The sequence below is a fragment of the Bacillus rossius genome (genome assembly GCF_032445375.1).
Source record: "Bacillus rossius redtenbacheri isolate Brsri chromosome 9 unlocalized genomic scaffold, Brsri_v3 Brsri_v3_scf9_1, whole genome shotgun sequence".
NCBI lineage: Eukaryota > Metazoa > Arthropoda > Insecta > Phasmatodea > Bacillidae > Bacillus > Bacillus rossius.
Window position 1 is genome coordinate 14,141,810 of NW_026962012.1, and position 72,089 is coordinate 14,213,898.

General features: G+C 37.8%; 1 protein-coding gene across 1 annotated transcript; it reads right to left on the bottom strand.

Annotated features, from left to right (window-relative positions):
- Positions 1-6,135: 6,135 nt before the first annotated feature.
- LOC134542719 (neuropeptide SIFamide receptor-like) lies at positions 6,136-22,570 on the bottom strand. Its single transcript, XM_063387192.1, has 4 exons — positions 22,549-22,570; positions 19,114-19,415; positions 16,407-16,604; positions 6,136-7,242 (listed from the first exon to the last, which is right to left on the bottom strand). The coding sequence occupies exons 1-4, from the start codon at positions 22,568-22,570 to the stop codon at positions 6,964-6,966; spliced, it is 801 nt and encodes a 266-aa protein (XP_063243262.1). The 3' UTR covers positions 6,136-6,963.
- Positions 22,571-72,089: the final 49,519 nt, after the last annotated feature.

The window sequence follows — 72,089 nt, forward strand, 5'->3', positions numbered from 1 at the left end:
GTAAGTATTTGTTTCAACCATTTAAACATATTGTGGGGTTATTGGAAAAATTGGGTCGGTTCTGTCTATAGAAACCGGTGGTTTGTAACGGCCAAAACGAAGAGAACGGCTCTTGAACCAGAAGATATCAGAATATGCAGAGCAAAATCGGTATATTTCGTTCAGGAATATTTTTTTTGGGAATTACAATTATGTCTCAATTTTTGTAGCAAAATATTTGTATCTGTTTCTGTAGGTAACAAACTTTTCCCAGTAACCCCACGAATGCACAAGGAAAACAGAGTTCCTACAGTAAAACGTTGAGTAGTTAACATTTTTTTTGTTGTAATTATTTACAGTACATGTAAACATGAATTACACAAACGCACTTTTTTATATAACAAATGTTATATTAGAGCTTACAAAGTGATCACTCTCTAACCGCACCAAACAGTGTTCACAAAAAGGGAGAAAGTTTCGGAAAGAGAAAATATATTTCTGAATGAAAAAGGCTGAAATAGTTGTTAGAGTTACTATTTGTTATCAAAGTACCTAAGTCGTAGCTAAATACGAAGCGAGGTTCTTTCATAGAATCTCTTTTTGTTTTTCTTGTTGATAATTTTCTTAAAGCTTCACCTTACCAGTCAGCATTTAAATTGTCAACGTTGACAATTTTTTTTAAATATTACATAAATTAAGAAATATAACTATTGATTTTAATATATTTTAATTTGTAGTCTATATGAATGTTAATTTTATCAATTAATGTGTCTCGATAAGAAATATTATCCTTAGATATCTAAAAACTTTATAAGTAAATTAAAAAAACTTTAAATGATATTCTCAGCCCTGTACTATTTAATATAACCAAACCAAACCAAAAGGTTTTTCTTTACATCCTTACGCTAATAAAATGATAGAGAAGCTCTTCCATGTATAAACCTCTGCCATGTCCTAGCTTTCATGCTGGTGACCAGTTATTTAGAGTCAAGAATGTGCCAAGCATTTTATGAGTCTCGAATCTCTTTTGTGAGGTTTAATTTATAGCTTAGAGTTTAAGTAGTGGTCTTAGCTTATGACAACGCAATATTTCATACGAAGGCATGAGAAATTTTCATGACTCTGACTAAGCATATCCTTTAAATTGAATCAATATTTATATTAAAGAGACACAAATTTAGTTATAAATTGCATAAATAATTTTTACCGTGGTTATAAAGTTTTGAATTTTGCTAAAAAATTTGTGCGTTAGCTTATCAAGTAAAAGAATATGACTAATGAGGAGCCAGCACAATAAAGCGTTCAAGAGTCACGTGTTTCTTAAGAAATGTTTTATAGCTGTGGGGATTAAATTTAACATTGAACTTCTAATCTGACATTATTTACAATCGTAAATTCAAAATGATTTTTTGTGGACAATGGCGTGTACATGTTTTTGACAAAACTAGCCCGAAAGTATCTTCTAGTGATGCTGCTTTTATGATAACGAGTTACAGATTACCTGAAAGCTCTAAAATAAATACATTTTTTAAAATTATATCTCGCCCAAAAAAGACGAAAACATAAATCATTGATATCGTCTTGTTTACTGAACATGGTCGATAATTTTTCACACACTTGCGAATTAAATATTTTAAAGTTATCAAAATTTTTTCATGATAAAATTTGTTCCTTAACTTTATTTGACTCAGTAAACTTTATTAATGCAAACATCCTTTGGTATTACAGTTAATAATATGTATCAAAGAACAAGTTAAACTAAATAACAATTATTTATAGACATGTTTTAACCATTTTAAGTCGCACACAACACTTTAAACCATAAATACTGGATTCATGAAATGTTATATATTTTCATTACAAATAAGTAAAAACTGTCATTTACAAATACAAACCGATGTCAATCAAGCCTTCTTATTAGCTCTGTGACACAAATTTTTCTGACTTGCAAGTTATTAGTAAGTCTCTGTATAGTTTGGTGTTACAAAATACATATTTATGGTTCACAGATAACATTATATTGTTTAAAAATATGGAGAAAAAATATCTTAGAAATTGAAATAAAAAATGCGGCTTTTAAAATTATTTATAAATAAATATTCAGGACACACTTTAAACTTGCACGTTTCATTCTGCAAAAGAATACTGAAATATAATAACATAATATCAAAAAGTCTATAAACGCACTGTGAATTTTTTTTATATCTGTGGTTGTATGCTTATTCGACTCATAAGCCACCCAACAGAATGTTAAAGAGGTAGGTTGCATGTTTACTCGATTAACAAGCATAAAACGAAATAAAGTGTTAATTATTTATTTTGGCAGATACATGTAACATCAAAAAACTAATTTATGTTATGTGCTTGTAGTCAATAATAAAATTACTAGGCTAACGACGTTCATTGTTACATCACACAACAACAAACATGAACATTTAAGTTAAAATTCAACTTAAGGAATATGAGTGTTTTAAACAGTTTTATGAATAAACTTTAATGATTTATTGTTTGCTGCAAAGATAACATAAAAATATTATGTTTACAAAGTATTCGATTAAAATTTACAATCAACTGAAAGTGCTTCGTGGCAAACATACAATTTAACAACGTCATTTTTTCTTTATTGGATTTTAAACATAAAAAAAACATTGTAAAACATTGAAATAAACGACAGCATAAAAATTTATATTTTATAATAAGCTCTTTATATGCCATAAATAAAGTTATTGCTACGTTACTTTACAGTACATACACACAGTACTGATTGAACACTAGTTATAATTAATAAATGTGGATATATATTTATACGAAAAGCGTATATGCACTTCAATCTAACATAGTTATAGGTATATGCGAGTATATGCACATGTTAAACAAGCTGGGTACACATAAATCTAACTTACAAAGTTCCTTGGCCAAAAACAATGAAATACCGACCCCAGTGTCGTAGATAATGTAAGTATTTTGCCAAACAAATTGTCCCTTTAAAGTAGAGGTACTGATAGGCTCAGTTATCAGCACCTTCAGCCAGCAACTTTGGAACCGCTACGCGTATTATCTGGACTGGCAAAACTCTGCAGCTGTGTAAAAGAATGTGTGTGATGTATTGTTCTAACATGTCCCACTGCGGAATCATAACTAGAACACTTCACTATTTAAATTTTACATTTACGTTTTTCTAACACAAAATTGTCGTAAACTATGTTTTAAATAAAAAACTAAGTGAAAGCAATTATACATTAATTTAATATAAAATTTTTTTTTTACAAATTTTTGTTAAATTTTTAATAAACAGCGGGTAAATATTTATGTACAGAAATTGTTAGCGTTTTTTTGATGGTAAAACTATAAAAGAGGAAAATTGTGAAAGAATCTGATGTAAATCTATAAAAAACATAAATACTTTATAGACAAAATAACAATAACTCATAGAGCTAGTAACTAACATTAATATAACAAATAACTCTACAAAAATATGCGGTGAACCATACCTTCCAAGGCGCTAGGTTCCAGTCCATATGTTTCCTAAACATAATTACAGTAAGCAGAAGTTGACTGGTTAATATTGTTAAACCTGCATATTTATTCAGTGAAGCTAATATTACGTACGGAGATTAAGTGTTACAGAAAAGAATTGAAATAATATCAATTTCTGTAGTTTTTGTACCTTAGACACTGAATTTCATATTACAGAAAATAAAAAACATGTTACAAAAGTAAAAAAAAAACTTGAACAATGAAATAATAAGTATTTTTATCTGTTTTATAATGAGACACTTTATGTTTATAATTTCTCATAATAACAAACAAAATCTAAACAAATATATTTTTTCTAGTGAATTTTGGGGATGGTAAAACAATTTTTCTTATAACACTGAAAAAATATATTGGCTGCAAATTCAAAAGCAGAAAAAATGTAAGAACATATATTTCATTTTTATATTTTTAAAATTTTACATTATACGTTAATATTATATATTATTTATTGTATTTTGTGTATGTTATAGATTACATAAAACATAATCGAGAATGGATGCTGGTATTATAAAATGGCATTGAATAAATATGTATTTAATAGACATACACATGTGGCAGTTAAAAATAATTCACACTCAGCTTAGTACACATCGGTAAGAGCACCAATTTAATTCTTGTGATGTCCAGACGGTATTCACGACTTCTAAATCGTGTCCACAGCTTTAGTTGGTATGGTTGCAGCGATCCTCTCTTTAAGGCTCTTGATGTTCGTTATCTTCTCAGCGGACACAATGGTTTTTAACGTATCCCCGCAGGCAAGATTAGAGTTTTCGTGTGACACTGTGTCACTATGAGGCTTAAAACGCTGCCTGCACAGGGAGAGCGAGTGGTTCTGTGAGACTACACACTGTTCACTGTGTTTCACTGTGGGATTGCCCGGGGAAAGATTTGGACCATTAGACAGAAGTATTTGTTCGCGTTGTGGTATGCCGAACTGAAATTTTCTGTCGAAGTGCACGGAAATGGTGACATTTGCGTTCAAGAGAAAAACGTACAGATGGCAAAGCTTTAAATCTGTTGCTGAATCATTTCCGATAAATACTAGTTTCATGCAGCAGCTGAATATTCTAAATCTTTGTGTGAACATTTTGATTGCAATCTGTTATGCTAAACGACTACGAAAATTCGATTTCTTTGGACAGGATTGTCTTAATCGTTTCCCTTCTTGCTCCCGTTTTTTTGATTGGTAGAAGATATCTTGTCCCAACAGTACCAGTTACGGTGAACTGATTTAGCCAACGATTCAAAGCTTTTAAAGTGAGGGTTTTTTCTTGGATGAGAAAAGTTACCACTTACGTTGCACTGAAGCAGAAAACTTCAATTTGACATACCACAACGCGAACCGAGCCTTCTGTTTAATGGTCCAAATCTTGCCCCAGGCAATCCCACAGTGAAACAAAGTGAGCAGTGTGTAGTCTCACAGAACCACTCGCTCTCCCTGTGCAGGCAGCGTTTTAAGCCTCATAGTGACACAGTGTCACACGAAATTTTTAATCTTGCCTGCGGGGATACGTTAAAAAAATAAACATTGTGTCCGCTGAGAAGATAACGAACATAAAGTACCTTAAAGAGAGGATCGCTGCAACCATAGCAAATAAAGCTGTAGACAAGATTTAGGAGACGTGGCAGGATATTCAATACCGTCTCGACATATTAGAACTAAAATGGAATATTAAGCTGATTGTAAAACTTAAATATTTTTTAGATCTTTTACATGTCTATATATTAAATACTTTTTTTAAATAACAGCTTATAATAGCAGCATCATATTCAATGATGATGTATTTTACATATTTTAATAAAACTACCTTTAACTGTGATAAATATCATGAAAAAATTGTATTTGGCCTGTTACAACAATATTAAATACAACAAACTAATAAATAAACTTCTGAGATCTTTTGATCCCTCGTAGATCAACTAAACTTCTGGAAATAAGAGTGAAATACAGTTATCATCGCACTTAGTTAACATTGGAACACCGTAATTAAAAAATCGATAATGAGTAATGGAATCTGCTGTCTGGATTTATAAGCTTCTTGTTAGTTCCATATTTACGGGATTGTTTGATTTTTTATCATCACAAGGTTTTTAAAAATTTAATATTTTGTAAAAAATTGGTTGAAAGAAAGAAAAAATATTTGTACAAGTTCTGTTTGCGTGGGAATGTTACTTTTAAAGAGGAAATAAAATTTGTTTCATTTAGTTTTTCTATATTATAAATATTTCAATGACATTGAGGGCTTAGCACAGCTACATTTTTATGTTTTCATTACGATCCATTAAAACACAGCTTTAGACTTTTTTAAGTTGTGGAGTCGCTATCTTACTACTTTGGACCAAGGGGAGGCAATTATAATCATATATATGCAGTCTTCTAGTACCTCAGTGAAAATTTACAGTCAAATATTTTAATAACTGTTTATCTCGTGCACATAACTAAGTACTTCTGAAACTTATTTCATTTTTTAAAAATATGGATATTAATTTTTTTTTCATTCTCTTAACAACATTTTGTATAACTACGGCTCAGTAGGAGTAGAAATTTGTTTAAAATACATTTTAACACATTTTGAAAACCGGTAGTTATATTTTGTGTGATAATTTTGTTGTTACAATATTAGTTCTTCTCCAAACCACTAATAAACCAGATAACTTTTTGTTTCAATTATATTTGCTAAGGAACCTTCTAAAACATAAACCACACGGTGGCTTCCAACCACTGTAATGGTGTTGCAGCTATTAGCTGGAGATTGGTATAGTACTCCACAATACTTCCACAAGTACCTACGCAGATTTAAGGACCCAGTGTTCATTTTGATAGAAGTGACTAGGATTCAAGATAACATATGTACATAATTCACAATAAGCACTAAACTTTATAATAAAATAAAAAAAGGTACACTTTAAGAACAAACATACATTAGAAAATAAATTTTAATAATAGAAAATATTAATTACGACATGGTTAATATAATACGTTGAAAGATAAATAATTATTAAATCAATGTCGAAACATTAATACAACTCAAATTAAAAAAAAAAAATGTTTCACACTGTCGAATGATTTAAATTATTGCTTATAGAAAAGTGACAGTACAGTTTGCAAACGTAGCTTGCTATAAGTAATTGTTTTGTTTTTTTAAGAAGAATATATTAGCGGCTTACCCTGTTTTAAAGTGTAATGGTGCACGAAACTATGAATGCCTGTGAAAAGAAACCATGTTCTTTCGTACGCGAAGGCCATCCCAAGTGTGCGCCAGTCACGGGCGTGTAGACAATGTGGTCAGAATGGACATGCGTTCTGCGGCCAGCGGCCCGACTCGGAACGCCACGTGGCGGCCTGAAACCACCAAGTGGGAACAATGGAGGCCGTGTGGCTCTCCCGACCGACCGACAACTACCTCGGCCAAGCTAGACCCCGCCGGGACCCCGCCGGGACTACCGCTACACGCCGGTGTTGTTGAAGATGTAGGATACGGACGTGTCCTGGCCGGGCGGCGGCCGGCGGGTCGAGTTGTTGTTGTTGACGTAGTACGACGACTTGCGCAGGCTGGCCGACGAGGACATCATGACGGACTCGTAGTAGCGCAGGCGGCCGCAGCAGCGCCGGGACTTGAGGATGGCGACGAAGCCGCGGCGGTACTTCTTGTTGAAGAAGGCGTACAGGATGGGGTTGATGCACGAGTTGGAGGAGCCCAGCCACTGGGCGATGGGCGTCACCACCTGCGCATCGCACAGCGCCCCGTCACCATCTTACATACACTCTGTTCATTTCAAGACGCTGCTCAACAAATTGTACAAAACATGTTCAACAAACTGTACATTTGTTTGCGTTACAATTACAATTCAAATGGTTGTACACAAACTAACAATTTGTGTGTGGACACTGTAATTAAAAGTAATAGGCAGTATTTACAAAAAAAAAAAATATAGATTTGCGTGAAGCATGATTCAAACGATTGGTTTTTTAGGAATGTCGCTTTCTAAATAGTAAGTTACTAGAACGGTTTATAAATAATAACTTCTGCTAAGTATTAATTCTTCAAAGTATCGTATATTCAAGCAAAAGTTGTGCTAAAAGCAATGTAAACTACATATTGTCATAAACGCTCATAATACTTTTTAAATTTTGAAAAAAATATTTTTTTTTTCAAGTATAATAGAAAGTTCACATATTTCTGTACGTATTTTATAAAAAATAATATTTTTTCAATGAACCTCACTATGGTTTACTAGCAATAAATAACCTTGTTTATTTCTTGAGTTTGAACTTGAATTTACTAGCAGGAAAATGATTTGGTCACTATTTTTCTTCATAAAATTTATGTTTGTTTATAGTGACCGCCTGTTTTGGAAATGGTAGGGCTATATGGGCCAGCCTTAACTAAATAAATAGTCTATACTACTAATAAAACAGAGGATAAAAGTCTGTATGTTAGATGAAATGATAAAAATACGATTTGAAATGGCTATTTACGTTATCGAGAATTAAAAAATATAGTTTATACAATTTTTATCAATATTGTTGTTCCAGCATCAATCGATAAATACTTGACGGATTTGATGAAGCTTTTTATTATAGAATATCTGGATAACTTCAAAACTAGGCTATATATTATTACAGAATTTCAACCCTAAGAAAGTTAAAATTTGATGAATATCGTTGTGAGAAAATTAGTTACATCTCTAAATCTAATCAAGTATAATAAAATATATTGGGTATCAATAATAAATATACGAAAACTACTAACCACAGTTTTACCCTTTTCCCGAAACTCAACTCTTAAGGGGTAAAAAGGGGATGGTTATGATTTTAAGATGAATAATTATAGCGCCAAATCTAAGCAATAGTATTCAGAGTTTCGTTTGATTAGTGAATCTTATTTACCAACCAACACTTAAATTATTTTATAAGGTAGACTTCAGACAAAAAAAAAGATTCATTATCAGACAAATACTTTGTCTTAAAACAACTGAGAAACACTAAAGTTAGTCTTCAAACAAACACTTAATTACTCAGTCAATTACTATGCCTTGAGACAGCTGAAATGAAGGGCGATTTTCCCTTTCCCTTAATGTCTAGCGAAGCCCTCCTTCCCTTGCGATCATGAGTGAGCATCTCGCATCCCACATGAAAGAGCGACTGCCTGAACAACAGAGCATGTGTCGTCAACTGTTGCAAGAATCTGGACTACTCGCAACAAGTTCTTTAGTATGACATAAATTAACTCTCGCTGCTAAATGGAGCTATTGTAGTCAGTTGGCGCCTTGTAGACCCATAGCCTTGTAGCTAAATGTCGTTGAAGCTGTTGGAGCCCAAGACAGTAGGAGCCATGAATAAATACATGTTGCCTCGTAATTCCATGATCTCGTGACCTTGTTACCTCGTGGCCTTGTAGAAAAATGTCGTTGTAGCTGGTGGAGCCTAATACATTTGGAGCCTTAAATACTTGTAGCCTCTTCGTCCCGTAGCCTCATTGCCTTTCAGACTCGCAGTCTTGTAACCTCGTGGCCTTGTAGCCAAGTGTTATTGTAGCTGGTGGAGCCAAAGACAGTTCGAGTCAAAGACCGTTGGAGCCTCCCGTAAAGTTTCGATCGTATACCACTGAGAGAATCGCATCTTACTGAGTTGAATGTTCGTTTAATTGTGCGCTTAATCGTCAAATACGCGTATTATCGTATTGTATTGTTGATACCATATCCCTCTGACAAGATAGTATCCCTCTGACGAGAGCGTATTCCTCTGATGAAAACCCATCCCTCTGACGAGATCGTATCCCTCTGATGAGTTCGTATCCCCCCCCCCCCCCCCGACGAGAGCGTATCACTCTGATGAGATCGTAACCTTTCGATGAGATCGTATCTCTGTTGCGAGATCATATCCTTGTGGCGAGATCGTAATCCTGTGGCGAGATCGTATCCCTGTGGCGAGATCGTATTCCTGTGGCGAGATCGTATCCCTGTGGCGAGATCGTATTCCTGTGGCGAGATCGTATCCCTGTGGCGAGATCGTATCTCTGTGGCGAGATCGTATCCCTGTGGCGAGATAGTATTCCTGTGGCGAGATCGTATTCCTGTGGCGAGATCGTATCCCTGTGGCGAGATCGTATCCCTGTGGCGAGATCGTATTCCTTTGGCGAGATCGTATCCCTGTGGCAAGATCGTATTCCTGTGGCGAGGCCGTATCCCTGTGGCGAGATCGTATTCCTATGGCGAGATAGTATTCCTGTGGCGAGATCGTATCCCTGTGGCGAGATCGTATCCCTGTTCCGTATCCCTGCGTCGAGATTGTATCTTACCAAGATGAATTTGCGTACAAATGTGTGTCCTGTTTGTTTAATGTGCTTCCTTTTTTTTTAATGTGCTTTCAATTGTGCTTCATTGTTTTGAAATGTACTTCTTTCCTTGAATGTGCTTCCAAATGAGCTACACTTTTTTTAACAAATTTTCTCCCAAATGTGCTTCCTTTATTTTATGTGCTTCCAAAAGTGCTTCCTTTTTTATTGTTATTCTGACTATGATTCTTTTTTTAATGTGTTTCGAAATGTGCTTTCTATTTTGATTTGATTTGTTTCATTTTTATAGTTACTCATTTGTGATAAAAAATTGAAACATCTGATATGAAGCGTGCGTTACTCTCTTATTTCATTTTCTTAATATTTCTATCCTAACGAACAAAAATTAGTGTTGAAATTGTTTTGATAAATTATATGAAGCACCCCACGTTTTTTTATTTAAAATTAATTATTTCGTTTATTACGTGATTCTTATTTAAAGCGTATTCAAATATGTTATACATATTTGTAGTTCATTATTTTGCTTTTGAACAAATTACTTAAAATTAATTTTTTTTTAATTTTTAACAGCATAAAAAGTGTGTTTATTATTTTTTATATATAACTTAACTCTTACTTTTTAGTTCATATTTAATTTAATTTTTATAAATTTCTTGGAAAGTACCACAGGATCAATTTGTGTAATCAGAAGCACGGGTATAAGTATAAACTACAAAGAGCATGCTGATACTCATAGACTAATCATTCTTCTATGGAAAACATATATTACTCTATGATAATACCGAAAGTCGATCCTACTAATATTATAAAAGCGAAAGTTTGTAAGTATGGATGGATGGATGTTTGTTACTCTTTCACGTAAAAATTACTGAATAGATTTGAATGAAATTTGGCATACAGCTAGCTTATAAGCTGGATTAACATAAAGACCCAATATTAATATGAAATTCCATCCCTAAGGGAGTGAAAAAGTGATAATTTCATTTTATAACAGAAAATATCATAGGTCATAGAAATACAAATAGTGAGTGAGTGTCATTTCTCTATGTCTGACACACGATCATACACATAGTAAGGTCTGGCAAATTAATATTTTTCTCCTTGGTGAGACCAGTCCGCTTAGTGGAGCTCGCAGCGGCTAGCAAAATAAAGGCGCTAATAACAGTTTTGTTCTTAACTTCGTCAATAGATAGAGTTGCCTTGAATTTTAAACGCACCATCGTTTCATTCGTTTGTCATGTCTTTAATTTTCGTTTGTTTGTGCCGTATGCGTTCCTATACCATTCATACAATTGCGATGAAATTTTGGTTATTTGTTATGCGCATGCCCATGAAGGTTACTGAGACGGTATAACTATTTTTCAATAGTTGGAGCACGAATCGTGTCAAAAAATGTGTTTATTTCATTTTATATAGCGGCACTTCGTCTTTTTTTGTTGTATAAGTGCGCATGCATGACACAATTTATTTAAATATAAAAGAGATACAGATAGAGTGATATATATATATATGTATATATATATAGTAAGATAGAGACAGAGAGATAAGTTGAGATAGAGCGAGGTATAGAGAATGAAATGGGTTAGATAAAGAGATATACCTATAGATGTATAGAGCTATATAGAGACTTATATATAGAAGATATAGAGATAGTGGGAAGTATATATGTAGATATAAAGAGATAAATAGAGATATATGTATATAGATGTAGATAGAGATAAATATATATAGAGAGATGGATAGATGATTTGTATATGTGGAACTACTTCAAACATATTACTAAACAAAACTGAATGAGGCATTGCAATGCAGGCCGAGCATTAGCTAGATAATGGAATCTTTTCAATATTAGTAATATTTTATTTTTCAGCTTTTTTATATATTGCTTTATAAAATCTAAATTACACACAGACCAGGTAAATAACTATCAACTGGCAGAAAAACGTCTGTCGGGATCTGAAAGTGATATAAATTAATTTTCACACTTGACATTCAAATTAAGAAGACAATTACTAACTACACCCTGTGTTCAGCCCGGGCAACGCCGGGTATTGCAGCTAGTATTATATAAATTTTGTGATATGTTTCTCCAAAATAGTAACCCAGTTAGTAAAATGTTTGAGAAAAAGAAATTTCGTTGAAAAGGGACAGGACCCATCTGCCCCACCGAATTCACACTTTGCAATGCTGCTTGAAATGCACCACAAAATTAATTTTCAGAGTCCCGAAAATTTTGGAGAAAATTGATCCCCACCGTCTGAAGTCCTCTGGAGCACGTCACAATCAACGTAGGTACTTCAATTTTCATAAATTTCGAAAAAATCGGGGGTAAGTGACCACTCCTTTTTGGGCGGGGGGAGGGGGAGAGGGGTAATCCAAGTCTCGGGAACATTTTACATCATGCTTCGGCCTCATGGGTCTGGAACAATCCAAATAAAAAATAAACAAATTTTTGAAATTTTTTAAATTTTAGGGGTTGACCTCCTTGTCCCGGCCTTATGGATACTTATACAAAAAGCATTAATTTTGCCCATAGCTCGAAAGTAGTGATTTTTGGCCCATATTCCCCTCCCCTTTTCTCTTTTCGGGTCAAGGTCATGAAATTATTGTATTGTAGTTGGGATTACATACCCTGGCAAAGTTTCAAATCGATACAACAATTAGAAGAATGTTAAAATCGACTTACAAGATTTCAGTACATAGTTACAAGTAAATTCTTTAAAAGCGTCTTAAAAAGAATTTTTTTGAGAACTTATGGAAAATTTAAAAACGAAAATTAATGCAAAACTATAAATAAAAATTTCTAAGGTCCACATTATTTTTAGTTAAAAAAGAATAAATAAATCATATCGTTTTACTATGATTTTAGTAATTTGTATAGAAATCAATAGTCAAAAATTGAATTTTATGTTTGTCTAAATATTTTGTGTGGGATGATATGTTTCAGAGATTATTTAAATGGAATATTCTGGGTTTTAAGTAATGTGCAGCGATTGCTAACCAAAGTGATCAAAACCTTTTATTGCGAATATGTTAATAATTATAAAAAAACGAAACCACAAATAAATAGGCGTTTTATCTATGTTAACATAAGTAACTTATTAAGTTAAAAATGATATAACTTCCCTGTGTAAAATATAAAATTTTAGTAAATGTTACTCGTTTTGTCCTGAACTTGCATTGATCTGATGCCTAGTATGCGCGCAATAGAATGAATTAATCTTTAGGGCCTGACAAAGCGATGATGCTATCAACAAGAATATAAACGAGTAAATATAAAATTTGATTGAAATAACTTTACCAAATATATTTGAATTGATATTTTATTTTTTAATGTTATCATATATAAATCCTTGTTATTGTATTCAAAATCTAATTGAAATTAAAAAAAATATTCTCAAATGAAAATTTCATTAAATCAATAATAATGGCTATTCACCATGATTTTCTATGATTATCTTATATTAGGTGTTCCTAAAGGTTTTTTTTTGCGCTGGTCCAGATCTGCAATCCGTTTTTACCTATCACGTACAGTTGTTTTTATTAGAAATCGAGGAAGATTTTTTTAAATTTAAACGTAAATTTTACAAAGGAAATTTTTAATTGCGAAGGAAAATTTTTTATTTTGGTAAGAGGGCTCAGTTGACCACATTTGTTACACCCAGCTGGGTTTAGGAGGGAGTCATTAATTCATTGTTTACATGCTGTAGTGTGAGGTTACATTTGAGAAATGAGTTCCGTAAGTGTTTAAATAACTCAAACGTGTTCTGTTATATTTGTGGTGGTTATGTAACTGTTAAAGAAATACAAGATATTAGTAGTTTTGTGAGAAATGTCTATTATGCTTACTTCGGCATAAACCTTGGTGATCAATAAAAAACTGAGCACCACACGAGGTATGTCATACATGTGTAAGGGACTGGGCTGTTAAAAAAAGATGCAAAAAATCAATGCCCTTTGCAATTCCAATGGTTTGGTGGGAGCCACAAAATAATATTAATAGCTGTTATTTATGTATGGTTAACTTTTGAGGTCATACGGCAAAAACTAAGAAGGACATACAATATCCGAACATTCCTTCGGCCATATGACCAGTTATACATTGTGAATCTCTTCCTATCCCAGTTCCACTTCCCGTTCTCGAAAATGTGCTACAGGAGAACAGTTTCAAAAACGAATGTGATAATGATAATGATAATGATTTCTGCGCCAAAATTTTTCGCTCTAAATGAACTTAATGATTTAACTCATTATTTAAATTTGACAAAGGATGCTGCTCAATTGCTTGGTTCGAGATTGGAAGCAAAAAATCTCCTACTTCCTGGAGTTTCGTTCTCTTGGTATAGGACTCGAGTGAAGGAATTAATCAAATTCTTTAAAGAAGAAGACTCTCTGATTTATTGTTGTGATATTGAGGGTTTAATGCATTTCTTTGACAACACTTACAATCCAAGTGAGTGAAGGTTATTTATGGACTCATACAAAAGTAGTTTCAAAGGTGTAATTTTACATAATCGAAATTTCTTTGGTTCCCTACCCATTGCGTATTTAGTGCATCTCAAGGAAACATATGAAAATATCAAAGTTCTGCTAAAATGCGTGAACTATTAAAAACATTATTGGACAAATTTGCGGTAGTTTAAAAGTTGTTGGTATGCTACTTGGTCTACAATATGGCTATACAAAATAACCGTGCTTTATTTGTGAATGGATCAGCAGAGCCAAAGACAAACACTGGAAGCAGGCAGACTGCCCCAAAAGAAAAACACCACAACCCGGTTCACAGAACATAATAAATGTACCACTTGTTCAAAAAAGCAAGGCACTATTACCTCCTCTTCACACTAAACTCGTATTAATAAAGCAGTTTGCTAAAACACTACCAAAAAAAGGTAACTGCTTTCAGTATTTGGTAAAAATATTTCCGAAAATATCTTATGCGAAACTTAAAGAAGGGGTCTTTGTGTGACAGCAGATCAAAAAATTAATGAAAGCAGTATGTTCGAAAATACAATGAATCCCGTAACGTTTTGGAATGTTAAATAGCGCATTACTTCTTGAATACTTCGTTTATAATTAAGGTTGTAAAAAATAATTTAGATAATAATTTACATGAGTTTTTAAAAGTGAAACCATTCAAAAATATTACGTTACAAGAGAGAAAATTGGTTGAAACCAACTTAGTTTTAAGTTTTTATCAATTTTCTTTTTTGCAAAGTTACAATTTTTAATGGTTTCATTTATAATAATTCATTTACATTATTATCTAAATTATGTGCCACAATCGCCATTATAGATAAGTATTAAAGAAGTAAAGCACAATTTATCATCCGAAAAAGCTTGTTCAGGCCCCTTAAAAAATATCTCGAAATTGAATTGTAAAAAAACCTTTCGAGATACAGGAAAAGGAAAATCATATTTGACATCAGGATAATTAATAATTCTAAAATCACCTGACATCGTTCCAAAAATTTAAAATTGTCGATAGTGATAATTAATGAACAATATAATGAATAATATAGTTTATAACAATGGGTTTAAAATAAGTGGTTATATTTTCTAAATAATATTGACTACATATATGTAAGTTAAATACGGTGACTGATAAAAAACGCACTTATAATAATATGTTCTTTTGAAAATAGGCTTTAAATATAAACATAAAACTTGAATTATCTATATGAAAGAGTGTGGAAAGATGTTAAGAATCACAAGACCGAGGCAATGAGTTTATTTACTATACTCGAAGTAGCTTTTAAATGAATTATAAATGCTGGATGATAATAGATAGCAAATAAAAAAATAAACAGGTTTTTAACTGCCACTTCTTGCACCTCATCTTTGAACATACCAATTTGTAAACTTTTTGTTTGAGCATCTAAATAATTGTAAATAATAATATGATATCTTAAAAAACAAGAAAATTTACTAAAATAAGTTATCAAATATTTTAAAACAACCGAAAACAGTTAAATGATGGCTGATAAAGGAAATAAAAATGGCGCCATTGAATAATGAAATGTAAATTTAATATTCTCAATTGTACAAGGCAGACTTATTCTGAGTACAGGTGAAGCAATTTAAAATAGGCATACTTTACAAGGGTGTTGCAGGAGTATCACATCTACTCAGAAGATTCCTCTTATTGAAGTTAATGGCTAAAACAGCACTAAAAATGGTATATTTTGCCGTGAAACACAGAATTACACTAAGTATTTACTGTGAATGGTATTAATTTTAAGAAAAAAAAAATATTTTGAATGCTGGAACACAGCATTTGTTTATAGAAGGTGTATTTTGGTTTAACGTACACACTTATGGGTTCACAACACATGTGGTATAGTTTAAATATTGTCCTAAATTTAAAAAAAAATCTTAAGTAACACACTGAAAGTTTATGGGGTGAATAATATAATTTTTCATAAAGATTACTAAGAAACAATGAATTTATGTTAAGAGGTTTTTCCTCGCCATTTAATCCGTACATCACATTAAGGTACTAATTAAAAATTATATTTTAGGCAAAATAATTTTTGGGATGGTTTTAAGCAAGTTCCTTTCCCAGGGCATTGAAGTGAGATGGTCACCTACCTGCAACATGTCTTCTTCCCAGCGCGAGGTGCGTCCTCCCAGCTTGATGCGCGCGAAGATGGCATAAAGTGGCAGCCAGGACAAGACGAACAGAATCACCACGGCTACAAGCATCTTCACCACCTTCACCTTTGACTTCTGCTGCATCCGCTCCATCTGTGCGTCTTTCGTGTCAGTAGGGATGTCGCGCCGCCACACCTGCGGAGTAATCCTCAACAACTCAGTCGAGGTGTCAACAAGGAAACACATCTGCACCGTTCTCCACACAGCTGCAGTCGAGCACTCACCAAGAGCACACACCGCCACTGTTATTCAAACCATCCTAGACGAGGCATCTCCAAGAGATGCATGGTTATCCACACTATAAAAGTCGAGACATCTCCAAGAACACACAACTGCAATATTCACACCATCCCAAGCGAGACCTCTCCAAGAGCAAAAACCTGTACTATTATCTACACTAACTTAACCAAGGCCTCTCAAAGAACACAAAACTGCAATGTTATCCACACAATTATAGTCGAGGCAACTCCAAGTACACACAGCTGCACGTTTATCCACATAATTTTTAATAAGTAATATAAAAAAAGCACACATCTGCTCTTTTATCCACATCATCAAAGTCAAAGCGTTTTTAAAGGGCAACCATATGCACAGTTATACACACCATCCCAGTAGAGACCTCTTCAAAGTCACACACCTTCATTGTTATCTAGACCATCCCAGTCAAAGCCTCACAAAGTTAACATGCACTGCTCTGATATCCACACCATCCCATCCAATGGCTCTCCAACAGCACATATCTGCACTCTTATTCACACAATACCAGTCAAATCATCTCCAAGTGCACACACCTGCACTGTTACCTACAAAATTCTAGTCTATGCATCGCCAAGGGCACACATCTCCATTGTTACCAATAACATTAGAGTAAGCACCTCTCCAAGGACACACACACCTGCACTGTTAAACATAACTGAGTCGACGCTTCTCCATGGGCACAACTGCACTGTTTACCACACTTCTAAGTCGAGGCCTGTCCAAGGGTACACACATGCACTGCTATTCACATCATCCAAGACGAGGCCTCTCCAAGGACACATACTGGCATTGTTATTTACACCATATCAGTCAAAGTCTCTCCAACGGCTCACAAATACACTTTTATCTTCATAATCCCAGTCGATGCCTCTCCAATGGCACACACCTGCACAGGTATCCACACCAACCCAGTAAAGGCTTCTCTAAGGGCACACACCTGCAATCTTATCCATATTATTCTAATCATGGCCTCTCAAAGAGCCACATTTCCACTGTTTTCTATATCACACCTTTGACGGCCTTTCCAAGGGCACACAACTACACTGTTATATACACCATCCAAGTCAAGGTCTCTCTAAGGACACACACCTGAACTGTTATCCATGTCATTACAATCGAGGCCTCTCCAATGGCACACACCTGCATTGCTACCCACATCTTCCTAGTCAAGGCCTCTCCAAGGCATACACCTAACTGCTGTCCTCTTCATCCCAGTCGAGGCCTCCCTAATGGCAAATCAATTTAGTGTTATTCACTTCATCCCATTCGAGGCTTCTCCAAGGGCACACATCTGCACTATTTTCCTTATCGTCCTAGTCAAGGTCACCACAAAGGCACAAACCTGTACTGTTATTTACATCATATTTGTCGAGGTATCTTAAAGGGCATAAACTTGCATTGTTATATAGACTATCCCAGTTGAAACCAACCCAAAACACAAAACTTTGCTTATTATACACTTATGTCCATGGGAGGATGTCCTTTTCAGCTCGATGTAGCAGGAAGTAGCAAAACAAGAGTTTGGCAGGAAAGAATTAGAGGTTACCAACATGATTATCATCCATGGACATTAATCATGTGTATTATTATTATAATTGGTATTATTATACTATTTAATAAATATAATTATAATCATAATCATGTGACAAGCAATAAAGAAAATAGAGGTGACCAATGTTTATCATAAAGAAGAGTTACTATTTCAGATAAGTGTATCAACTAAATAGTTCAATACAAGCAAGTAACACAGCTTAGGCTGTAGGTTGCCTAAGGAGGAGTTGAGATAACTTACCTCTATCCTTTCGAGGACATAGCAGAGGGAGGTAAGTGTCATGGGCAGGATGTAGCTGAACATGAAGTTGCCAATTATGGAATTGAGGTCACTTGCCTTGACTTATATGATGAAGTAGCAGATGAGTATCATAGGCAGGATGAAGAAGAATTCGGGGTTGCCGATGAGGAAGTAGATGTTATCTATCTTAATTATTAAGAGTGATTTAAGGATCATAAGGAGGATGTAGCTGAACAACCGGTTGCTTATTAGGTAGTTAACATTTTATTTGATCCACATGATGAATATCAGAGGAAAATGTGTATCATGGGCAGGATGAAGCTGAACACAATGTTAAAGAATAAAGTAGTAGTCACCTATTGTGAATAATACAAGAAAGTAGCAATGTAAGTTATGTAAATAAAGTAGTATTTAGGTTGCTGATAAGAGAGTTAAGTCCTATATAGCAAAGGGTCATAGTCAGGATGAAGCATAAAATAAGTTGACATAAGGTAGTTGAGATCAAGAATCTTGATCAATACGAAGAATTAGCACAGTGCGATATGGATATTAAGCAGGATGTAGGATGCCACTGATGGATTTGGTGTCTCTTACCTTGATCCATATGAGGACATAGCAGAGGGAGATGAGTATCATAGGCAGGATGTAGCAGAACACGAGGTTGCCGATGAGGAAGTAGAGATCACCATCCATGGAGTCGGGCCACACTTCGAGGCAAAGTTGTATCTCTGGAGCGTCCCTGAAGATGGACACCAGGTCGAAGAAAACGGCCCAGGGAATGGTTGTGGTGAGCGCAAACACCCATATGAGCACGATCATGAACCGTGCTCTACGCTTCGTGATCTGGCACTTGAGTGGCCACCAGATGGCCAGGAACCTGTTGGCAGAGAGTCTACCTTAGTATCCAATACAACATATACATATATAATTCATGGCAAGTTTTCCTAACTAAGGAAACACTCGGAAATGATTCTTCTCGTTTGTGGCCTAAGAGCCAGAAGTAATAGTGGCAATACTCCACGCAAACCAAATTTCACATTGCCTCCATGTGCAAGATACTTAAATAATATTCAATCATTAGTAAAATTTGGCCCTAATTTAAAGTAACTTTTTATGAGAGATAAAACAATGGATTACTCTACGATTCTGAAGTACATTATACTATGGGATATTAATTTTTTTATAAAAATGTTTATTTACTTAAAATTACAAAAAAGTGACAGGTTAGGTAAAAAAAACATTATTACAATAAAAAAAAATATTTCATAGATCTAATACCGGAACAATACCTAAAGCTAGCAATCTAATGAACAATTTTTCTGCATTGTCTTGAACTGACTAATCCTTAGCTCCAATCGGTTAACCGAAGACAGAGACCAGAAAGATCCTTTTTCTACAGAGTCCTTTTCTTCCCGACAGATTTTCTCAATAGTGTGTTTAACAGACTGACAGACTGCTTCACATAGTAGAAATTGTAAATGGGAGTATTCACTGTCTTGAATGCGCACTTATTTACTTTGTTCTCGAAAGGATACGATTTACCATACACGAAGTCCAGCCACATATAATATTTTGACGATCCGTACGTAGCTACTTCATCAGTGAGCTGATTGGAAATTTTCTGCTTGATAACGTTAATATAAAGTACAAATGTCATTCGACTCGATAAATGTATTTAATTATATAATTAAAATTATATTAAAGTTTGCTTAACTTTTGTTTTACAAATTTTAATTTTTTCTGAATTTTTTGGAAAGTAATTAAGTACTTTCAATATGGCGTTCATGACATCATAATCCAAGATGGCGAAATGTTTTTAATTAAATTGTATTATTTATTATTTTTTTATATACTTTTAAATTTCTCCCTATTTTCTAGCATGAAAAATACGAATTTTCAAGATGGTGGCCATATCATTCTATTTGTCAAGTTCATGACCTTAAGAGGCTTATGGCGGCTTGCTTTTAAGACTCTCAATGCAGATTTTAGGAATTTTAAAGCTGTTGGCATTTTAAGGACTTAAAGTGTAAATTTTTAATCAAAATGGGAATTTTTCCTTCGAAATAGAGAATTTTTTTATTTTTAAAAGTTTCTGAGATTTTTTCTAAAAAAACTGGAAATTTTGCGGATTTTTATGAATTTTGAGCAAATGGAAATTTTTGAAGATCAAGATTAAAGATGAATGTTATGGTTATCCAAGATGGTCACCGTAAAATCATAAACCAAGATGGTGGTTGGCACCAGCACCACAGCCAGACGCCAGATATAAGTTATATAAAAAGAAAAACAGTTATAAATTCGTATGAGGCGTTTACCTTTAGACGATAACACCAAATCAACTAGTTCTTAAGTGGGTTCCATTGGTGCGTGACGTTCTAGTGAGTCAGGTGTAAGACTTGCTACGTTGAAAAGCGACATAACTCACTTGTGCAGAATTCAGCACGAGCATAAACACTAAAAAACCACGGCAGGATTGGAAAACAGCACAATATAAGATACTTTACACTTTTTTTTTTTGGGAGAAATGGAATTACAGGACAAGCAAAGACTCTCGACACTTTAATCGGGGGGAATGGGACGACAGTATGAACTAAGACACCGGGAACTTCCTTCTCCCGGGATAGAACAAAAGCTCGAGAAGGGGGTGCCTATCATTTTAGGTCATGATTTTATATTCAATTTCATCACTGACTAACTTTTAAACTTTTTAAATTTTTTAACTTTCAAGAAAATAAAAAAATATACAGCGCATACTTTTTGTATACCTAACTAGCTGCAGTACCCAGCGTTGCCCGGGCTGAACACAGGGTGAAGGGGAACTGTTTAGAGATCAGATGTAGTTAGTGATTGTCTTCTTAATTTGAATGTCAAGTGTGCAAAATAATTTATATCACTTTCAGATCCCGACAGACGTTGTTCTGCCAGTTTATAGTTATTTACCTGGTCTGTATGTAATCTAGACTCTATAAAGCAATATAGAAAAATACTGAAAAATAAGGGATTACTAATATTGAAAAGATTCCATTATCTAGCTAATGCTCGGCATGCATTGCAATGCCTTATTCAGTTTTGTTTTGTAATATGTTTGAAGTAGTTACACATATACAAATAATCTATCCATTTCTCTAAATATATATTTATCTCTATCTACATCTATAGTCCTATATATCTATGTATCTCTCTATCTGTATTTATCTCTTTATATCTACATATATACCTCACACTCTTTCTATGTATTCCATATGAGGGTACTGATTGCTTGGTTGTTAATATCACACGGGTGTTTTTTACTTGTATGGGAAAATTAAGAATGATAAGGCATCTAGTGCGTGGCAACAATGTTAATAGGCAATAGGAAATAAGCTTCTAGCGCCTGCGGCATTGTCAACACAAACTTCGTACATGCACTGCATGTTGTATCTAACCCCCTCCAACGCATTTGATTCTAAATTGGACTTTTAGTAAGGATCCCTAATGTTATTGGTAATATAATATAGCCTATAGCCTTCCTAGATAAATGTACTATCCAACACTGAAAGAATTTTTCAAATCGGACCAGTGGTTCCTGAGATTAGCGCGTTGAAACAAACAAACAAACAAACTCTTCAACTTTATTATATTAGTATAGATTAGGTGGCAAAGTTATATTTTTATCGATTTTTAGGTTTAACTGCAATGCCACTGGCTACTTCATGATGTGGTTTGCATTTAAATCACAAAAATTCATTTCATGTTTCTTGGCTGTCAAAATCGTAACAAATTTGAGAATTTTGGAATGCCAGGTAAAATTAATTAATATTTTCTGAAAGAAATTCAAACCATTTATTGAAGTAGCCTGTTGCATTGCAGTTAACCTAAAAAGATTCAGTTCTGCAATAAAGAAAATTCTCCTTATTTGTACAACCCAAAAACGTTTAAAATGTAACTTTGGCAAATAATTATGCAAAAAGTATGCGCTGTTAATATTTTTCATTTCGTGAAAGTTAAACAATTGAAAATCTGTAATTACTGTAAATATAAAATCTTTACCTGAAATGGGAGGCACCCCCATAAGACACTGGGCACACTGTTCGGCTAGAAAAGAATGAAAGCTCGAGATAAGACAATGGACAATTTGTTTGGCGGGAGTAGAAGGACAGCGCGAGTTAAGACACTGGACAATGTGTTCGGCGGGAGTAGAAGGACAGCGCGATTTAAGACACTGGACAATGTGTTCGGCGGGAGTAGGACAGCGCGATTTAATTCACTGGAAAATTTGTTCGGCGGGAGTAGAAGGACAACGCGATTTAAGACACTGGACAATGTGTTCGGCGGGAGTAGGACAGCGCGAGTAAAGACACTGGACAATGTGTTCGGCGGGAGTAGAAGGACAGCGCGATTTAAGACACTGGACAATTTGTTCGGCGGGAGAAGAAGGACAGCGCGAGTTAAGACACTGGAAAATTTGTTCGGCGGGAGTAGAAGGACAGCGCGAGTTAAGACACTGGACAATGTGTTCGGCGGGAGTAGAAGGACAGCGCGATTTAAGACACTGGACAATTTGTTCGGCGGGAGTAGAAGGACAGCGCGAGTTAAGACACTGGAAAATTTGTTCGGCGGGAGTAGAAGGACAGCGCGATTTAAGATACTGGACAATGTGTTCGGCGGGAGTAGAAGGACAGCGCGATTTAAGACACTGGACAATGTGTTCGGCGGGAGTAGGACAGCGCGAGTTAAGACACTAGACAATGTGTTCGGCGGGAGTAGAAGGACAGCGCGATTTAATTCACTGGAAAATTTGTTCGGCGGGAGTAGAAGGACAGCGCGATTTAAGACACTGGACAATGTGTTCGGCGGGAGTAGGACAGCGCGAGTTAAGACACTGGACAATGTGTTCGGCGGGAGTAGGACAGCGCGAGTTAAGACACTGGACAATTTGTTCGGCGGGAGTAGAAGGACAGCGCGAGTTAAGACACTGGAAAATGTGTTCGGCGGGAGTAGGACAGCGCGAGTTAAGACACTGGACAATGTGTTCGGCGGGAGTAGAAGTACAGCGCGATTTAAGACACTGGACAATTTGTTCGGCGGAAGTAAAAGGACAGCGCGATTTAAGACACTGGACAATGTGTTCGGCGGGAGTAGGACAGCGCGAGTTAAGACACTGGACAATTTGTTCGGCGGGAGTAGAAAGACAGCGCGATTTAAGACAATGGACAATGTGTTCGGCGGGAGTAGGACAGCGCGAGTTAAGACACTGGACAATGTGTTCGGCGGGAGTATAAGGACAGTGCGATTTAAGACACTGACAATTTGTTCGGCGGGAGTAGAAGGACAGCGCGAGTTAAGACACTGGACAATGTGTTCGGCGGGAGTAGGACAGCGCGAGTTAAGACACTGGACAATGTGTTCGGCGGGAGTAGAAGGACAGCGCGATTTAAGACACTGGACAATTTGTTCGGCGGGAGTAGAAGGACAGCGCGAGTTAAGACACTGGACAATGTGTTCGGCGGGAGTAGGACAGCGCGAGTTAAGACACTGGACAATGTGTTCGGCGGGAGTAGAAGGACAGCGCGATTTAAGACAATGGACAATATGTTCGGCGGGAGTAGAAGGACAGCGCGATTTAAGACACTGGACAATTTGTTCGGCAGGTGTAGAAGGACAGCGCGATTTAAGACACTGGACAATGTGTTCGGCGGGAGTAGGACAGCGCGAGTTAAGACACTGGACAATGTGTTTGGCGGGAGTAGAAGGACAGCGCGATTTAAGACACTGGACAATGTGTTCGGCGGGAGTAGAAGGACAGCGCGATTTAAGACACTGGACAATTTGTTCGGCGGGAGTAGAAGGACAGTGCGATTTAACACACTGGACAATTTGTTCGGCGGGAGTAGAAGGACAGCGCGAGTTAAGACACTGGACAATGTGTTCGGCGGGAGTAGAAGGACAGCGTGATTTAAGACACTGGACAATTTGTTCGGCGGGAGTAGAAGGACAGCGCGTTTTAAGACACTGGACAATGTGTTCGGCGGGAGTAGAAGGACAGCGAGATTGAGACACTGGAATATTTGTTCGGCGGGAGTAGAAGGACAGCGCGATTTAAGACACTGGACAATGCGTCCGGCGGGAGTAGGACAACGCGAGTTAAGACACTGGACAATGTGTTCGGCGGGAGTAGAAGGACAGCGCGATTTAAGACACTGGACAATGTGTTCGGCGTGAGTAGAAGGACAGCGCGATTTAAGACACTGGACAATTTGTTCGGCGGGAGTAGAAGGACAGCGCTATTTAAGACACTGGACAATGTGTTCGGCGGGAGTAGGAGCGCGAGTTAAGACACTGGACAATGTGTTCGGCGGGAGTAGAAGGACAGCGCGATTTAAGACACTGGACAATTTGTTCGGCGGGAGTAGAAGGACAGCGCGAGTTAAGACACTGGACAATGTGTTCGGCGGGAGTAGAAGGATAGCGCGATTTAAGACACTGGACAATTAGTTCGGCGGGAGTAGAAGGTCAGCGCGATTTAAGACACTGGACAATGTGTTCGGCGGGAGTAGGACAGCGTGAGTTAAGACACTGGACAATGTGTTCGGCGGGAGTAGAAGGACAGCGCAATTTAATTCACTGGACAATGTGTTCGGCGGGAGTAGAAGGACAGCGCGATTTAAGACACTGGACAATGTGTTCGGCGGGTGTAGAAGGACAGCACGATTTAAGACACTGGACAATGTGTTCGGCGGGAGTAGGACAGCGCGAGTTAAGACACTGGACAATGTGTTTGGCGGGACTAGAAGGACAGCGCGATTTAAGACACTGGACAATGTGTTCGGCGGGAGTAGAAGGACAGCGCGATTTAAGACACTGGACAATTTGTTCGGCGGGTGTAGAAGGACAGCGCGATTTAAGACACTCGACAATGTGTTCGGCGGGAGTAGGACAGCGCGAGTTAAGACACTGGACAATGTGTTTGGCGGGAGTAGAAGGACAGCGCGATTTAAGACACTGGACAATGTGTTCGGCGGGAGTAGAAGGACAGCGCGATTTAAGACACTGGACAATTTGTTCGGTGGGAGTAGAAGGACAGTGCGATTTAAGACAATGGACAATTTGTTCGGCGGGAGTAGAAGGACAGCGCGAGTTAAGACACTGGACAATGTGTTCGGCGGGAGTAGAAGGACAGCGTGATTTAAGACACTGGACAATTTGTTCGGCGGGAGTAGAATGACAGCGCGATATAAGACACTGGACAATTTGTTCGGCGGGATTAGAAGGACAGCGCGATTTGAGACACTGGACAATGTGTTCGGCGGGAGTAGGACAGCGCGAGTAAAGACACTGGACAATATGTTCGGCGGGAGTAGAAGGACAGCGCGATTTAAGACACTGGACAATGTGTTCGGCGGGAGTAGAAGGACAGCGCGATTTAAGACACTGGACAATTTGTTCGGCGGGAGTAGAAGGACAGCGCGAGTTAAGACACTGGACAATGTGTTCGGCGGGAGTAGAAGGACAGCGCGATTTAAGACACTGGACAATTTGTTCGGCGGGAGTAGAAGGACAGCGCGATTTAAGACACTGGACAATGTGTTCGGCGGGAGTAGGACAGCGCGAGTTAAGACACTGGACAATGTGTTCGGCGGGAGTAGAAGGACAGCGCGATTTAAGACACTGGACAATGTGTTCGGCGGGAGTAGAAGGACAGCGCGATTAAAGACACTGGACAATGTGTTCGGCGGGAGTAGGACAGCGCGAGTTAAGACACTGGACAATGTGTTTGGCGGGAGTAGAAGGACAGCGCGATTTAAGACACTGGACAATTTGTTCGGCGGGAGTAGAAGGACAGCGCGAGTTAAGACACTGGAAAATTTGTTCGGCGGGAGTAGAAGGACAGCGCGATTTAAGATACTGGACAATGTGTTCGGCGGGAGTAGAAGGACAGCGCGATTTAAGACACTGGACAATGTGTTCGGCGGGAGTAGGACAGCGCGAGTTAAGACACTAGACAATGTGTTCGGCGGGAGTAGAAGGACAGCGCGATTTAATTCACTGGAAAATTTGTTCGGCGGGAGTAGAAGGACAGCGCGATTTAAGACACTGGACAATGTGTTCGGCGGGAGTAGGACAGCGCGAGTTAAGACACTGGACAATTTGTTCGGCGGGAGACGAAGGACAGCGCGATTTAAGACACTGGACAATTTGTTCGGCGGGAGTAGAAGGACAGCGCGAGTTCAGACACTGGACAATGTGTTCGGCGGGAGTAGGACAGCGCGAGTTAAGACACTGGAAAATGTGTTCGGCGGGAGTAGGACAGCGCGAGTTAAGACACTGGACAATTTGTTCGGCGGGAGTAGAAGGACAGCGCGAGTTAAGACACTGGAAAATGTGTTCGGCGGGAGTAGAAGTACAGCGCGATTTAAAACACTGGACAATTTGTTCGGCGGGAGTAAAAGGACAGCGCGATTTAAGACACTGGACAATGTGTTCGGCGGGAGTAGGACAGCGCGAGTTAAGACACTGGACAATTTGTTCGGCGGGAGTAGAAAGACAGCGCGATTTAAGACAATGGACAATGTGTTCGGCGGGAGTAGAAAGACAGCGCGATTTAAGACAATGGACAATGTGTTCGGCGGGAGTAGGACAGCGCGAGTTAAGACACTGGACAATGTGTTCGGCGGGAGTATAAGGACAGCGCGATTTAAGACACTGGACAATTTGTTCGGCGGGAGTAGAAGGACAGCGCGAGTTAAGACACTGGACAATGTGTTCGGCGGGAGTAGGACAGCGCGAGTTAAGACACTGGACAATGTGTTCGGCGGGAGTAGAAGGACAGCGCGATTTAAGACACTGGACAATTTGTTCGGCGGGAGTAGAACGACAGCGCGAGTTAAGACACTGGACAATGTGTTCGGCGGGAGTAGGACAGCGCGAGTTAAGACACTGGACAATGTGTTCGGCGGGAGTAGAAGGACAGCGCGATTTAAGACAATGGACAATATGTTCGGCGGGAGTAGAAGGACAGCGCGATTTAAGACACTGGACAATTTGTTCGGCGGGTGTAGAAGGACAGCGCGATTTAAGACACTGGACAATGTGTTCGGCGGGAGTAGGACAGCGCGAGTTAAGACACTGGACAATGTGTTTGGCGGGAGTAGAAGGACAGCGCGATTTAAGACACTGGACAATGTGTTCGGCGGGAGTAGAAGGACAGCGCGATTTAAGACACTGGACAATTTGTTCGGCGGGAGTAGAAGGACAGTGCGATTTAAGACACTGGACAATTTGTTCGGCGGGAGTAGAAGGACAGCGCGAGTTAAGACACTGGACAATGTGTTCGGCGGGAGTAGAAGGACAGCGTGATTTAAGACACTGGACAATTTGTTCGGCGGGAGTAGAAGGACAGCGCGTTTTAAGACACTGGACAATGTGTTCGGCGGGAGTAGAAGGACAGCGAGATTGAGACACTGGAATATTTGTTCGGCGGGAGTAGAAGGACAGCGCGATTTAAGACACTGGACAATGTGTTCGGCGGGAGTAGGACAACGCGAGTTAAGACACTGGACAATGTGTTCGGCGGGAGTAGAAGGACAGCGCGATTTAAGACACTGGACAATGTGTTCGGCGTGAGTAGAAGGACAGCGCGATTTAAGACACTGGACAATTTGTTCGGCGGGAGTAGAAGGACAGCGCTATTTAAGACACTGGACAATGTGTTCGGCGGGAGTAGGAGCGCGAGTTAAGACACTGGACAATGTGTTCGGCGGGAGTAGTAGGACAGCGCGATTTAAGACACTGGACAATTTGTTCGGCGGGAGTAGAAGGACAGCGCGAGTTAAGACACTGGACAATGTGTTCGGCGGGAGTAGAAGGATAGCGCGATTTAAGACACTGGACAATTAGTTCGGCGGGAGTAGAAGGTCAGCGCGATTTAAGACACTGGACAATGTGTTCGGCGGGAGTAGGACAGCGTGAGTTAAGACACTGGACAATGTGTTCGGCGGGAGTAGAAGGACAGCGCAATTTAATTCACTGGACAATGTGTTCGGCGGGAGTAGAAGGACAGCGCGATTTAAGACACTGGACAATGTGTTCGGCGGGTGTAGAAGGACAGCACGATTTAAGACACTGGACAATGTGTTCGGCGGGAGTAGGACAGCGCGAGTTAAGACACTGGACAATGTGTTTGGCGGGAGTAGAAGGACAGCGCGATTTAAGACACTGGACAATGTGTTCGGCGGGAGTAGAAGGACAGCGCGATTTAAGACACTGGACAATTTGTTCGGCGGGTGTAGAAGGACAGCGCGATTTAAGACACTCGACAATGTGTTCGGCGGGAGTAGGACAGCGCGAGTTAAGACACTGGACAATGTGTTTGGCGGGAGTAGAAGGACAGCGCGATTTAAGACACTGGACAATGTGTTCGGCGGGAGTAGAAGGACAGCGCGATTTAAGACACTGGACAATTTGTTCGGCGGGAGTAGAAGGACAGTGCGATTTAAGACACTGGACAATTTGTTCGGCGGGAGTAGAAGGACAGCGCGAGTTAAGACACTGGACAATGTGTTCGGCGGGAGTAGAAGGACAGCGTGATTTAAGACACTGGACAATTTGTTCGGCGGGAGTAGAAGGACAGCGCGATATAAGACACTGGACAATTTGTTCGGCGGGAGTAGAAGGACAGCGCGATTTGAGACACTGGACAATGTGTTCGGCGGGAGTAGGACAGCGCGAGTAAAGACACTGGACAATATGTTCGGCGGGAGTAGAAGGACAGCGCGATTTAAGACACTGGACAATGTGTTCGGCGGGAGTAGAAGGACAGCGCGATTTAAGACACTGGACAATTTGTTCGGCGGGAGTAGAAGGACAGCGCGAGTTAAGACACTGGACAATGTGTTCGGCGGGAGTAGAAGGACAGCGCGATTTAAGACACTGGACAATTTGTTCGGCGGGAGTAGAAGGACAGCGCGATTTAAGACACTGGACAATGTGTTCGGCGGGAGTAGGACAGCGCGATTAAAGACACTGGACAATGTGTTCGGCGGGAGTAGGACAGCGCGAGTTAAGACACTGGACAATGTGTTCGGCGGGAGTAGAAGGACAGGGCGATTTAAGACACTGGACAATGTGTTCGGCGGGAGTAGAAGGACAGCGAGATTGAGACACTGGAATATTTGTTCGGCGGGAGTAGAAGGACAGCGCGATTTAAGACACTGGACAATGTGTTCGGCGGGAGTAGGACAGCGCGAGTTAAGACACTGGACAATGTGTTCGGCGGGAGTAGAAGGACAGCGCGATTTAAGACACTGGACAATGTGTTCGGCGTGAGTAGAAGGACAGCGCGATTTAAGACACTGGACAATTTGTTCGGCGGGAGTAGAAGGACAGCGCTATTTAAGACACTGGACAATGTGTTCGGCGGGAGTAGGAGCGCGAGTTAAGACACTGGACAATGTGTTCGGCGGGAGTAGAAGGACAGCGCGATTTAAGACACTGGACAATTTGTTCGGCGGGAGTAGAAGGACAGCGCGAGTTAAGACACTGGACAATGTGTTCGGCGGGAGTAGAAGGACAGCGCGATTTAAGACACTGGACAATTAGTTCGGCGGGAGTAGAAGGACAGCGCGATTTAATTCACTGGAAAATTTGTTCGGCGGGAGTAGAAGGACAGCGCGATTTAAGACACTGGACAATGTGTTCGGCGGGAGTAGGACAGCGCGAGTTAAGACACTGGACAATTTGTTCGGCGGGAGACGAAGGACAGCGCGATTTAAGACACTGGACAATTTGTTCGGCGGGAGTAGAAGGACAGCGCGAGTTCAGACACTGGACAATGTGTTCGGCGGGAGTAGGACAGCGCGAGTTAAGACACTGGAAAATGTGTTCGGCGGGAGTAGGACAGCGCGAGTTAAGACACTGGACAATTTGTTCGGCGGGAGTAGAAGGACAGCGCGAGTTAAGACACTGGAAAATGTGTTCGGCGGGAGTAGAAGTACAGCGCGATTTAAGACACTGGACAATTTGTTCGGCGGGAGTAAAAGGACAGCGCGATTTAAGACACTGGACAATGTGTTCGGCGGGAGTAGGACAGCGCGAGTTAAGACACTGGACAATTTGTTCGGCGGGAGTAGAAAGACAGCGCGATTTAAGACAATGGACAATGTGTTCGGCGGGAGTAGAAAGACAGCGCGATTTAAGACAATGGACAATGTGTTCGGCGGGAGTAGGACAGCGCGAGTTAAGACACTGGACAATGTGTTCGGCGGGAGTATAAGAACAGCGCGATTTAAGACACTGGACAATTTGTTCGGCGGGAGTAGAAGGACAGCGCGAGTTAAGACACTGGACAATGTGTTCGGCGGGAGTAGGACAGCGCGAGTTAAGACACTGGACAATGTGTTCGGCGGGAGTAGAAGGACAGCGCGATTTAAGACACTGGACAATTTGTTCGGCGGGAGTAGAACGACAGCGCGAGTTAAGACACTGGACAATGTGTTCGGCGGGAGTAGGACAGCGCGAGTTAAGACACTGGACAATGTGTTCGGCGGGAGTAGAAGGACAGCGCGATTTAAGACAATGTACAATATGTTCGGCGGGAGTAGAAGGACAGCGCGATTTAAGACACTGGACAATTTGTTCGGCGGGTGTAGAAGGACAGCGCGATTTAAGACACTGGACAATGTGTTCGGCGGGAGTAGGACAGCGCGAGTTAAGACACTGGACAATGTGTTTGGCGGGAGTAGAAGGACAGCGCGATTTAAGACACTGGACAATGTGTTCGGCGGGAGTAGAAGGACAGCGCGATTTAAGACACTGGACAATTTGTTCGGCGGGAGTAGAAGGACAGTGCGATTTAAGACACTGGACAATTTGTTCGGCGGGAGTAGAAGGACAGCGCGAGTTAAGACACTGGACAATGTGTTCGGCGGGAGTAGAAGGACAGCGTGATTTAAGACACTGGACAATTTGTTCGGCGGGAGTAGAAGGACAGCGCGTTTTAAGACACTGGACAATGTGTTCGGCGGGAGTAGAAGGACAGCGAGATTGAGACACTGGAATATTTGTTCGGCGGGAGTAGAAGGACAGCGCGATTTAAGACACTGGACAATGTGTTCGGCGGGAGTAGGACAACGCGAGTTAAGACACTGGACAATGTGTTCGGCGGGAGTAGAAGGACAGCGCGATTTAAGACACTGGACAATGTGTTCGGCGTGAGTAGAAGGACAGCGCGATTTAAGACACTGGACAATTTGTTCGGCGGGAGTAGAAGGACAGCGCTATTTAAGACACTGGACAATGTGTTCGGCGGGAGTAGGAGCGCGAGTTAAGACACTGGACAATGTGTTCGGCGGGAGTAGAAGGACAGCGCGATTTAAGACACTGGACAATTTGTTCGGCGGGAGTAGAAGGACAGCGCGAGTTAAGACACTGGACAATGTGTTCGGCGGGAGTAGAAGGATAGCGCGATTTAAGACACTGGACAATTAGTTCGGCGGGAGTAGAAGGTCAGCGCGATTTAAGACACTGGACAATGTGTTCGGCGGGAGTAGGACAGCGTGAGTTAAGACACTGGACAATGTGTTCGGCGGGAGTAGAAGGACAGCGCAATTTAATTCACTGGACAATGTGTTCGGCGGGAGTAGAAGGACAGCGCGATTTAAGACACTGGACAATGTGTTCGGCGGGTGTAGAAGGACAGCACGATTTAAGACACTGGACAATGTGTTCGGCGGGAGTAGGACAGCGCGAGTTAAGACAATGGACAATGTGTTTGGCGGGAGTAGAAGGACAGCGCGATTTAAGACACTGGACAATGTGTTCGGCGGGAGTAGAAGGACAGCGCGATTTAAGACACTGGACAATTTGTTCGGCGGGTGTAGAAGGACAGCGCGATTTAAGACACTCGACAATGTGTTCGGCGGGAGTAGGACAGCGCGAGTTAAGACACTGGACAATGTGTTTGGCGGGAGTAGAAGGACAGCGCGATTTAAGACACTGGACAATGTGTTCGGCGGGAGTAGAAGGACAGCGCGATTTAAGACACTGGACAATTTGTTCGGCGGGAGTAGAAGGACAGTGCGATTTAAGACACTGGACAATTTGTTCGGCGGGAGTAGAAGGACAGCGCGAGTTAAGACACTGGACAATGTGTTCGGCGGGAGTAGAAGGACAGCGTGATTTAAGACACTGGACAATTTGTTCGGCGGGAGTAGAAGGACAGCGCGATATAAGACACTGGACAATTTGTTCGGCGGGAGTAGAAGGACAGCGCGATTTGAGACACTGGACAATGTGTTCGGCGGGAGTAGGACAGCGCGAGTAAAGACACTGGACAATATGTTCGGCGGGAGTAGAAGGACAGCGCGATTTAAGACACTGGACAATGTGTTCGGCGGGAGTAGAAGGACAGCGCGATTTAAGACACTGGACAATTTGTTCGGCGGGAGTAGAAGGACAGCGCGAGTTAAGACACTGGACAATGTGTTCGGCGGGAGTAGAAGGACAGCGCGATTTAAGACACTGGACAATTTGTTCGGCGGGAGTAGAAGGACAGCGCGATTTAAGACACTGGACAATGTGTTCGGCGGGAGTAGGACAGCGCGATTAAAGACACTGGACAATGTGTTCGGCGGGAGTAGGACAGCGCGAGTTAAGACACTGGACAATGTGTTCGGCGGGAGTAGAAGGACAGGGCGATTTAAGACACTGGACAATGTGTTCGGCGGGAGTAGAAGGACAGCGAGATTGAGACACTGGAATATTTGTTCGGCGGGAGTAGAAGGACAGCGCGATTTAAGACACTGGACAATGTGTTCGGCGGGAGTAGGACAGCGCGAGTTAAGACACTGGACAATGTGTTCGGCGGGAGTAGAAGGACAGCGCGATTTAAGACACTGGACAATGTGTTCGGCGTGAGTAGAAGGACAGCGCGATTTAAGACACTGGACAATTTGTTCGGCGGGAGTAGAAGGACAGCGCTATTTAAGACACTGGACAATGTGTTCGGCGGGAGTAGGAGCGCGAGTTAAGACACTGGACAATGTGTTCGGCGGGAGTAGAAGGACAGCGCGATTTAAGACACTGGACAATTTGTTCGGCGGGAGTAGAAGGACAGCGCGAGTTAAGACACTGGACAATGTGTTCGGCGGGAGTAGAAGGACAGCGCGATTTAAGACACTGGACAATTAGTTCGGCGGGAGTAGAAGGACAGCGCGATTTAAGACACTGGACAATGTGTTTGGCGGGAGTAGAAGGACAGCGCGATTTAAGACACTGGACAATTTGTTCGGCGGGAGTAGAAGGACAGCGCGATTTAAGACACTGGACAATGTGTTCGGCGGGAGTAGGACAGCGCGAGTTAAGACACTGGACAATGTGTTCGGCGGGAGTAGAAGGACAGCGCGATTTAAGACACTGGACAATGTGTTCGGCGTGAGTATAAGGACAGCGCGATTTAAGACACTGGACAATTTGTTCGGCGGGAGTAGAAGGACAGCGCGATTTAAGACACTGGACAATGTGTTCGGCGGGAGTAGGACAGCGTGAGTCAAGACACTGGACAATGTGTTCGGCGGGAGTAGAAGGACAGCGCGATTTAAGACACTGGACAATTTGTTTGACGGGAGTAGAAGGACAGCGCGATTTAAGACACTTTGTTTGGCGAGAATGGAATGTGAATGCAATACAGGGAGACCGTTTTGCTGATGGCACAGCTTCGTTTCATATCATCACGCGTTATTGCACTTCGAAAAAAAAAAAATGATGGTTTAATAGTATTATTATTTGTTTTAGGCAATTAGACGTGGGTATGAATGTTGCATATCAGGTTTCTCGCTGTGGTAATGATTTCCCGGTTTGTTACTCCCGCGGTAATGGTTTCAGTGCTCGCGGCTGGAGTGGGGAGTGTAATGGGCCGCAGGGCCGCGGCTAATTGGTGCTCGCGGTGTGGGGATGCGCGCTGGACGAGGCAGGTCCTCCCAACTCCACGAAGGAACTCTGCGAACACACTTCACCAGTCTTTGTCGCTCTATTTCCAACCTGTAACTGTAACTGTTTTCACCCTCTCGTAACACAGTCTCACCTTCTCGTTTATGCAAATTTGTCTGCTATGGCACTATACAACGCCTACATACTTGCCTAATATGGAATTAGTTTGCTCATTGTTATATTTATTTACTAAAAAATATTTGTATAAAATGTTACGGTCGCAATATTACACATAACTACTAAACATAAAAGCATCCACAGTTATAGCTCGTTCCTTGACACTGTTGGATTAACTTGTAAAGTAATTATAACTGAAAATAATCCTAATATTAGTAATATTTTATAAAATATATATAATCCAAAAACTTAAAAAAATCTGATACAAAATACAATTGTATAAAGCTTCGTTATTTTCTTGTAAAGTTATTGTATTATACTCTAGTACACACTTATATATAATTATAATGAAAGTAGTATTACAAAATTTTAATATTTAAACTGAATGAGTAACATAAATTTAGAGAAAATTATCAAGAGTTTTAAAAATCACATTGGAAGTAAAACAATTATAATTATAATTACAACACGTCGAGTTTTGTGCCACACTACAATGCCATTTCTACGTTGAGCAACGTTAACATCACCAGAAATTGAAATCTATTAATCGCTCGCTGTGATAGATAGTTTTCAACTAAGTTATTTATTGTTTGCAGCCAGGTTCTACTGATGTTCAAAAATAAATACATTATTAACTACTCGATGTTGCATCATATCTGCATTCACTTAGCCCTGCTCTCCACTTACCACCCGCTCAGTAGGTAGGTATACTGTAAGAGAAATCGGCCTTGTGGTGTATTAGTCAGAAGATTCGAATCTCTCCAAGGTTATCCAAGTATGAGTTTCTGAAAACACGGATCTGAAACTTTCGCCAATGGGTAATATTTCTGACCTTCTTATGAGCCAATATCTTTTTAGAGGCGAGTGTAGTACTACTGCCTTTTTCATCTCTCTCTTGCATGCCTCGCTTCTTTACCTTGGTAACTCATTTTATGTCATATTTATGGCTACCGCACATCTCCACATGCCACTTGGAAAGCAAAACACTTCGGAGGTTGTAACTCTTATTGATTTTATTCCTCCAAATGAAACCTAGAGAACCTCGCTTGGGAAGTACCACGTAAGCTATGCCACTCACGCGCTGACTATGAAATGGGAAACGCGATAAGTGCTGCAAAAAAAACTTTGGGAATCAAACCACGGACACTGCTTCTCGCACGAACCCAGCTTCTACTATGCTTTTTTTTGAAGTGGAACGAGTTTCCCGCTGCGATCATTCGCTCGCCGAATTTTCTCCGCTACATTTTACCCTTCCTTTCTCTACCTCAAAAAGCAGTGGGTCGCCAGAACCTCGGAGAATTGTGCCGTCTGGCTGGTTGGAAGATCCGCATCTAAAAAACACTTCGAAGGTGTGGTCAAGTGGAAGAATCCTGATTCCCATTCAAGAGTTCATCAGTTCGATTCCAAGCGGATTGCTACACACATGCTTGGCTACCAAGTTTCGTATTTATAGGTTCTGTGCTTACGTACACAAGCTCCTAAGCAATTTATATTCGAATGACAAGCAGAGTGTATTGAAGTGATGAGTAAATTAAATTGAAATCGAAACAATCAACATCTATTGAATTTCATCACACTGTTTGAGTTAAAAAATACACATTTTAAATATCTGAAAAAAAAATTAAAATTAATTTACTACTGTAGTCTTTCCAATCTTAAAAACTGGAAAAAAGTATCAATACATAGAATACGTATGTCAGTCTCATAAACGACAAGCTGTGAAGTAATTTTTGATTATGTCTTGTTGTGGTCATGCGGTAACAGTTAAATGATTGTTTTGTTATATTTGAGCCAGCAGGCAGTGTGTCACTGAACTTTCATTTTAGGGCTAAGTCTCACACGTCATTTTGATTTAGCTCAATTTCATTATCTTTAATTTTTGTTATTCTAGTACAAATATTTTCACTGGATAAAAACTAAATTGGAGAGATATGTTGTATGCAAAAAGTCGCGAAAGTGAAAATAATAAAAAAATAATACTTGCGCGATATTTTCCATACATTTTAATGTACTTACAAGGGGAGGACACGACTTGGAAAATTCACTTCGGGATTAGACACTGTGAGTTAGTATCATACCTTTAGGGTGTTCACCCTTTAAAAAAATAAAGCGCACTGGCCAGCCAATTCATTCCGAAATAAAATGTCTTAAAAATGTAATTACAAATTATTTACTACTTACTAATCGAGTTTAACTTTGGCCAACGGCGCACGGCCAATGACGTCATTCGCCGTCCATTGTTGTGAGTCATGCCAAGCATGCCTGGCAGGATTACGAGGGTCCTCGCCACCCACCCCCTCCGCTCCCCGCGCACCCTCCCGCCCTAGGTGTTACGGGCTTACAGAGGCCGCCTCGAGGAGTGACGTGAATAAGCTCCGCTGTCGGGTCCCGGGTCGGCCCGCGATGACGCGACACGTCTCAGTCGCTCTCGTCCCTTCGAGAAGGACGACAAGAGTATAAAAGCAGCGACGCCGGCCTCCGCGGGAGTTCCGAGGGTTGGGAGAGTTCTTAGATTATGGGAAAGGGTCTTCCCCTCGGGGAGTGATACTGGCGATACTGCGATCAGTGAGAGGTGAAAAGGGCAAGTGGCCCGTAGGGAGCGGACCGGACCTATCGGGAGGTGATACCTGCGAGAAGGCCTGGCGAGCCAGTAGGGGGCGACGAGCGATAGTTGGGACTGCACTGCGGCGCGGTGTGGGTGAGTGTGCGAAGGAAGCGGACAGAAGAGCAAGCCACTGTCGAGCTAAGCTCCAGTGGCAAGTATTAACGTTCCAATGATCAGTATGGGATTAATTGTTCAGGACATAAATCTTGAATGCAGTAATTACATTTATAGTGTAAACATTGGTAATAAATAAAACTGTACAAATTAATTGGGCTATCCCTTACGAACGCAGTAGTTCTCACTTAAATCGCAACAATATTAACCTTCAGTGGATCGGAGCTTAAGTTATGACCAGTGTCTACATATTATGTTTGAAAGATTTGTGCAATGGGAGTGCATGGCTTGATGTAAGCTTTTGGACATACGCCATTGTTAAACACATGTATGTTTGTAAAAGAAAACTACAAAAAACCAAAAGACAAAAACCACAAATTAAGCAAAAAGTTGCTGTTGTCAACAGGATATATACACCACATAATATTCCATAACAGGAATATGGTCAACAAACAAAGAAAAACCAAGAAAATTGGATTAAGAGAACGATAAAATGAATAAACCCCCACAAATGATGAATTGAACCCCCAAAACATTCAGCACAACAGTTGAAACGAGACACAAACACAAAAAAAAAAACGAAAAGACAAAACAAACACAATAGTTTTAAAACAGAAACAAGCCAGCACAACAGTTGAAACGAGACAAAAACACAACAAAACGAAAAGACGAAACAAACACAATAGTTTTCCAAAACAGATGTTTCGTTATTTTTTAGCTTAATTTTTTAATCACTGATAAATATTCCACGAAGGACAAAACAATATAATATTAATTCATATTGAAATAAGAAAATTTTCGAACGATATTTAGAAGAACTTTCCGAATTTGTGTGATTGCAGATTATCAATATGGCCGTTAACATAATATCAGCGGCCCAATGGCAGCTGGAAAATGGGGTATTTTAGCTGATTTGAGGACATAACACCAAAATTAATCAAACAAGTATTTGTAGGCTAAAAATAACATTTTTGCATCAACTAATGTTTAAACCGAGGACATGAATCAATCGAAACAATTATTTTGATAGGTTATTTTTTATTGATTAATGGAAATTTTGCGAAATCCTATGTTAATAATTATGAATTTTTAAGAGGACCATCAAGATGGCCCACAACCTGTTGGATTCAAGTGGATAAAATGTAAATTAATATGGCACCAGCTAACTCTAGCAGACGAAAAAAAGATGGCGGATCCAAGCTGGCCACTACTACGTCATACTGGTTGGCTGTATAAATCTTAATAGTAGAGGTAATAGTAGAAGTAATAGTAGTGGGGTCAGTTTGCCAGTAGTCACCATGGGGGAAGTACCTGTCTCCATTTCAAATCGAATGACCTCACCGGTTTAGAACCAATGACTGCATGGTCCATGGTGTAAGTGCATTTTTATTTGAATATTGTTACCTATAATAGCCTTTAAAATTATTATTTTATAAAATGGACCATGCTGGCTTTGATTTGGGAACCGAAATATATTTTGTAGTTAAATATAATAAATAATTTTTACGTATATTTATTTATTTTTGGTCAAAATGTTAAGATTTTCAAGTTGATCACTAAGGTGGTGCCTCAGAGAAAATTTACTTCTCAGAATTTTTTTCTTAAAAAGTAAAGTTTTTCCTCTAAATGTAAAATGGAAATTTTGGGTTTATTTTGGTGAATGTTGGGTCAATTTTGGCTAAATTTGAGAGAATTTTGGTGAATTTTGGCCAATTTAAAGTTAAATATTCTAGTTTTAACAAGGTCAAGGTCATTAAAGATGGCCGTTATGTCATCACAATACAAGATAAAGATACTTTAAACTAATTTTAAAAAAGTAATTGTATTTTTCACTATATCAGCAAGGTAACGATTAATTCGCAAATCATTTTACATGGAAATGATTTTTTTTCTAAAACAACGAAGCAAATATCTCCAACTGACAAAACTTCATGTTAGACTGGAAATGGTCTATTGCGTCTTACCATTTTTCTCGTAACCTTATGCAGTGGCGTATTAACTATAACTCAACTCCGAAACCCGACCTGAAAGCTAGCTTATACAGCGTAAACGGGTGTGGCAGGCTACACAAGTTACTGCTTGCAGTTACCTAACTTGATGTACCCACTGGAAGCACTACAAGTGCTCGACCCAGCGCAAGTGAACCCTGGCGAGAGGTCCGCGCTTGTAAGATTCCAGGAAGGCCACTACAGCCTCCCGCCCACTCTCCTCGGCTGCTGCGTCCAGTGCTTCCCGATATCTTGTAACCGCCAGAAGCCGCTGATTAGTCACTGTCAGTTTCTCTCCTATACGAGATTATGACTACTTTAACGTGTCTTTAAGTTTAAGAAATGTAACATGTCTGTTAGTAACTTGAGTTATAGTGAAGCTGTTAATACAATTTCAAAGTCATAATAAATAAAGCTATCAAGATAATTTAAATTTTGTTTAAACATTCAAAAAACTTGTTTAGTTACAAAACATTAAACATTTTAATGTGTTCTCTATATTTATAACTTAATTATAGGTCTTATCATAAGTAATGTTTTTTTAAATTCTTAAGTAACCAACATGAACATTTTTTAACCACTTATTATAGATACGAAGCTCGTGAAATAAAATTAATTTCAGAGGTATTTGCCACATACGCACAACGCTTAGTGTTTAAGACCACCAACATTACCAAATTTTTGTGAAGGTTTTATATAATTATGATTTAAACATATTTTATCGAATCAGAAAATTAAGTGATTTTGTATTCCAGGTAAGAACGGCACACTTATGTGAAGAGGTTCTTAGTTAGATTTCGGATCCCGGGATTCGAAAACCACCATCATTTTGGAGATTCCTTCGTCTTAAAACTCCTCCTACAATCGTACGCCGTGGAAACTTAACTTTATATTTACCTTCAAGTAACTTTATTCGTAATCCTCTCACAGCTTGGTTCCAAGTAATTTTTTTAACAAACTATGAAGTATAAGATCGCTCAAGAGTTTTATGAATTGAAATTCACGGCACATCACGGCGGAAAGGAAATTTGCACTCTTCTTCTCTCTCATCCGTGAATAAATTGCGAATTTCTAGGAGAGTTGGTTCCTTAGACACTAAAGTTTTAATACGCAGCACATCTAAATGAAAGCTGCGATGCAAGGAAAGTCTTAATTTGCAAGAAATAACTGCCTGAAGTAAAATCAAACGGAAATCAAATAGTTTCTAAATGAGTATTTTGAGTAAAATAGAAAACTTGTTAGGTATAATAATATTTCGCTAAACCAAACACGTAGATAGTGGTGGGTGTTTGGATCCCTCCTTTGGTATTACTGAAATGTATTTGAGTAGTATAGGAATGGGGCTCCTGGGACTGACTTCTGAATGAGTTGTCAAGGTGTCAGCCGCCATCTTGGATTTTGACGTAACGGTGGTCATCTACTTTGACCTTGACTCCAGCCGCCCTCTTGGATTCTGCCATCTTTAAATCGAGCACCCAACACTAACATTGCACTTTTTGTTACGCATGTCATCTAGGAGGTCATCATTGTACTTTTCGTTAGGTCACCATATTTGATTCTCAAACGTAGAAAATTCGTTACGGCCGCCATCTTAAATCCTAATTTCACATCCGCCATCTTGATTCTGACATCTCAACCATTTTTTTCGAACCTGATGGCATGTCAGCCATCTGGTTTTTGTATGCTAGACGTCGCCATCTTGAATTATGCCACGGACGCCATATTATTTTCTGTTCTACTGGAAGCCGCCATATTGGATTCTGTCATCTTTTTTTGGTGTTTGTTCCTAGACAGCGCCAGTATCTGTCTGTCTCATGCAATAAGATCGATGTTTCATTGCATGCCAATATTATTATGTTCCTAATCAACAAATTTAATTTTTCATACAAAATACATCGGAAGCGATGTGATTGGAAAACTTACACTTTAACCGCACGGCCATCGAGACAATTATCAGACTTAAAATTAAATAAGATATTTAAAATTACACATATTTGGATATGTAATTATTAATAATTTGAAGGAATAATAAATATCATCACCTGTTCGAGTCCGAGCTGCCATAACTATTTTTTTCAATACATGCTACCAGGAGCACTAGTTAACACACATAACATACTATAGAGTCTGCCGCCATTATGTTTTCAGTAATTGATACAAGGAGCGATAGAGTTACGTAGTACACAAGCCTTCTGTTAGAGGGTGCATCAACAATATTGATTCAGTTTTTAATCACTATAGTGAAGTAAATATTAGTTTCCAGGACATCCGCCATCTTGACGGTTGTCTTGGCCGCCATCTTGGTAATCTATTCTTATTAAGCTAGAAATTCGGGGAAAATGTCATAATTCATCAAAATAATCTCTTATTAAAAAAATGATTGACACGATCGATTCCTATCCTGGGTTATATCCCTGGATGATGGAAAAAAAGTAATTTTAGAAAAAAATCACTTATTAAAAATTCATGGTCAAAAATCGTAAAACGTTATTTAAATTACTAGTTTACTAGCCTTCAAGAAGCCAATGATGACATATTGACCACCATCTTGGAAATTCGTAATATTCGACTTGGAAATTTGGGAAAAAATTCAAAAAATCATCAAAAACCCTCATTAATGTACAAATTAATTCGTTATATTCATGTCTTTTGTTAAATCCTTGACGGATGCCGAAATGTTTATTTCATTAAAATTATTATTAAAGTGATAGGTTTAAGAAATAAGAAAATAAAATTACAAATAAAAAAATACTATGGAATTTCAACAAGTACGAACAAACACGCATAAACAAACTTTTTTTTTTTTTTAGCATTTTTCGGTGTCCACAGTCTTCTTAGAAGGCGAAGCGAGACCTTTACATGCCTTGACATGTGTTTTCAGACAATTCTACATGACATTCGATTAACCAGGTGCAGCCAGTCAGCAACAAGGCACGCGAAGCTAGATGACCAGACCCAACCAACCACTTGGTAAAGCTAACACGAACAGGAGATGGAAATAGGTCTTGCATGACTGTGGATCTCAGCCATCTCAAGACATAGAAATCGACTCATTAATAAATTTATTTTTTAATTCCTCGAAATAAAACCAAATATTGTAAGTGCTGATTTGGTAACATGAATTGACCAACTAAACGAAACTCCGAATACAATTGCATGTTTAATTTGGAAAAAAACAAATGCATTCAGTGAAATTTTTCTCAGAAATAACCAGGAGCACATGTAGAACGCTGAAAATCTTTCCAGAAATAACATGAAGCACACGGAGGAACCCAACAAAACATTATCACGAATATACAGGAGCAATCTGAGAAAACCAAAAAATTCTTGAAAATACAGCTCAGTAAATGTTACATTAGACGATTATTATATCTTTATATATATAGTATGCCTCGCATAATATTATGCTTAGCATATGTCTGTTACAGATATGCACATGCATAAAACATATATAAATATTCTAGGCATATTATTATATTTAAATGCAATCATACATCTAAATATATTCACTGAGATTAATTTTCAAGACATGTTGATTTTTTCCCAGTAGGTACTCCTGATTTTTTCGTGGCAAGACTTCTGTAGGAGTTCTCTGTGTGTTCCTGAATATTTTTGTTAATATTTTTCTGGGTTTCTCTGTGTGCTTCTGATTATCCCTATAAATATTTTGTTGGTTTTATCCGTGTGCTTCAGTTTATTTCTGACAAGATTGATTTTGATGTTCTCCGTGTACTCCTGACGAGAGTTCTGCCGATATTCCCCGAGTGTTTCTGGTTATTCCTGAGAAATATCTGTATTTAAATTTTTTCGTAATGAGACAATGAATTTTAGTTAGAGTTTCGCTTACGTACTGTATTCCTGTTACCAAATAAAAAATTACAATATTTCAATGAGGTTGAATTCAAACAAAAAAATCATTAGGTACTCTGTCGAATACTAGTTCTTGAGACACATCTGAGAAGCACTAACATACAAGACGAACTTCCTTCTCCTTATTGTCTAGCGAAGCTTTCCTTCTTTTGCGATCGTTAGTGAGCATCCCGCATCCTACATAAAATAAATAAATAATATTTACCTGCAAGCAACACGTGGCGTCATCTGTTGTTGAAAAGCATAACTACTTACAACAAGTTCCTTTGCATGAAATAACTTAACTCTCGCTGATGAAATATTTAAAAAATTCTATTCAAGTAACTGTTCCAATTTGAAATTCTCAGTTTGCTTCTGGCATTGGTCGCATGGATCCTGATACGTTGCCTGCAGCTGTATCGGAAGGACACCGCTGTAGACACTGCAGCAAGGAATTTGTTCTAGAAGTACTTTTAGACATCACGAGATGAATGATTGTGTCAAAAAATCTCTACGCAAAATGTTAAGCTGTGATCGGTATAGCTGTTTGTATACAAGAATTGAAAGCTTAAAAAGATATGGCAAAATTTGTCAAGAGAAGCTCACTAACGAGATAGAGGACATCGATAAATCTACTACACTAAGAAAAGTGTGCTGTATGATGGAAATAACTTTCCTTGTCTTGGATGTGATTATGTTAATAGCACTCCTGATCTCTACAAAGAACTTAACTTAGAGGATGCCGATCATTTAAGTCTGAAACCAATGGAAATATCATCACGTTGAAAAGTAGATACTTATTAATATTAATAAAAGTAGATCTTTTTGTGACCATTTGTATTGGTAACGAGAAGTTTCGTGTTACTTTTTTACATTTAAAACATTTTAGGACACGACAGAAACATAACCTTACCTGTTTACCATGTGGAATAATAATCTTGTGACATCACAAGTCATAGATAGGCTAGCGTGGTCTGCTGTCTAAGACAGTAGTACGCTTCAAAATAAATCATGAGGTATACTTACAAAACAGCTTCAAACTTAGGGGTTTCAACCGAGATCCCAGCAAGAAGAGTAGAACCTGAAGAATCGCCTGTGTATCAATTGTTTGGACCACAGTGAAAAACCTTCTAGAAATTTCTTAATCTCCCAGACTTTCTATTTAATCATAGAGATTTTGAGAGCCAATAGAAGAGATGGAGGGAGGAATTTACGATATAAATACTCAGGGTTTTAGGAAGTTCGGGATGGAGTAACAAGTAGAATCAAGTCGATGCCACCATGAATCGATGACATCAGAGATAAAGAGAGAGAGTGTGGAGGTTATTGGAGTTCTAAGTATAAGTTTTGGTTTGTTGTTTTCTTTAATGGCCAGTAATTTTTCTAAGTTTGAAATGTTTGCTGTTGTACAAGGTTACTTGTAAATTTCACTAAATTTTTCGGACACCTGTTTCCTTGGTGATGTGTGAAGCAATAGGTAGAGTAAAGTAAATGTTAGTTTTTTTTGGTGCTCGTAACACTCTGCACATGTTTGCCCTTTCTGCACCTACTGTGCTGTTTTCTTGGTGGCCATATTTGTTTCAGAGTAGTAAATGTAACTTATCTCTCCAAAGCCTTGAAATTATTTTTAATTGTATATGGCTTAATTTTTCAGAGATTTAAGACCTTATCGCTCAAAGACATTTGTTATAAATTAACTCGAGATATATATTTAATATTTGGGAACATTTTTGAGATAATTTCGTGTCATTAAAAACAAAAATATCCTAAAACCATTGTACTTGAAAAATGTAATACCAGATTGATAATTTTTGTATTGCTTATGCAATTTTTGTTTTTCCTATATTTGTTTGATATTTACACTTCAATAAATTTAATGAAATTTCCTTGTTTTGCCGTGTTGATCTTCTGCCATCTTCTAAAGTTCAGGGTCTTAAATAAAAAAGAATAACAACTTCTAACGCGCGTGCATCAAGTACAAACCACTTTTTTATTACTCTTCCTACTTGTACTACCTTTTCTTGGTTCACTGACAGGGACTATAAATTGCGAGGTGTAAGTTAGACACGTACTTCCAATAGCATTTATCATAGTGTTCCTGTGAAGTACTTGGGTATGTAAGTATGCTCATTAATGTTTATTCATATATTCATATGTAACCAATTATAAAGGTTAGTTAAATTATATTTTTTGTTGCTTCAGCTACGTAGTATCTTATTAAATACATCAGAAAGTTAACCATAATATTCTAAAACAAAAAGAATCTTAATATGACATTAATTTCGTTCAATAATAGTGTTAGTATAAAAAATACAAATGTGAAAGAATTGGTAGTTCTACAAAAATGTTAAAATAAATTTATTAAATTGGGGTGGAACTCTGTACGTCACTTGAGGAGACTTTGCTCTCACGACAGAAATCAACTGCTTACTATTTTGCATTAAAATACTGAAACATTTTCAGAAGCATTTAGTATATTAAAAATAGTAAAATGAATCGAATTTGATTTAAGAAATAGTTTTTGATACAATTTTTACGTAAGTGCTCAGAACTAATGTATAAACTTATATGTTTATACATATATCATCAGTTTTTACTCCTACTTTTATACCTATTAATCAGTGCTAAAAGTGAATCATGTCAATTCCTAGTCACAATTTGCCATACATATTATTTTTTTTTGCTTTTGATGTAAATTTATTGTCAGCAACGAGGTTTATTTAAAAAACAAAACATTAGTCACAAACCAGAAATTTGAGGATAGGAATCGACCGTTTCCGCGTGCGTATGAAGGGACTTCAGGAAACCAAGCGCCTTAAGGTGGTGCCTCCCATTTCAGATCATGATTTTATATTTATATTAATCACTGATCAACTTTTAGACTTTTTAAATTGTTTACCTTTCACGAAATGAAAAATATATACAGCGCATACTTTTTGCATAATTAGCTGGCAAAGATACATTTTTAACGTTTTTGGTTTGTACAAGTAAAGAGAATTGAATGTATTACAGAACTGAAACATTTTAAGTTTAACTGCAATGCCACTGGCTATTTCATGATATGGTTTGCATTTCTATCACAAAAAATCATTTCATTTTTCTTAGCTGTCAAAATCGTAATAAATTTGAGAATTTTGAAATGCCAGGTAAAATTAATTAATATTTTCTGAAAGAAATTCAAACCATTTCTTGAAGTAGCCAGTGGCATTGCAGTTAAATCTAAAACGTTTCAGTTCTGCAAAAAATTAAATTCTCCTTAGCCTATTTGTACAACCCAAAAACGTAAAAAATGTAACTTTGGCAGCTAATAATGCAAAACGTATGCGCTGTATATATTTTTCATTTCGTGAAAGATAAACAATTGAAAAAGTCTATAAGTTTATCTGTAAATACTGTAAATATAAAATATTGACCTAAAATGGGAGGCACCCGCAATTCCAATGCTTAGTCCGAAACTCCAATCCGGGTACTCAAAAATGCGAGTCCAGAGGCTAATGCCTGCCATACCGCGCTCCATCAGCACAATCATTCTAATAGCCGCTGAACGTGTGTATTATGTGAAACGTTAAAACAATGTCACGTAATATACTAGTTTATGTTAAAACGCAATACCATTGTCAAGTGTGGAATGCAAGTGGGCAGCTGGAGGCCTAAATATATATATAATTCATAATTTAACCATTTTGTAACCTATAATATTTAAAAGTGTATTACAATTGCCCGAGTAATAACTAGGTGCACGCATATTTCGCGAAAAGATTCCGAGACCTACTGAAAGTTCAAACACTGTAGCATCGCCTGTGTTTCGTGATTGGGTGAGTTTCTTTCAGGTACACGTATTTCGTTACAACACCAATCACAGTAATCCAGTGCGGAAGCAAACGCGTCCTGAGTGGCTTGGTCAAACAAGGCAACGACTTCTCTCGCAGACGGCCGCCAACCACGAGGCAGAAACCGCTGGTACGGGTATAACGTTTTGCAGTCTAATAGGCGTTCAGATTTTTTCACGAAAAATGCCTGCCCCTAGTAATCACCATACCACTGCTTTCAAGATTTGTTAAATAACAGTTTTACGTCTGTGTAGCATATTTAGAGGTGATAGTTGTGATGTTCGTTGTAGATTGCAAATTTTCTCAAAGCGACGGCCTCCGTCAGCAGGGATGCTGCCCCCCCCCCCCCCCGGTCAAACATCTAGCAAACCAAGCAAATCCAAAACCCCTCCCCCGATGATCATCAACAGCGCTAACGAGGAAACTTTGTCGGCGATGAAGCCAGTTGCTGGGTGGATATATTACTCTTCGCAGAGCTATTAACAGCCTGGGTTTCACGAACTTGCTGAGCTGGCGGCTTGCGAGATTGGCTGAGAATGTTTTAAGGCAAACCAAGATCCATGCTATTGAATACTTACGTCAGTGAAAACTAAAAATTAAAAAAAAGTTGAAATAAATAATATGCCTTAAGTTTATTTTTAGGTAAAAAAAAAATATTAAGGAGACGTTGAGCGTCCATGTATTTTGGTTCGTTATTTTAAAACTTATTGGTTCTTAAGGTGCCTAGGGCTCCTGTCGAAAATTGAAGAATATAACAAACACTTTAATTTAATATATACAGGAACTTTAAATAAAAAAATTCCATTATTATTAATATTTTGTAAATGATAATTATTTCTGATATATTATCCTACTAATATGATAAAAGCGAAAGTTTTTTTGTATCTTTGTTACTCATGCACGTCCGAACCGCTGAACGTATTTGGATGAGATTTGGCATACAGATAGCTCATTGATGGCGTTAACTTGAAGTTTAAATGCGCCATCGTTTGGGGCGTCCGTTACATCTTGAATTTTTGTTCGCTTGTCCCGTATGCGTTACTATGCCATTCATCCGATTGCGGTGAAATTTTGGTGAATTGTTATGCGCATGCCCGCATGTGTATTTCATATAGTTTAGCCGCAGTTCGTGTGTTTTCGGTGTATGAGTGCACACACATTAAAGAATTGAAATGAATTAAATAGAAACAGTGATAATTTACAGAATTCAATTGATTAAATTAAAAAAAAGTGACATTTCAGTTCGTATGTGATATAAATAATAGGTAGCCCGAGAGGCGTTTAAACAAATGTATTTAGTAAATATAGTATAGCGGTAGTTCGTCTGTTGTTGTATGAGTGCGCATGCATGACACAATTGAATTGAATTAAATAGGCTATGAAAGAGAGAGAGAGATAGAGTGAGATGGATACAGAGAGATAGAGGGAGATAGCGCGAGGTATAGAGAATGAAATGGAGTTAGATAAAGAGATATAAAGAGCTATAGAGAGGCATGTATAGAGAGTCATAGAGAATAGAGATAGATATAGTGGGAGATGTCGATGTATATATGTAGAGGTAGAGAGATAAATAGAGATAAAGATATATATAGGTGTAGGTAAAATATAAAGATATATTTAGAGATACAGATTGATGCTTTGTATATGTGTACCTACTACAAACAAATTACAAACCAAAATTGACTGAGTCATTGCAACAAATTCCAAGCTTTAGCTAGATATTGGAATATTTTAAAATTTCAGTAATCTTTCATTTTTCTAGTATTTTTTTCAATATTGCTTTATATAGTCTAGATTACATACAGACCATCTATATATATATATATTTAGAGGGAAATATATACACTTGCAGAACAACGTCTGATGGGTTCTGCCAGTGATATAAATTATTTGGCACACTTGAAATTCAAATTAAGAAGACAATTACTGTATACAACTGATTACGTAAATAAGTCCCCTTCACCCTGTGTTCAGCCCGGGCAACGCCGGGTACTGCAGCTAGTGTGTGTATATGTATGTGAGTGTGTGTTTAAAGAAATTATACAAATTATTTAACAAATTTAATAAAGAACCTCTTGAAAAACTGCGTTGTGTGTTACCTGTCTCTAGTCATTCAATAATTTTGCTTGCTGTGGATTCGATTCAATATACACATTCACAAATTTCCAGCGCTAATGACAGGATTAAATTTATCACGAATACATCAAAAAGCTACTTTGAATTTTAGCATGTTAATGTTGTTTCGAACTCTATTAAATTGAGCACCTTCATGCGATTTGCACTGACAATATGTTTGTCATCCTGGCTCACCAAAAAGAAAAAAAGAATACCTATATTATGGCATTGGATCCATATTTGGATATTAAATGTGAATACTGTCACTATTTAATATTGTGGGGAGAACTGGGTTCGTAAGGGATAGTCCAAAATGTTTTTTTTTACATTTTTATTAATTACTGGTATTTACATAACAAATACATTAAAAATTATTAACCATCAATTACTCGCACTTAAAAAGTTTATTCCCAAGTCACTGAGTGTCCGTAAAGTTACACAGTCCACACTCCTCACTGGGCCGCACTCCTCGAGAAACTCTCGCCGCAATACTCGCGGAACTCACATGGCACACCCCGCGGAACTCTGTCACCAAAAACCTGTCGCCGAACTCACCGCGGAACTACGTTGCGGAACTCTGTCACCAAAACTCCGTCACTGAACTCTCGCCGCACGCATGGCACTTATGGCATTCACCTTCCCCAAACTCAGTCGCCAAAAAATTACTCACGCAACTCTTGCCGCACTCCTCCGAAACTCTCGCCGCGGTACTTGTTGCGGAACTCCGTCGCCGGACTCTAGCCGCACTTCTCGCGGAAATCTGTCGCCCAAGAAAAACTCCCGTGGAGGCCGGCGTCCCTGCTTAAGTAGTCTCTGGCGCCCTTCTAGAACTGACGAGAGCCGCTATCACGAGTCACGTCATTCCGCGCCGACTTGACGCCCGAAGCGTCGAGAATACCGTCGCTCGTTCACGCGGTGGCCCACGGAATTCCCAAGGCCGCTCAGCGATAGATAACGGCGCCGAGGCAGGACGAAGCGCGGGTAGTGGCTGGGGGAGGGGGGTAGACACGACCCTTGTAATCCGGCCAGGCGCGCGTGGCATGCCTTACGTCAGCAGGTCGCACGTGACCACGCAGGGCTGCCAGCCAGCCAGCTCCGAACCTGGCGTCGCGGTCTGGTCTCTCACCTTCGTAACAATATTAAAAGAATTTTTGACTCGTGTCTTGCGCGATTTGCGAATAAATGTGAATGTCTCGTTAAAATGCCAGCTCTCCGCCTACTGGGTTTTGACTGACCGCCAAATACGTGCCTGATCACCAACAGAACGCACATAGCCACCTACGTGCCTGGCCTCCGACTATACGTACCTTGCCATCAACTGTGTGTCTCTAGCCAACAACTAACTGACAGTCCGGTCGCTCACTGGACATGCCTGGCTGATAACTGGACATGCCGGGTACAAACTGAATGTACTTGGCCGCCGATTACGTGCCTGGCTTCTGAATGGACATGCCTAGCTACCAACTAGCATCTAAATATACGTGCCTGACTACATACTGGGTGTTCCTTGCCACTAACTTGACGTATTAGCCTGACCAACCAACTTATGTGACTGTCCAACTATTTGACGTTCCTGGACAACCAACTGGATGTGCCTTGCCACTGTTGTAGCTACGTGCCTGGTTAATCGACTGTCATGATGATCTTCCCTTAAAACACATGTCAATGTATGCAAATGACTTGCTTGTAACTCTAAATAGATTTCACTAGTCGAGAAACAGTGGTTATTTGCTTGTTTTTCCCCCCTGTAGAAATAACATGATAATTATTTAATTAGTAATTTCGTTTTTTTTTCAAACCTGTCACTTAAATGTTAAATTAAAATAAAAATTTTTTAAAATTATATTTTTTATCGTGCAAGAATCAAACTAAATACAGGAATCGACCGAATCAAGCAGGAATCTTTTTTATTATTTTTTAAATATTTTCTGTTTTTTCCCCCTGTATTTCTAGCTAAAAATTACGAATTTTTAAGATGGCTGCCAAGATGGCATCGTCAGCTTATTGGTGGCTGGCGGATGATGAATTTAAGCTGCTTTTTAGATTTTTCATGATTTTTAATTTTTTTTTACATAAAATTGCCTTTTTTTTGTATGAAGCAACGATCGAACTAAGGACAAGAATCGATCGACTCAATTTGAGGCTGGTAGATGAGAAAGTTTTTATCTCTTTTATGATTATTTAACCATATTTTAATAAATAAATAGCTATCTCTTTACCTGAAATTACAATTTTTGCTTCGTGCAAGGATCGAAACAAAGACAGATTAATTAATCGATTCAACAATTATTTTTAAGCGATTTTTTATTTTTTTTCCGAATTTCTAACTAAACAATTACACATGTGTAAATATAATGGATTAAAATAAGGCGGGTGTGGCGTCGTTCAAAATGAGCGTCATAACGGTCGATTCCTCACGATTGATAAGCAAAACCGAGTAAGCCACCAAGCCATAGTCTAAAAAGGAATACATGGAGCCCGTACATCCATTTATACACTTCTTATGGAAACTTTGTTTTCTACAATGAATGGCATTAAATGCACCAGACAGACGATAGTACTTTCATAGAAATCCGAATCCATATTCCAAAAACCTGTCATTTGTCCTGAACACACAGTAGCAGTCACCTCAAACCGTATAGAATCATCTCAATCAGGCAATAGTTTCTGCGTCTTACACAAGCAGAGGTGGAGGGCGTTAATTCGGCAACTGCAGCTCTCTGCTGGTTCGATGTCCGGGTGAGAAACGAGGCCTGCAGTTTGCGGCACACCTTGCAGCCGTGTGGTCTAGGCTGCCCAACATGGTGCGTTATCACGTCCTGAAAGATGTTTCTATCGGTTTTTGCCCTCTGCGGGCAGGGGGATCCCCCAGGCAACAGCCGGGGAGGTTATATAGTGTGCGCCATCTCGCATCTCCCCCCCCCCCCCCCCAGTCCCTGCGGCGGTTCGACAACCGCTAAACACCCACCCCCCTTCCTGCAAGGCAGACTGCGCCATGCCGACCAGCCCTCGGTTTCCTGTCTCCTGATTAACGCTTGTAATTGCCTCGACAAATGCGGTAATAATGTGCAGGCGGGGGAATGCGTCCCACGGAAACTAGGCCACCTGGCGGGGATTAATTCCGATGCTGTCTTCCAGTTTTTAGACCAGCGCTCTCGTACGGTTTCCACAACACGTGCTTGAATTTTTATTTATAGAAATCCTCTTTTTTCATTCATTTGCTACACTATTTATTCTCACGCATCGTGATCATTAAGTAATCACACAGCCAATCTGGATCAACTAGAATTTTATTTTTGACGTAATAACATTTTATAAATCGATGAACGCCGGCTGCATTCACGAAAAATTGTCACGTTCCGCCTGAGCCGAGCGTGCAAGAACCGGCCAACCACCGTGCGAGAAAATCTTCTATAATATGAAACAGGTTAAGTCTGGCTTTTTAACTAATTGTTCGTGATTATATTTAAACAAATTATTCAAATTAAATTTGCAAAAACTGTAAATAATATTTGAAAATTAAAAAGTATGCAGTTTTTCATAAATGATTTCTTATGACGTTATCACGTAAAATTATCGTCCGTAAACCGACTTTACAGACAACCCCCTTTTTTACATTCTAAATCATCAGTATTAAATTACCTACCCTAAAAAGCTTGAAAGTGAATCGTACTGCTTCGAAGAAGCTTGCTGAATGTTTTAGATTGTCCTAAAATGAGTCCCCTTGAGATGCAATTTGAGCTTGAAAAAAATAAAACAAATTGCAGGTAACCAGATATGGACTGTAGACTGGCTGAAGAGGTGTTTGTAGGCTTATCTGAGCCAAATCTTCGCGTATGGACAGGGAAATGTTGCAGGTTGCGCTGTCATGATTAAGAGCGCATGAGCAAGCCACGAGTGAAAAACGTTGTTGATTTGGATTTTTGATGCAAAAAGAGTGGTTCACAAAGTCCATACATGCAGGCATCATTGGAAACAATAGAAAATAGTCGACTAGCTGTGACGAGAGCTCTCCACAGACTTACAGCAAATGACTTCGCCCATTGATAGAAGGTTGGAAAAATCGCTTATACCACTATAAAGTTTCTCAAGGATCATAATTTAAAAGTGATAAACTTTTTTAATAAAAATATAATTTAAACAAAATTCTTATTACTTTTGGAACGTACCTCGTTTATAAATGTATAAGCAGAAAATATATATTATTAAAAATAATTGAAAATATTTAATTACATTCAAATAGAGGCAAATATATATTAAATTAAAATCAGATCTTGAGGTACGAGGGTTGACAGAAAAAGTTTCCGAAGTCAACATGAAGATGGCAGCACTCGTAAATAAATATTAAGGAATTTGTTTGCGCTTGCTTTGGAACGTATTCTCTAACAATTTCAGTGATTTTGACGTGCATTTGTTTCATAGAAAAGAGAGGGAGGGATAGAAAGGCCACTCTCTGAATAACAGCTAGAACACTATTTGCAGCGCTGTTGTGGCCGTGCACAGTACTAACCGTATAAACATTGGTGGAAGAATGACCTAAGTAGCTATTTATGCTATAACCACCTATGTCACAAGCTATCATTACTATTGAAGTTTGCAATCACATCTACAGCATTAAGAGGGTGGAGAGTTTTCAGATTCTCGACGTTTATTCTCTGTATCCATTCATTGTATACCGTTTCTTCGTAAACTGGGAAGCGGTGTCTAACAGCAAATTTATCATCGCAACCAGTCACACAGCATTTTCGTACACGTGGCGGCATTGTATTTTACTTAATACGTAATTTTATACTCAATTTAACAATCTTACCTCAATAAAAATATGACCACTAAATAATTGAATAAATAAACGCCAGATATTTTCCAGTTTCCACCTACGAAGAAATAAGCAAGTAGCACGCAAATAACCTAAAGTCCTAAACAAAAATACAAAAGAAAAATTTCCGCCATTACAAATGAGCCTTGGCAACGAATCGTAAACAAACATTGAGCAGTGAGCACACTAGCGCTCTTACGGCCGTGCACACAAACAAAACGTTGTTCAAGCATCTCTCTAATGAATGCACATCCCGTGATTTGTTTTTATCAATCGTTAACTTGAGTAGAATCGAATGTTCTTGTGTAAATAAAATATTGAGTATCGAGCTAACCTTGAATATTTGTTTTTGAAAGGCAGTACGCCTACGCAAATTAAAGACGAGTGGGATGCTGTGCACTGTGACTCTGCACCATCATTTACCACACTGATATTTTTGGCAGCTGAATCAATATATGGCCGTACCAGCTTTGGCGACAACGATCGTTTGTCACAGAAAAAAACTGAGAAGGGATTTATATTTTCAAAATAGACAAAAACTTTTCATTAAGCCGGGAAAGTGGTAGTGACTAGAAAAAAAACATGCCAGGAACGTAATCTGTATCATTACTTGACGAGGTAAAGGCAGAAATTGCAAAAAAAAAAAAAAAAAAAAAAAGGTCAAATTTGCAGTAACAAAAATTTTGTTTCGCCAAGATAAAGTACCAGCTCACACCTGAATGGTTGCCATTACGAATATATAAGAATTTTGATTTGAACTGCTATTAGTATATATTGGGGGCGCCGGCACCTGGTTTCTGGGTGTGGAGCCGGAGCTAGTGTCCACCCTAATGGATTGTGAAGTCACAGTAGCCATCTTGGATGACATTTACCAGGCGGCCATCTTAGAATCACTGTCTTGTATGATACTTGTATCCGCTTCTTGAACCGACAACCTTGAATTATGCCATTTTGTATTATGTTGTTACATCCACCATTTTATTTCCGGTCATTTTGTTTTTTAAAAATTTCCCCCATTTTCAATAATAACATCATCATTGCAATATTCGTCACATCAGCCATCTTTAATAGCCTTAATTATTAAGCTAAAAATTCAGGAAATAATTTAAAAAAATTCAACAAAATTTTAATTAGAAACGCATTTACATCATGGAGTCCTCTGTTCGAACTCAGTGAGAGCAAAATAATTTCGACGTATCCTTCTTCATCAGAAGTCAATGACATACTGACCTCCAACCACCAATGCCAAGGTACATATCTCGCTAGTTAGTATGGCACCATGACCGCCAGCTAGTTTTCGTCTGCTAGAGTGCACTGCTGCCGTGTTAATTTTTACCCACTGCAACATTTATGTATAATATGATATATTACTAATTAATGTAATTAAAAATATTAATTAATATTTAAATTAAATTAACAATTTCGTTACATCTTTAATCATTTCTCACGCATGTTACTTTATGTGTTCAGAGATACCCTACCTAATTTAGACTATTTTTTTTTTCAAATTTTATTAAGAATATTTTGAAAAAAAAAATTTGTTACCCATATGCCTAATCATTTATTTGTTATGTGATTAATTTATAGTCATAAACACATCACAAATTAAAGAATTTATTTTAATTTACAGGAGCTAACATCATAATAAAACACCTAACATGTCTTAAACATTTCAGGGTTGCTGATTAGTCAGAAACCCTCCATAATCTTGTTGCCAACCTCTTTTATATTATTTATTATTTCATTTTGATTAACTATCATTAGAAACTTGTAGTTACTTTATATTTTAGTAACATTCTCTGATGTTAAGTTTTTAATTTGTCCTCAAAGGAGTAGGCCTAGTTCATATTCGTACAAATTATTATGCATTTTAGCAACAATATTTACCAAAATTGAATAAAATTCTCAGTCAAAATTTGAAATATTATTTGCAGAGAGAAATAAAATAAAATAAAGTAGGGTTTCATACAAAATTGATTTAACAATTTGTAATTTATTTAATCAGAAATGTACACGATATAGTTTTCTTCCAAAGACTAATTAATATTTTTATTTCTTACTATAAATCAAAATGTTGGAAATTTAGCATTATAATCGTATAATTTAAACATATTTTTAAAATTTATAATTGTAAAATGTTATTCACCATGCGTTCCCAAAAATATGGCATTGTTTCTGTGAACGTGCATGTGGTTATGGAATGAAAACTTTTTTGAGGCAACTATGCTTAAAAAATTTAGTTACAGTACATACGATACGGGGACTGTTCTACAAATATTAACCTTTTATTAGTTTGTTTTAAAATAATTTATTCTTCCCTTTTACTTTATTAAGAGTCTTTGGAGACGTTTCCTTACCATGTTTATTAGCTCTTAGCTGTGCCCGAGAATTTGATCGCATTTAAACACTTAAATAGAGAAGATAAACACTTTTTTTGTATATACTAAAATTAGGCTGTATTAAAACTGCCTGCAAATTACGTTAAAATAATACAGAAATTTTTGTTTACAAAGTTGACTTTGTGTCAAGTTTAAATGGAAAAAAAAATAAATAATGAGTTCATCAACACACCCAGAATATATAAAACATATGTACGCTTATATGCATAAATATTTAAAATCAGTGATTTTATGCTTTAAGGAAATATATTTTTTGTATATAATTATAATCATAACTTCGACAAAACAGGAAATATCACAAACACTAAAAAAACAAAACTGAAATAATCCTAGGTAACCTTCTAAAAATCAAAGTTTATTTAAAACCAGTGGCAAAAAAAAAGAAGCATTTTTGAGTTACATAATTTGCACGAAGGTGGCCAGACAACATTTTTTTAACGTATTATTTTGCATGGCTATATAATAAGTAACATTGGAAATGTTTAATATATAATAGGTTGATAAACACAGTCACATACCTCAGTTTAATTCATTTCCCTCGAAAGAGCATTAATTTATGAAATTTTATTCCTAAATGCTTCACATCGAATGTTTTGGATTTTATTTTTCTGCTCGGAAGGTTGTCAAAAGGGCCGGTAATTGAAACTGAAGTGGTGATCGAGCACCGCCTCCATCGTGTACCACGGGCGCATGCATATGGAAATGGGAGCCTGCTCCATCGCTCGGGCTGTCGAACTGATCACGCGCTTCTGTGGCGAGGCACAGAGGCACAGCAAGTCTGCCCGGTCACGAGGCAACTCACGCGCTCTGCGCACGTGACGAGCAAAAACCATCTTTAGAATTACTCAAAACTTTGCTCTCAAAATTATTTATCGGAGATCTGCCCTTTATTCCATAAAAACATATGTAGACAGAAGTATGGACGTGAATACGTCCTTAAAATGGCTTCCATAGCGGGAAGCAATTCAAAAAATTGGTTGTCTGTAAAGTCGGTTTACGGACGATAGTTTAACGTGACGTCATAACAAAACATTGATGAAATGATTGCATACTTTTATGAATAAAATTGAATCATTTTTATTTTACTAATAAAAGGCGGGAAGCAATTCAAAAAATTGGTTGTCTGTAAAGTCGGTTTACGGACGATAGTTTAACGTGACGTTATAACAAAACATTGATGAAATGATTGCATACTTTTATGAATATTATTGAAGCGTTTTTATTTTACTAATAAAAGAATGCATACTTGATATTATACTAGTAATCAGATTTTTAAAATGTAAGAATAATTAACATTTATTGCCGAAATTGTTGTTGTAATAAGTAATGAAAACCACATTGACTTTTCACTTCACATTATAAACAGTCGACGAAACAGTTCACGTGTAGATGACTTGTAATTAATTTTAAAAACTGGTGGGTAACTATAAAGTTTAAATATAATTATGAACAAGTTTTAATACAAATAAACTGTAATCAAATATCTATTATCAATTATATGAATAACCATAATTTTTTTAAGTAAATAGTAACATAACCTATTATTACTGCTCTCGCCGACAGCGTAACGGAACACAGCGTAACAGAACAATGAGCGTAACGGGACACAGCGTAACGGAACAATGAGCGTAACGGGACACAGCGTAACGGAACAATGTGTGTAACGGGACACTTTTTCGTGCGTGCAGCCGGCGTTCATCGATTTATTAGACGTTGTCACGTCAAAAACGAATGATAACAAAATCGGGGATACAGTTTGGTGTTGCAGCTACACATCTATCATCTTCATCCAAAATTTAACCACTGGTTAACTAAACGATCAAAGAATTCGTTACGCTAAGTGAGGACTGTGACGCATTGCGCGCGGTGGAGGGGGAAGCGCCGCAATTTAGAGGTCATTTTGCTGCGTTTCGAGATTTACATTTAGTATCACTTTTGACTCGGGGAAGCAACGACGTTCGTTTGAGTTTCAATCGTCAACTCTCGTCAAAATCTATCGATTGCACATATAAAACATTAATGTAAAATAGTTACAGTGAATATATATGGCGTTAAAATAAAAAATAGCGTATTTTATATTTTGTATAGAAAATATTATCTGTTGCGTACACGTATTCACGTACAACACACGGCCGTGTCCATGACACAGCCACACCCCATTTTTTGATATAAGTTTTTCCCTTAGTTCCCTCAGATAAACTAAGAGATATTTAAAGGAGAATGCCTAATCTAGTACCAACGTGTTAGAATATTCATAACATCGATAAATAATGCACAAACTTGAAAAGTTATACATGTATGACGATATACATTTTATAATCACATAAAATAACTAGCCAATGCTCCGTGGTTTAGATCACGTCCACTTTAGGGTTTTACAGATAGTGTACTATTATATAAAATGTACCTACGTGAATAATTACAAACGTTTTACAATAAACAATACAAAGTAGTATTTCATGTTGATATAAGATTCAATTTATATAAAAAATCTATATTTCAGATTTATATTATCTAATGTGGTGATGCGTAAGTCTGTTTCACTTGTGGTAACTTAAAGGTTAAATACCTAAATTTAAAACTCTCGTTTGAATGTGTGTGTCACCCTCCAGCAGAACAGAAAACTATTATGGCGGACGTGTCCTAATCCAAAATGGATGTCTCCAGTTGACGAAAATAGGATGGCGGACATAATGTCAGAATAAAAAAATGGTTGTGAAATCAGATCCAATATGGCGGACATGTTATTAGAATGCAATATGGCGACCATTACGAAAATTACAATGTTCTATAATCCAAGATCGCGGTCGTAACGAAAAATGCAACGATGATGTCATACACATCCAAGATGGTGTGCGTAACGAAAAGTGCAGCATTAGTGAGAGGGGCGCTTGATTCTTAGATGGCGGAAAGTTCTAGAAAACGAAATGGCGGAATTCAAAATGAAGAATTGTTCTAGAAAAAAAAATGGCGGATCCAAGATGGTTGTATCAAGATGGCCGATCCAAGATAGCCACCCGGTTCAAGGTCAAGGTCGATGAACAAGGTCAAAGGTCAAGGTCATCAAAGATGAACGCCGTGGTGATACAATCCAATACATATGACGTTCGGCGTCACTTCCCACATCCTGAAGCCTGGGACAGTACCCTCATCCATATTCTAATATTTTAGAACTTTACGTCAAATCTTCTATTATTTTGTATTTAAAGATATGATAAAATACATGATTAACACAAGTTAATTTTAGGTAAATTTTTGTTGAACAGCACTATAATATAGTTTTTATTTTTTATTTTTTTGAATATTTAGAAATATATTCAAAAAATACCATCCCGAAAACACGTATGCTTAAAATATTTATTTAAGGCCTCTATTTAAAAACATAAGAGCCCCAGCAAGGTACTGTGATTGCAACCAGTAGCCGGACAGTAAGTCGCAAGCAGAGAGGTGGGAGAATGCCTCAGGAGCGGACCAGAGAAATTCCCGGAGGAGTGATGCTGTGCCGGAAATTAGGCATTTCGTCACCTTTTTTAATTTTTTCTATGTTTTTAAAAATTTTTGGGGTTTCTTATTTTTTTAATTTATCTGGTTGTTAATGGGGGTGATTTACTTTTGTTAGGCCGGTGTACGCCACGGATTTAAACTTTGTGCCAGTGGACCGAAGCCCCTTCCCAGGGGGGCCAATCTGATATTTTGCTGTCTAATGTGGACATGGTCAGCCCGGTTGAAATTTCTCTCGCCTGCAGTCACGTCCCGAGTTTGTAATTTTAATTCCCTGCATGACCAAAACTGCATAGAGCAGCTTCTGGGCTGCAAGCTGCTACTTCTCAGAGAGCTGCTGAGAGTAGTAAGTCTTGTCACGAACGCGTATCCCATGGACGGTTGTTTCCAGCTTCGTTGCGCCTTTTGTTTCCCCCACCCTTCCCCCGTAGTTCTGAGAAATCCAGGAGCAGTGACCTGACATGAACTTAGCCAAGAGACCTAAAGAGACCTCCACGAAACCTAGCGGCCGAAAAAAGCAACTTCACCCATGGTGGCCAGCGAGCTGAGACTACGCTCGTGACACCTGGTGGCGAGTCAGTTCACCGCCTCCGTTAGTTCCCCTTTACGCCGCCAGAGCGCAGCGCCGCTACGCCTTATGGCCCTATGCTTCTTCCTCCCGACCTGTAGAAGTCGATTGTTTGTTGCTTCCGGTCCTGCCAGTAGAGACCGCAGCAGTCGCCCTTTGGCGCGAACTACTGAAGTCGTGCGTACAACCACTCGGGCTCCTTCAGAAATTTTCGGCCTAGAACCGAACCTCCCCCCTCCTTTACCCGGGGCCTCACCGCCCGATTTAATTAGGAGCTTTATCCGCCATTGCGGTACTCAGTCCTTTGATCGCGGCTACTGACCACGTCTTCTCGACGTCCTCTGCGCTAGGAGGTTTTTCGCGGGATTTGCGAATTCGGGTGCAGAAGAGATGTAGTCAGTTGCTCTATGGGATGTGATCCCATTTGTTCAGTAGTCGGTCAGTAGTAGTAATTAGTTCAAGTCATGTCTCTAATTTTTAAGTTTTAGTATTTTTTTTTCTTCTAAATTTTCGATTTCGTTCGCGCATCCGTTTCTTCTCTGTCCGCAGCATCCTGATGTCGGCGCGAGACACCTAGTGAGCTCCGAACTCTACACCCTGTTTGGTGAGTAATCCGGCCTTTTCCCCCACATTCCCGTTTGTTGGCCTTTTGCGCCGACGGTGTATGACTGTCTGGAAGCAGGTCTAATTCGTTTTGAATTTGACTTGGTTTTCAGACAGGGTCGAAGTGCTGGAGAGACAAATTGCTCCCAGCTCGTGGTCCTGCACCTACACTGCGGGTCACGTTAGAAGAGATGTTTCCGCGACCCGACGTTATCTGTTGAAGACCCGGGTGGTAATGTAAAATCAACATCCCCCCCCACTTTCTAGCTACGAACTACATTAATCGAATGAATAGCCTACCAGCGAACAGTGCTTTCCTCAAGAATATGTAGAATGAATAAAACTAATCATCGATGTAATAATTGGAAGAATCAAATTTTGGTGTGATACTTATAAATTTTTGTTTAAGTAATTGTTTGTTGTTAAAGTTGAGTATGTGTTGTTATACTAATATCGGGCCGGCCCTTTCTCGAAAAACTTAAGTATATTGTTGATATCATTAATTGGGAAACTTATAAATGCCAAATCAAATGGAAAACAGAATTGATTATTTACATTTTTAAATAAAACAGGGAACCTATAGACCAAGCTACTTGTGTAGTGTTAATTTATTTATGATATACCTTCTTCCCTTAAACGATCCACCAGCTCCCCAGTTGCTTGTGTCAGGGAGTTCCAAATTATCTTGTTCTCCACCTCGTGCCACCTCTGGTCAATAAACTTATTTTTCTTATTATTCTTACCCAGCAAGTTTCCAAGGCTCTTTTTAATTAATTTAAAATAATTTAATTTTGAGGCACGAGGGGCATTACAATGCCCATGAAAGCAGGATTGTGTTCAGGTATGACGGATGCCGCTTCGCCAGAGGCCCAGCTCTAACCGACTTGCGTCGTCGAATTCCTTACCTTCCCCCTCCTCCTTCCTTTGCGAAAGGAGCAAAGATAGCACATTAAAAATATATATATAGATTGCAGGAAAAAGAGAAATTGTTATTTCTTGACCTAGCGAAGAAAACGTGGCAAAAGGCTTCAATTTCTTAGCATATAGTTATTGAATTCTCTAGATCAGTGGTTCCCAAACTTTTTCAACTGGCGACCCACCTTCCCTTATAGGAATACCTCCCCGGTCTATATGTCCATGGTAGAGTAAAAACCTTATTTGTATCGTATCCCTTCCTTATGCATATATAATTTACCATAAAAGATCGCATGTATATATGCTTTTTAAGATACCGATTGATTATTGATAAATAATTTGCGTTCTGATTTGAAAATGGTTGAAAAAATATACTGTAAGATTTTTGTATCCAAACAGTTATTTTTTTAACAATAAATATGTGTTTGCAAACAATTCGATTTGTTTAGATTTTTATTATCTTTTCTGAAGGTTTATTCGATGGTTTCTGATAGTTTTAGGATCGAGTCGTGATCCACCTGTAACCCTTCCGTGACCAACTAGTGGGTCGCGACCCACTGTTCGGGAACCGCTGCTCTAGATCATTAAAATTGACCATATACAAATATTACTTTAATAAAAAAATTAATTAATTAACGTTATTAAAACTTATTCATATGGGTATCACATATTATTCTGGTTTACCTTTGTAGACACTAAAATATTGCTGTTGCAAAAAAAATGGCTTATTAAGAGTAAAAATATTAAAAATTTTGCCGTAAAAATATGTATGAATATAAAGTTACTTAACCTTTTTTAACTTTAATCTTTAAGTAATTTTATTCTTAGTTCAAATATGTTCTCAATAAAAATGTGTGCGTGGAATTCAAGCGCGAAAAAAAGTGAAACATCTTGCTCATTAGTTATAGAGATAGATTAATAATATAATTAAATAGAACAAATATTAATAATTGAGGTTAGTAAGGACGAGGGTACGATCTCAAATGAAATATTTATTTTTCACACTAACAAATAAATAGTATTTATTTTTTGATTAAAAAATGTACTAAAACAAACTTTTATTTTAAATCATGTGGGGTCTAAAAAATTACCCCGTGCGGGGACAAACAGCCCACGTCCATCTCTACCTGCACCGCCAGTTACAAGCCTTATTTTTCAACCCCGCTAACCTTGACTTCGCCAAGGTCACTTGCGTAAACGCAGTAGAGACGCAAAACTAAATTACAAGTTTGATTAGGTGTGCAGTAGGTTATTGCAGCGTTCAAGACAATTACATTATATGCAAACATTTAAATTTATTCCCGATAAATTAGAATTCATGAAGTACAAACAAGTGAAATAAAATATATAGAAAACGACATAAAATTTACAAATGCTATACGTTACGCCCGGCCGTAACGATCACGTTACCTGCGGCACAAAAAACCTTGCCATCGCATGAGTAAGTCTGTCCATCACCGCACGAGGGAGGGGAGGGAGAGTCCACACGAAATCTTGGCTAGCGTCCCAAAAACAACCTCTTCTTTCACCATTAATATAATTAAAGTTTTACTTACATTGGTGCTCGCCGTGCCGTAGAAATTTACCAAACTGTACCGCCTCGGGTACCCGGGCTGTAGACTGGGCGTAGATGACCATGTTGCACAGTCAAATGGCGCCGGTCGACGCACTTCGGGGCGTGGTGGATTAACACTCGCGACTTGCGAAAAAGTTTAAAAAACGTTGATGCGAAATACGTTGCCGTACATTACAGGTTATCCAAAATATAATGCAGCTGATGCGGGCCGCGGCAACGATAACTCCGCGTAGCAGTGTCCATGGTTAACTGTTCATACCGAAGTGTGGGTCGCGTCCCAACTCCCGAGCACGGAGTTACCCTGGGATCTCATATTCACAACTGACCCGCCGTCGGTCAATCGCCCGCAAGCTTCTCTACAAGACTACCGACTGCCCTGAGTCCAAACTGTCCGCTCGCCGCATACGTCACACTCACGTGACGTTAGCCACCCCCCTCCGCTAATTTCCCCCTCTCTCATGCGTGGACAAGTCCATTCAGTCGGGGTCAATGGCCGCACGGTAAACCACAGTACTTGATTAAATATTAACTAAAACTAGTAAAGACGTATATAAAAATAAATATAAAAACATTACTTAAAAAATTACGTTAAAATTATAATTAAACATAATAAACACTAAACAAAATCACATGAGACACCTGAAGTGTCTCAATCATTTAAATAATAATTTTTAAACTTGAAGATTGCTGATAATTAGGTAGTCCAAATTGACGTGTGTAGTCTGAAGTAGGTATCTTGCAGGAGAAAGTGACATGGCATATGAATAGGAGCTATCTCAATGCTACTTTGTTGAGCCACAGTCACCCACAGCTACATTCCGATCGAGACATATTCGCGCCTCTTCGTTGAACTTAGCATTTTACACAATCATGGGTTCGTTACTATAATAAGGCGTGAGATTTAATTAATTAATAATTCGTGACAAATAATTACACATGTCAAACTAAAGTTCGAAAAGCTTTATACCAGCAGATATATTTAGTTACACAGCTAAAAATAAAATACATAACACTGTTTTACAATACTGATCTACACAATCAATTAAATTAATAATACATACTTGAAAGAACAATATTTTCTTTCAAATATGGCCCTTTTAATAAGTACAGAAATTTATAATAAATTGTTGGTAGATTTTACATGTTTAAATAGCATACCACATAACTTACATCCAGATTAATTCGCTTCAGAGATACGACTTTTTAATAAAAAAAAATGACAGCCTTTTCAACCTTATGCGGTCAAGTATGGATAGCGATATGTCCAGTATGGTGGACATTAAGAAATGACACATAATTACTGTTTGTGTATCTGTGACCTATGGTTTTCTGTTTACCCATGGCATTCGGTTGAAAGGTTTAGAAGTTGATGCGCTACAGCGCCATCTAGCGGCGAGTTAAAAAAAAATGGTTAGCATAAAAACCTTCTCCATGATAAAAATACTTCGATGTGCCAACTTTCATGGCGATCGGTCAAACGGTGTAAGAGTTTATCGACGACATACATGCCCACATCCAATTTATATATATTCTTATATTTCGAAATTTTGGGGCTTTCGCTTTTGCGGAAAGTGGATGTTCAGGACCTCGAATGGCTTCGAACACTCCATTTTGAAAGAATAGATATTTGAAATTCCTGAAATTGTCGAAATTTTGGGGGTTTGTTCCCAGAGGGGGGCGGGGGGTTCGAGGACCCTGAATGGCTCGAAAACACTTAAAATCGAAAGAGATAGATTTTTAAAATTTTTTAAACTTTCGAAATTTTGGGGCTTTAACCACCAGGGGGGGGGAGGGGTGGGAGGGTTTGACGTTGAGGACCCCGAATGGCTCGGAAACACTCCAAATCGAAAGAGATATAAAGGAATATAAGAATGTAGGCATTTACTGTACTCCTATCTACCATAATAACAATATTGACAAATAGAAAGATTATTACATACCTATGAATAATTATCTAAATAAATTAATAAATAACTCTATGGTTAAGAATTTACGTACATACATAATATTAAACTTCAAACTATACACACCAAAAAAAAAAAAACTAAGGATGTTTGTGAAACTATTTTTTATTTGTCATAATGTTTAAAACATTTGTAGGTTTTGTTTATATGTAAAACTGTGGTGGCAATATTCCGCTTATCCAAAGGAGTATAGAAATTAATAGAGATATCACTCCCTGTACACACCACAAATCTATTAATTAAGTAAAAAAAAACATAGTCCAAAATGAAACAAAAAGTATAAATAACAACTAATTTGACAAAAAAATGTATACAACAGGAATGACAATGTTAACATCCGCCTGAAATTTAATAGAAGTAGGTAGGTAAGAATATATATATATATATAAAGAAAATAAATGAAATTAAAACATACATAAATAATATTACCTCACATTCAATCCAAACATAATGTTTAATATGAAATAAAGGAAGATGGCAATTACACGTAATTGTTCTAATTAATAAAAAAATCAACTTTCCTGAAATAGTAAAATTCAAATTTTTCAACAATATATTACATAATTGATAAATATTTCTGGTCTTCGGTCTCGGCAGCCCTAAGACTCTTGACGCTCAGCAGATAAATTATAAACACTAAACCAAACTCCTTGCAAATAAGTAGGTAATGTAAAAAAAAATAACAATTTTGACAAATAGAAAATATTAGTAGGCCCTACCAACCTATGAAAAAATTTCGAAGAAATTTATAAGTTTAAGAATTTATGTACCATACCTACATAATTTTAAACTTGAAACTATCCACAAAATAAAAACCTAAGAATGTTAGTGAAACTAATTTTTTTATTTGTCATAATACCTAAAATACGTATGTTTCCAAAATGAAACAAAGTATAAATAATGACCAATTCGACAAAAAGTAATTGTACAACTCGAATGACATTGAAAACATACACGTGAAATTTAAAAGAAATATGTGCCCTAGGTAGGGAGAAAAAATATATATAGAAGAATTAAATTTAAAAAATGGGTGCGTGTACTTAGGTACGCGCATGAGAACTTATACTTCTTTGGCATCATTAAAAAATAGTTTTTAATTGCATGCAAAAATATTGCATGGAGTCCCTCCGCGCGGGAGAAGTGAAACTTTGTAATGTGGAAATGAAAATAGGAAGGGGTAGAAATTGATTTTTAGTGAAATCATATTGTATCAAATAAAACTAAAAAAAAAATAAAGGAAATAAATTTGTAACGATTCATAGATTGATCTTGCGAGAGAGAGAGAGAGAGAGACCTTTTGAATGTCCATAAAACTTACTTTTTTATGAGAGCAGATTTTCATGAAATAAGTCATGAAATCATTCAACGATAAAAGCTGTTTATTTAACTAAGCGGACGGGTTCGCCCCAAGGAGAAAATTGTCGCGGCGAGACCTCGTGGACATAGAGAAATGACAAACACTCACTATTTATGTGTCTATGAAACATGATTTTTTTCTGCAATTTAAATTGTAATATACAAAGACGGTATTGAAAATTGAAACAAATATGGCGACACTACAAACTGTCAAGATCTTATTTTTCTTACTCTCTACTTAGTTCCTTACAATAGCAAAACGTAACGTAATGGCTTGAATGCTATTGCTCGGCAGACATAGAGGAATGACACTAACAGTTTGTATATCTATGACACACATTACATAAAATTAAGATATATTTTTTTAACCCGTTTAAAATTTATTTTTTTAGACAAAAGATAGCCTATGTCCATCCCCAGGATATAATCTATCTCATTGCCAAATTTCATTACGATCCGTTTAGCCGTTCAGCCGGGAAAAGGTAACAAACAAACAGACAAACAGACAGACAGACAGAGTTACTTTCGCATTTATATTAGTAAGGTTTACTATAAAAACTAACGTGCTTTCGTTTTTGCTTTTGGGGCAGAATAACGAATAGTGGTAAACGTAATGTGTGTAATTAATTGTTTACGTTATTTACGCTAAGATACTTAAATACAGCTTTGTTTGCTAACCTGATACTAATTTTTTTAAATTCAAAGAGACCTATTCCTTCTTCATACCCTTAAAAGACGAAGTCCGGGAAGGTTAAAAAATACAATTTGTTATTCTATATGCTTATAGTTCTATCTTAATTTCTAACCGTTAGATCTATTAGATTGGTCAATATGCATTTTTATCTAAACCAAACATAACCCCTTTACCCCTCTTCAGGCCGAAATCTCTCAATAAGTAAAATAATAATTTACTAGTATTTTACCATTAATTATGTCTTAATTAGTTTTGGTGATACGATATTTTTAAATAAAATAAGCAAAACGTAACTCTAGATGTATAAGAGTTTTTTTATTTTCTAATTTCTTATTTTAATTTAATTTAAAGTAATATTTTTTTTGTTTGTTTTAAAAACACACCTACCCCTTTTGCAAGCCTTTAGGTTTAAAATTCTTAAATTAGTAAAATTTTGTTTGGTAATTTTCGTAAGTTTGTCATTGGCACCGAAAATAATTATTTCGCTTAAATTATTTCGGAGATACAATTATTTACCTCAAAAAAATACTTACACGTAAGGGGTTGCATTTTGCAAAATGGCAAAATTATAATAAGCATATTTCTTAAGTTTATTATTAATACTCAAAATAATTTACTATACTTAGTTTAAAACGCTGATATATATCTTAAAACCATACATACACTTTTTAACATTTTGGTGATTGCATTTAGCAAAATGTAGAAATTAAAGTTTGTACTTTGTTATTATTAGTATCAAATGTTTTTATAATGCTGATTAAAATCTAAGTTAAATTCATTTATGCTAAAACCATATTCATACCATTTTCACCCCTTATGACTGGAATTTAACAAAATTTTAACATCTTGGTTGGTAGTTTTTTGTATGTTTATTATTGGTCCCTTCTAATAGCTTTTTTTTTAATTTTTGGTTAGCCTAGGAGATATAGTTAATTATCTTCAATTCATATTTACCTTTTATTCACCCCATATGAGTTGAATTTCACAAAATGGTTAAATGTGGTTCATGATTTTCGATTTTCTTATGTTTAACATTCGTACCAAAATTAATTTACTATGCTAAATTTTATTTGAAAGGGTAATTATTAATATAAAAACGATATTAACTTTTTTCACCCCTTTGTGGTTACATTTCACAAAATATAAAAATTGAAGTTGGTAATTTTCGTATGTTTGTAATCGTTATCAATAAAATATATTTTATTAAATACGAAATGGACACAGGAACTAATCTCCACTGCTTATAACATAATTTTTTATATATTTTTTCATGTCATATTTTATCTATTCTATCATACTATCTAGTAGAAAGACGAAATTGGTTGTTTGCTAAACTATGCCACTAATATGCTGTGAGATAGCAATTACTAGTAACAATCGGAGTTTTTTTGTTTTTGTTTGGTGAACGTTCTTGGAATAGACATTATTAAAAATAGTAGAATAGAACGTGAAAGATATAATATGTAGTAAATCTTACAGCAATGAAATTATGTTGTTTAACTGTTCAGAAAGTATGAACTGTGCTGAGAACTTAGCGTTTGATGTATCTAAATTTCACAGTAAGTGTAAAGCTCCATTAAGCTTAATAACTTCTTAAAATTCATACCTGTTTATTTAAAAAAAAAACATTTATTTAAAGAACTTACATCATAAATTCGTATTATTATTATTTACTTATATTTTTTCAACAAGATAATTGACTTATATTCTAATAATTCTGAAATTCTATGTGCTACAGAATTCTTTAAGTTTTGCCACATATACTGATTATTGTATTCATTTTACTATTTCTCTCAGTGGTATTGAGCTTTATAATTCGGACTATCTTACATACCTTCAGACATCTGTTGTGAGGAAATAGAGTAACACTGCTATCTTATTTATAAACACACAGGTTCTGTATTCTTTGAATACGGGTTATTTTGTAATTAAACTTTTGATTAACTTAAAACGTGCCTGATATAACTTCCTGACTATTAGTAAGCTAAAAAAAAACAAAAAAAAAAACACAAATCCCATTGGTGTAAGTATAGAGGTTGTTAAAATATGTGTTTTTTGCACTTATCAAGGGTTATGACTTGTCTTTGTCTAAGTATGTATATGCATACTGAATTATGTATGTCCCTATACATGTATTGAAATTCTTTGTTTAATACAACCTATTCTTATAAAGTTTGCAACCCATATGTTAACCAATAATATTTATTATCTATCTATTTATGAGTAGTAATCATGTTAAGGAATTTGTGAATTAATTGGTTATTATCTAACTTAAGAAATGTTTATTTTTTATTTACCACAGTGAAGTATAAATTAAGACACGAGTTAACCAGAGTAATTAATGAATTATTCATCCTCACATTGTTGATGTTTTAAGAGGGTATAACTTTAATTTGTAGATATAATTAATAATCTTAAACACTTACTTATACGCACAAACGTTTTAGGCGACACTTATTAGTTATTATATAACTTGAATAATATATTTGTAAAACAATTTGATTACATAAGCGATCCATGTACGGTGGGTAGGGAATAGTTTTCTCAGTGTATAAACTGCTCTAAAATCTGCCATGAGCTCAGAATCTGCTCTTGACGTTGCGTCGAAGAAATTAGCCGTTCGAGCTGGCCAACTCCAGCTAATTCATGTCTGATTACCTGTCATGCCTCCTGACAGCTGTCCCCTCCACGATGCCTACGTCAGGAATATAGTTTACCGCCAAACGCCTGCCTCATCTTAGCTTCACTGTGTGAACTCGCCTAATTTTTTTAAGGAAAACTTTGCTCTAGCTACTTTTCTAATAAACTGCTTTTCAGATATTCATTTCACGTCCATATTCTATTTTATTATTAACTTTCTTATATTTTGGTGACGATAACACACTGAAACATGTTTGTAAACTACCAACAATACATTTAATAACTGCTATGCCTGGTTAGGTACAAAATAAGAAACTAACTAAATCAGTGGAATAGTTAATTTTTTTTTTGATAATTTTAATAATGCTAAGGCTTTATTATTTTTTGAACCTACGTACGGTTAAACAATGTGTCTAGGTATTTTAAGATTTTTCTAGTATAAAAGGTTTGAAACAGTTATTTCATAGGACAATTGTTCTTTAGGAATCGCAATTTCTCAACCAATATAATTGTGATATGAAATTTAACGTTTACTCAATATATTAAATGTAGGAAATATAATTTTGATCAGTTTTTAATTACCTATTCAACCAAAAAACAAGAATGTTAATTTTAGTGAATCCACTTTACGTTGACTAATATATTAAAAAATTTTTGCAGTATAAAATTTAATCGTAATTGAAGAATGGATAATTGCTTTGAAAGAAAAAAAAACATCGTAGGGTATTTAACGGGCTAGAATAAAATGGTAAAGAAAATTAAAGTTTTGTTTGTTCCTCCAGTGTAGGTGTGTGTGTGTGTGTGTGTGTGTGTGTGCGCGCGCGCTAACGCGTAAACTTATTTAATAAGTTTACACGTTAGCGCGCACACACACATATATATTGGTGTTTAATGAATATAATATTGAAAATTTTTATATTTATTTAAGGCAAATTGTAATATGTCTTGTGTGTGTTTCATAGGAAATATAGTTTTATCAAGAAAATTTGGATATATATATATGTATATACAGACACTTATATTCTAAGGTATTGTAGAAATGGACGTTCTTCAGAGAACGGATGTCACGCGTGTCAGGTGTGGCTGTAAACCAGTTCATATTCCTTCGAGACAAGCTTTCCGGCTCCCGTACCTCATGCGTGCGGACTTCCTCGCAGTTATCTGTGGCAGTGGATGTGATGGTCGGTACTGAGCCTCGCGCCTGTCCAGAAGAGGAGGCAGTATCAATAGTACCGACAGCCGCACTGGACCACGTGTGCTGTGTGCTGATAGGTGGTCCTCTCCTCGCCACATTCCGCTGCACAGACCTGCGTCTATGTCACTGCCTGAACCAGCCCAGCCACGGACGCTTGTTCATCGTCAGAAACGGGGGATGTGTGTATGTTGCACGATGATGCCAGAAGGCCGCTGGCATGTAGCAGCGTGTCTGTGCCTGGAGCGCTTCTCAATGGACGGCTGCCACGCCTCACACTATTCCATAGACCACACAGGCGACTGCGCGTGTTTCGGACCTACCGTCACCGCGTGAAAGAAATTGCAGGACAGAGTCGAGGCGAACACGTCGACAAACAAACGTGCGATCGCTCACGATAAGGACGTCGATCACCCCTCCACGTGCCGAAGGTGAAGTACCTTGAATCTCCGCAGGCGGTGCGCACAGTGGCTCATGCAGCAGTGCCTCAGCTCCGTGTGTGGTGTTGCTGTGTGCGCGGTGCTGCGAGAGACGGACCGAAGGTGTTTGTGGTTGCAATGGAGCGAAAATATCTCGGCCATCGTCCCGCCACTTGGACCAGGACACCTGATACACGCAGGGCCGGATTTAGGGGAGGGCAACCGGGGCGAAAGCCCCGGGGCCTCCACAAACGGAGAGGCCCCACAATAGAGACTTCGGAAAAAAAAATCTTTCAAATTCCGACAAGTAAACACTAGTAGACATCTTTTCCTTTGATATTCTTTT

What these genes read in the sequence shown, in the direction of transcription:
- LOC134542719 (XM_063387192.1), bottom strand. Translation starts at nt 22,570, where the DNA reads ATGGGGGTGCCTCCCATTTCAG. An exon ending in GGGGGTGCCTCCCATTTCAG is followed by an intron (nt 19,416 to 22,548) that starts GTAAAGATTTTA and finishes TTGGATACTAAG; the next exon opens with GTAGACTCTCTGCCAACAGG. An exon ending in ATGTCCTCATATGGATCAAG is followed by an intron (nt 16,605 to 19,113) that starts GTAAGAGACACC and finishes ATTACTCCGCAG; the next exon opens with GTGTGGCGGCGCGACATCCC.